At 42.2% G+C, this 56194-nt stretch overlaps 1 protein-coding gene across 1 annotated transcript; it reads left to right on the top strand.

Moving 5' to 3' along the window:
* The first annotated feature begins 1033 nt into the window (after positions 1-1033).
* Positions 1034-53582, top strand: DCDC2C (doublecortin domain containing 2C). The gene is made up of 15 exons (XM_077926356.1): positions 1034-1689; positions 2343-2674; positions 4862-4913; positions 5931-6007; positions 10525-10656; positions 11498-11635; positions 17960-18008; positions 24486-24639; positions 25727-25827; positions 28083-28142; positions 29482-29520; positions 33933-33990; positions 41171-41545; positions 45820-45957; positions 46315-53582. Exons 2-14 carry the CDS (start codon positions 2376-2378, stop codon positions 45918-45920), a joined length of 1635 nt encoding a protein of 544 aa, XP_077782482.1. The 5' UTR covers positions 1034-1689; positions 2343-2375; the 3' UTR covers positions 45921-45957; positions 46315-53582.
* Positions 53583-56194: the final 2612 nt, after the last annotated feature.

The raw sequence follows: 56194 nt of genomic DNA, 5'->3' as shown, positions 1-56194 counted from the left end.
TATAACACCCCTGCCCCATTTCTAGTAAGAATAAACGAAAAGATTTGATGAAAATAAATAGGCCTGCTTCTCTGAGTGAATGGGAGAACAATGCCCCTTTTTAGAGCCAAGTCACATGTTGTAATAAAATTAATATATTAAAAAAAACATGGTTAGATACTCAGGGTGGTATTGAACTGGGTTTGATTTAAGAGTAGACCCAATGAAATTAATAAATAGAACTAAGCTTGGCCTGCTCTGGGTAAAACAGAGTTGAATCCCACCCACGGTGAAATCCTATGCATGCTTACACAGAAGCATATCTCCAATGGGGCTTCCTCCCGGAGTTACTGGAGGATGCAGTCAGGGCCGGATTTAGGTTTAATAAGCTACTGAAAGTAATGGGGCCCTTTATATGACCAGCTGTCCTTTGCCAACAACAAACACTGTTTTTTGTGTTGAATATATGCTATATGGTAATTTATGGACCTAATAGGTATCTAAAGCCATTTGCCACTGTTGCTGTATGTAGGTTTTATTTTATTTGTTTTTTAATCTTCTATTTTGGAAATGTAGATCCAGATTTTTTTTCCTTTAAATTTTTTGGGGTCCCCCAAGAGAGTGGGGCCCTAAACTATAGCTTGTTTAGCTATACGTTTAGCTTATTGAAACTAAATAAATAAGTAAATAAATAAATTAATAAATTCCTTCCAGTAGCACCTTAGAGACCAACTAAGTTTGTTATTGGTATGAGCTTTCATGTGCATGCAAACTTCTTCAGATATGGCTATGCTCGTTTACCTAGGAGTCAGCCGCAATGAACATGATTTGGCATTGCACTGGAAGGCTTAAAAAACGTTTGCTTGCGGCGCTGTGGGTTAAACCACAGAGGCTAGGATTTGCCAATCAGAAGGTTGGTGGTTTGAATCCCTGTGACAGGGTGAGCTCCCATTGCTCGGTCCCTGCTCCTGCCAACCTAGCAGTTCGAAAGCACGTCAAAGTGCAAGTAGATAAATAGGTACCGTTCCGGCGGGAAGGTAAACGGCGTTTCCATGCGCTGCTCTGGTTCACCAGAAGCGGCTTAGTCATGCTGGCCACATGACCCGGAAGCTGTATGCCGGTTCCCTCGGCCAGTAAAGCAAGATGAGCGCCGCGACCCCAGAGTCGGTCACGACTGGACCTAATGGTCAGGGCTCCCTTTACCTTTACCTATCCCTCTCTCTCACAAAGTCGGCCTCCCCTTCCAATATCTTGCTTTCCAAACGATCAGGTCCCAGCTGATGCTTGCAAAAGAAAAAAAGGGCGGAATTATCTGTTTCCTCCTTATTTTGAAATGCCCTCCCTGTCCCACAAGTGCATTTGCGTTGCTGCGACAGATCCGCTGAAGGTTGTGCAGATTTAGCAGGGCTGGCTCGCCGGTTCTTTTCTCGGTTCTTTCAACGAAGGAGGGAAACACACAACCTGGGTTTTGTTTTGTTTGCATCGAGGGCATAGCAATAAGCCCAGGCGGGGCGCGAGGCGGCAATTGATCTGCGTTGTGTGGGGAAAAGAACCAGGAGACGGTGACCAGGAGAAGAGAGGGGATAACTTTGCACCCCCAGAAGAGGTGGGGGGTGCGTAGTTGCAACTCCCTGAGGAGACAGCAATGAGGAAGAGGAAGGCGCTGCGGGGTTTTCACCCTTTTATTTTAAACTGGAAATGAAGCGCGCGGTGAGTGAGGACTTGTAGATAATGGAGAAACTCCCCAGGAACGGGAGAGTCCTTGGTTTGAGGGGAGCTGGTCGTTGCTGCTGCACGTGGCCATTTTCCTTGACCCATAAGTGGGGCAGGATGGGTCACACGGTTGGCGCCGAAGGAGGCGCCCGCCCGCACAAGTCTCGCGCTTCCCGCCTTCCAAGGCTTCGGGATCGCGCGCAGCCCTCAGGGCGCGCCTGGGAATCCCTTTGCAGCCTGAGCCACCTCCCTCCCTCTCCCAATGCGTTTCCAGGGAAACCCTTGTGGGGACCTATTTTGTTGGCTGAGGGCTGCAGTCACAATCCTGCTACACACAGCGTGATGTCAGGCTTTTATGTATTGGGGGTGTGAGGCTCAGGTGGGAGAGACACACACACACACACAAAGTTGCCCCTTGGAAAACTTTGGGGTGGGGCTAGGGTGGGGTGGGGGTGTCCCCACTTTGGTGCCACTATGAAGTAGGTGGTAAGAGGTCTGAACAGGAGTTCTGCAGCCACCTTCTCTGCCCCAGTTCCCTTTGCTTTGGGGTGTATGGGAGGGGTCCTGGATTTGTTTTTGGGGGTTTCCTTTCTTTTTTAAATGCACTGCTGTATATTTTGTGTTCTTCCCCAAACGCCACTCCTCCCCAGCCCTCACTGTCTGTCTGAACTGGTGACTTCAGTATGGTGGGAGCGACTCGGCCTCGAGCCGTCTATAGCTTGACAGACGTCACCCCTGCCCGGACGATTTGGGTGTACCGTAATGGCGACCCCTTCTATTTGGGAAGGAAGTTTGTGATCAACCACCGCTACGTGCCTAACTTCGAAGCCTTAATGATACAACTCAACGAAGGCGTGGCCACACCCTTTGGGGTGAGGAACATATACACACCCCGCCAAGGGCATTCGGTTATGGACCTGACCGACATTGAGCAAGGAGGCAGATACGTGGTTGCCGGCAGGGAAAGGTTTAGGAAACTGAAGTAAGTATGAAGAGGTTTGAACGGAGGCGATCAGGAACAATTTGGGTGATGCAGATCCTGTAGTCTAGTGTATCAAAATGCGCAGGAAATTGAGATTTCTCTTCCAGCGGAAACCGGAGTGGCTTGCCAAGACATGCACATTGTAGAGAATTTTAAAACGTTAGCCTTGCATATGAAAGGGTTGTCCCTGTATTTCCTGAGAAGATAGAATTGTAGAGCCTGGAAGGTCAGGAGTCACAGCTAAGGAATCTCTGAGGTTGACAGCACAGCCATATTCCATTACCTAGGCTTGACACCTGAGTGTACTACACCAGAAAAAAGTGCCTGTGTTGCAAAAGGTTTCGTGTCCCCCTTCCATCATGTGGACTTTGCCACCTTGCTTTGATTTTGCAATTCTGACTTTTCAGATAGCTTACACTCTTTACAGAGACCGGATGCATCTAAACCCTACCTGTGTAGACATACGCAAATAGGGACTGGCCTCTTAATACAGGCCTGAGGAACCTGTGGCGCTTCAGATGTTGCAGGACTACTTCCTTCACTCCTGATTGTTTGCCAGGCTAGGGCTGATCGGAGTTGAATGTAGTCCAATAACATCTGAAGGACTCCCTGTTCATTACTCTTAACGCAAACAACTTCTTTTTCTGCTTTGTGTCTTCTCCCTTTCCAGTGCTCTTTGATGGTGTTCACTATTATGCTCTCCGTTGCCAATCCTCTATCCTTCCCTCCTTCATTCCCTTGGTTACGAGCCCAAAACAAGTCTGCAGACTCTTATGATTGCTTACTATTTCACTAAAGGGTGATTGAGTAAAAACATCTAAGATTTCCAACTTAAATGTGAATCTCCTGTCTGGAATACAACAGTAAAAAGCATTACACCAACGTGTTCCTGACATTGTTCTTGCTTGGTGAATTTAATGGAGAGAAGTGCAGGCAGAAATTGGAATTACTCACAGATAACAATTCTTTGAATACTGAAATGCAGCTTTCAAGGCCATTTATTTTAATTCTGAGCAGCGGTTTTGAGTAGGCTGTGTTTACATTCCTCTCTGTGTTGTAAGTGCAAACCCGTTTGATCAGATTTTTGTTTGAACCTACTTATGCCCTCACAAATGCAGGATGACTGCTGTTTGCATTTGTTTATTAGTGTTTCAGGGCAGAGGAAATAAAATCCATTTCCTTGCTCTTCTCAGAGTTCAATACATTTGGAGTAAACATGGAATGCAGAGGTTTCACTGTAGGTTACAAGTTTGTAAAGTGCCTATAAATTTGTGAACTTGGATGCCTGTGAAGTGACTCTTATACATTTGAAGAATTGAAAATGACACCACACTACAGTAGATTTAAAATAAACTGAAAGATCCCAAGCACATTCTGTTTATGGGTATGGTAAAGTACAGTAACTTTACAGCGTCATTTTTATTATTATTTATGCTTAAGCATTTTTTATGAGGCAGTCATTTGTGGAAAACTTGAATGTTTCTAAAACAACAGTCTTGTGGAACCTTAAAGAGTAACAAGTTTATTATTTACTTTACTTTATTTATTTATTGAATTTATATACCACTCTATACTCCCAAGTCTCAGGGCAGTTCACAGAATAAAATCAGAATATAAATACCACAAAATACATAATCAGAATAAAAACAAAACCACCCAGGAACCCTCCCCCTCAACACATTTCAAAAGGGCATAAGATGTCAAAGGAATGTTTTTGACTGGTGCCTAAAGGTGTATAATAAAGGCGCCAGGCAAACTTCCCTGGGGAGAGCATTCCACAGATGGGGAGCCACTGCAGAAAAGGCCCATTCTCGTGTTGCCACCTTCTGGACCTCTCCTGGAGGAGGCACACGAAGAAGGGCCTCAGAAGATGATCTCAGGGTCTGGGTAGGTGCATATGGATGGCATATAATGGCGTAAACTTTTGTGGACTTATCCCTACTTCATCTAAGTCAGTGAAAGCTTAAACCCTTTCTCTCCTGCTCTGAGACTTCAAAATGAGTTGCTCTTTCAGAGTCAGATGCCTGTATCTGGTGGTACAGCAGCCTCTTTTTTCTGGTATTACATTTGGACTAAGAAGATTCAGATAAATCAAGGTCCTGTATTCCGTGAGGCCAAAATGTTTAACTGAATTTGCAAGCTGTTGAATAACATTTTGTTTATTCTGATTATATTTTTCCTTTTAAGTTATTTCAGTATAGGGGCAAAGAAACCTCAAAGAAAGAAGAGGGATGAGGTGGTGAGTATTTGATCAGTGGAGTTTTCATTTATTTGGCAGCAGGAAACGTTTGCTCAGTCTTCCTAGCACCAACTCATTTAAAAAGACAAGTTCAAGGCACCTTTGAAATTATGCTAAAGTCATGCTCAACTTCCATAAGCTCCGGCCAGCATCGCCCCAATGACCAGTGATTTTTAAATCCCCGGAGGACCGCAGGTTCCCCACCCTTCCTTTAGACCAGGGGTAGTCAACCTTTTTCGTGGGTGGCGCTGTGGGTTAAACCACATAGCCTAGGACTTGCCAATTGGAAGGGCGGCTGTTCATATCCCTGCGACGGGGTGAGCTCCCATTGCTCAGTCCCTGCTCTGCCAACCTAGCAGTTCGAAAGCATGTCAAAGTGCAAGTGGATAAATAGGTACCGCTCCGGCGGGAAGGTATACGGCGTTTCTGTGCGCTGCTCTGGTTTGCCAGAAGTGGCTTAGTCATGCTGGCCACATGACCCGGAAGCTGTACGCCGGCTCCCTCGGCCAGTAAAGCGAGATGAATGCCGCAACCCCAGAGTCATCTGTGACTGGGCCTAATGGTCAGGGGTCCCTTTACCTTTACCTAACCTTTTTATACTTACCACCCACTAATGCATTTTTCTTGATGGTAAAATTTCCTTACCACCCACCAGTGGTGCAGTAACATGTGGTATAGAACCCCCTACTGCCCACCTGGAATCCTGAAATGCCCACTAGTGGGCACTAGGGACCAGGTTGACTACTTCTGGTTTAGACTAACCATGATTTGTTTATGCAAAACTGCAAACAATGGGTGGATTAAAAGTGGAAGCAAAGAAAAGAACCCCCACTCCCTTTTGATGCTGTTGTTTGCCCATAGAGAGACCTGTAAGTTTGGCCATGGAGTAAATAGATAGCTGTTTTAGGGAGATTTTAATCAGGAAGACAGTACTGGGGTGGAAAGGCTAACCTCTCTCCTCCCGCATACCTTAGAAACATGTTGCATCATACAATTTGAGTTTCACTGTTTTTGCAGATTCGACCCGTGGTCCACAGTAATATAAAAGTACCTTCCAAATGGCATTCAAACTATAATAAGCCACTAAATATTAGGTAAGTATATGGTTATTGTTGTTGTTGTTTAAAAATAGTGCATATATTATTAACAAATCCTCAGATGTTATCAATGTTCTTCTGAAATAAAAAATAACTATAAAGATGGCTAGAGTGTTTGACTAGGATCTGTGTTCAAATCCTTAGTTAGGCATGAAGTTAACCAGGTGACCTTTGGCTAGTCATTGCCTGTGTCTGAAACATCACGACTAGGCACATCCAAAGTCCGCTTTGGGGGCCCAATTCAGCCAGCCGGTTGGTTTAATCTGCGGGCCCCTGTGGCAGTTTATTTCCTGGGGTAAAATCCTAAAAAAACCTCAACAACTTAAATCCTCAACAACTTTGGTTGGCCCTCATGGCCCTTCACTTCATCAAATCTGGCCCTCTTTGAAAAAAGTTTGGACATCACTGCGTGGCATAAACCATGGCTCGCCATGCACAAAGACTGGGGACAAATAAACAACAATCCCCAGTTTAATGTTACCTATGAACAGGTGCAGGTAATCTTGGGCCATCTAGATGTCCCTGAGCAATTCGCATCATCCTTGGCTGTTGATCATGTGCACTAGTCTTATGGGAGTTGTAGTTCAGTAACATCCGAGGCCTGGAAGTTTCCCACAATTGCCTCAGAACAAGGGCTGCAAACGGACATGACAGTCTTTGCTCCCTTTGTGTGCTAGTGGGAAGGAGCAAAACTATTGGGCACATTCATGGTAAATGATTAACTGTGGTTTACCATGGTATGCCCTCGGGGCTGCTACTTCTCAGCCTAGCCTATGTCATAGGATTGCTGTGGACAGTGCTTTTTTTCTAGAAACCTAACTCACCATGATGCTACAGTAAGTGCTACTCTTTTTAACAATAGCAAAAAAGAGGTTCCAGTACTGTGTACCCTTGAGTGCCCCTTGGGAAAAAAAGCACTGGTTGTGGGGAGAGAATCATGTATGCCGTCCTGAGCTCCTTGGAGAATGGATGGGATAAAAATACACAGAATAAATTACAGAACTTGCTGCTGTCTTTAGTTCTTTTGTAGGACAAGGGAAGTAAGCAGAGTACCAAGCTTTCACACTGTTTTAGCATTCACAGCAACTAGTATTTGAACAATTTGTATTGCTTATCTGGATTGACAAGGATCACGTAAAGACAATCTAATTCTCACTTTTTCAGACTTATGTAAAGAAAAAGGGCAGGGATGGGAGTGTTTAAAAGTACTTGAAAATGGGTTGGGATATCCTTGACCAGAAGTACTAACAAATACCTTCTTTAGACTATTCATATTTATTATTGGCACAATATATCTGTAAATGAAATACATTTTAATTTAGGGTTCATGGTTTGTATCTATGCCCTGAGAATTCCACTAGATGGCCCCAAATATCCTCTGATAGCAACCTCTGTGGCTTGTAGAATTTTGTTTTAAATATAAGCAGCCAAATATAAATATTTGACTTGAGAGTTAATCTGAAATCAAGCTGGATTTGAGTTTGTTGGTGTCTCTGGTAACGTCTCTCTCTTACATAATAGATGGTGGTTCATATTTATGGATGGATGTTCTGTATTATTTTGTTAATACTATTGCTACAAGTCTGTCATTGCCTTTTGCTTGAACAATAAACCTATTTGTTTTGAGACCAGAATTGTATATCAGATCATGGAGGTTTGTACCTTGCAATTTTGGGTACATAGCTGTACTATGGATGATATTTGAATTTTTATAAGATAAAAATGCACTTGTAACCACACACACACAATAACAGTTCTTGTAATGTGAATTAAATATCTGTTCAGGTCCTGTTACTTGTGACGTTTAGGAACTGTATTCAACTAAGTTGTTACCTTTAATCAGAGTAGACTCATTGAAATGAATGAACTTAAGTCTGTGCACACATTAGTGGCTTAAAACACATCGAGGTTGCTTTCTCTCTGTGTTTTTCAAGTTCAGTTTGCCTGTTGCTGTGCAAATTAGCATGGCTTGATGTGTATTGAAGCCACATGCTGTATGCCCACACCAGTAAGTGGAAACTGGGTAGTGATGTCTTCACCTTATGAAATTGCCGAACTGTTTCCCCACACAGTTTCCACCCCTGGAAATTCATAAGGAAACCTCAAATGTACAGACCCAGGTTTCAATGTGTTCAAGTTGCCTTTAAGGTGGCTTGGGAGAAAGAACACCAATACGCAGTATTTCGCTAGAAACTACAGGATAATTCTGGGCAAATTTATGTGTACACGGATTCAAAAATGAGTGGTGGTGGCAAAATAGAACCAGAGTAAAATATCATGTCTATTAACTTTGGCGGATTTAGTAAATAGGATAAAATGGGAGAGGCAGGGGCATTTATTCTGTCTTAATTTCTTTAGAGGAAAAGGTGGAATATAATTGTGATAAATTATTAGCTTAGAAAATCATGCAGTGCTATTCTTTGGAATGAAGCAGAGAGCTGTAATATCAAATCCTCAAATATACTGCTAACTAGCCAGATTGTGATCTTTGCTGCCCCAGAATGAACCTTCTCATTTTCTGTCTTATCTCTCTGCAGCCTTTAGGCCAGGGGGTAACAAGTTAGAAGCAAGTATGAAATACTCTATTAGAAGCCAAATTAACCAGCTGAATGGTTAGCAGAATCTTAAAAGCTTGAGCTCTGCAGCTCTCTTAGTTTCTATCAAGAAAAGCCAGTTTATGCATAAAAGACTTCTGGAGCAGGGTCGGCTGTAATGGGAATACTGTAGACTGGAAAGAACACCTCTGAGTCAGTCTCTCACCCCAAAAGTAATGAACCATAGCACTTGACAGACTTCAAGAGGAGCTTCATCCAGGTGACGATCAACACTGTGTCTGTAAAGATACAATTAAAAACCAGGCAGCATCTAGCACAACTTGTTACTTTTGCTACAACAGCATATAATTAAGTGGTCCACCAAGACCCTCAGCAATTCTGAAGTGATCTGTGGGGAAAAGTTTGAGAACCACTCCCATAATGTAGTTTTATTGATACACTCTGTGATGCTAAAGCAGGATGTGAAAGTAGGTTGGGGTCAAGTATACAGAGCTGGATATTTAGCACTGCTGCCACGACATTAAAAGACGCCTGCTTCTTGGGAGAAAAGCAATGACAAACCTAGACAGCATCTTAAAAAGCAGAGACATCACCTTGCCAACAAAGGTCTGTATAGTAAAAGCCATGGTTTTCCCAGTAGTGATGTATGGAAGTGAGAGCTGGACCATAAAGAAGGCTGATCGCCGAAGAATTGATGCTTTTGAATTATGGTGCTGGAGGAGACTCTTGAGAGTCCCATGGACTGCAAGAAGATCAAACCTATCCATTCTGAAGGAAATCAGCCCTGAGTGCTCACTGGAAGGACAGATCCTGAAGCTGAGGCTCCAATACTTTGGGCACCTCATGAGAAGAGAAGACTCCCTGGAAAAGACCCTGATGTTGGGAAAGCTGGAGGGCACAAGGAGAAGGGGATGACAGAGGACGAGATGGTTGGATAGTGTTCTCGAAGCTACCAGCATGAGTTTGACCAAACTGTGGGAGGCAGTGGAAGACAGGAGTGCCTGGCGTGCTCTGGTCCATGGGGTCACAAAGAGTCGGAAACGACTAAACAACAACAACAACATCCTATTGTAGTCATAGTTAACTCAGCCTTATATATCAGATGTGTTGCTTAGCTTTTCATATGAGAGAGTAGAACTACTACCCCTTTCATAGTAACATGCTTTAAGGAAGTTAACAGCAGTGTTAAGAAAAATCCTTTCAGCAAATCTTGTTGCTGCATTGTGTGTGTTGGCTCTCCGTTTGATTACACTATTACTGTAGGAGGAATGATGCCCCACTACACAGACACACTTTAAGCAGGGGAAAATAGAGGAGTGGAGATTTGGAATAGCCATTCTCCAAAAATATATAGGTACTTCAACTGGCTTAGTGTCTGCCTGTGATTTATCCAAACTTTTGCTTCTTTTCAAAGCTTTTGCAGCCCAGTTCCTAATCATATTTACTCAGAAGTAAGTCCCATTGATTTCATTTATACTTAACTTCCAGGTCAGTATACTTAAGATTACAGCTTTAGTCTTAAAGTGGTTCCATGGATCTTTGCAGGTAGAGGAAGAGCCATTTTCTAATGTGAGCTTCACTGAAGAAATCAATTGATTCTATTATCTCTTTAAAAGGATTGTGGTTTATTTCCTCTGGGAATTGTTGAGGACATCTTTTGTCGGTATAGGAGAAAGTAATTGAATTTTCAAAGGCTGTATCTTCCTTGGGTTCTCCAACTGAACGTATTTCACTTTTGTTTCCCCTATCATGTCAGATGGAAATGGGTGAAAATATACAATACTATCTGATGAGTTAAAATGTTTTCTCAGAGAGGTTGAGATTTGAAGCTTGTCCCTGAAATGTAACTAGCTGGATTCCTAATGAAACATATTCTTATCAAAGTAATTTTCTAAATACAATATTTTCCCCCAGAAGTTTCCTTACTTAAAATAGCGTGTTCATATATCTTTTTGATAGTGTTTTCACAAACGGAGACATGTTGATACCGCCTGTGAAAATTCTCCTCCCCAAGTTCACGCTGAAAAGTTGGAACGGTGTCCTTGGATTGATAAATGAAAAAGTATCTTCTCGCTCTGGGGGTATCCATAGGTAAGCATTATGTGGCTAATGTCATGTGTACACAACTTCAGAAGACAGTGGTGGGAGTACACCAGATGCAGAGTAGATGGGATTGTATACACAGCCTTAGATTACTTTAAAAGCAGCTGAGTCACATTCATAGTGGCTACTGGCTATTGAAGCAAGACAGCAAGTATCTGAATGCCAACTCCTGAGGAGCAACAACAAGAGAGGTATATTGCCCACATGCCCTACTTGTGGGCTGTCTATAGTTATTTGGGTGGCCAGCATTGTGTCTGCACTGGGCCAGTGTAGTCTTCATGGGTGTAGCCAAGATTTTTGTTGGGGTGGGGACAAGCCTTTTGTTAAGCAGAGGACCTTCTTGGTGGTGGTGCCTGCCCTGTGGAATGTCCTCCCATCAGATATCAAGGAAATAAACAACTATCTTGACTTTTAGAAGACATCTGCAGGCAGCCCTGTTTAGGGAGTTTTTAATGTTTGATATTTTATTCTGTTTTTAATCTCTGGGGAGCTGCCCAGAGTGGCTAGGGAAACCCAACTGGATGGGCGGGGTAGTAGTAATAATAATAATAATAGGCAGACCTCTTGTTTGGGGAGGCAGAACCTCAGTTATGTATTTTTATTTATTTGTATTGATTTAGGCGGGGCAGCTGCCTTTCCCTTCCTCCCCCTTGGCTACGCCCTAGTAGTCTTTGAAAATTGCTTCAGAAAAATGGAACCAATTTTCTTGGTTTTTCCAAAGTTATAATTAAACAAGCTGCTAGTGGAGCTGATAATTATGCACACTGGAGGGACTGTATTCTGTTGATAGGTATAATATACTTACTTTTTCAATATTCATTTCTTACAGACTGTTTACATTAAATGGCCAGTCTGTACATGGGTCTGACGAGCTAGAACATAACCATTTTTACGTTGCATGCGGCAAAGAAAAATTTCAGCCTTTGCCGTACTGGCAGCATCCTAGAGTTCCAGAAGATATTCGGCGGTGAGCACAATATTAATGATTTAACTTAACTGATGTTACATTGATGGGATATTAAAAACTGACATTATACCTCCTGTCAGCCCCCACCCCCCTCCCTTTGCTTGGGTTAGTATTTTGCTAATTTGGATTTCAGCCCTTTTAGTGGAAGTTAGTGTTGCTAAATCGTTCCAAATTCTATTGAAATCTGTAAACATTAAGCACCTGAGTCCCGTTAAACTGTCTTAGAATGTTACTTTCTTGATTGTAGGGAGTATTTAGGGATAGAATGAACTCTTGTTTTCTTAGGCATTTGATAGATTCACTTTCATATTCATGTCACTTGGGATTTAAGTGCTAAACATTTTTTGGGGTTTCTTTTAATGGGAAAGGGCAAACGCTATAGGACAAGTGACTTCATAATAGTTGAGAAGGAAATATGAAATGGTTTGGAAAGGTTTACATATATTGAAAGCAGCAGCCTGAGCCCACAGCAACCCCATTGCATCGAATGATTGGTTCATAGCACTTCTATTTTGCACCAGTGGTATTTATTTATTTTATTTTTATTTTTATTAATTTTCCATTTCCATTTCATAACATTTAAATACATCCTTGTTATTCACATATGTTTTTGCTCATATGAGCTAATCGACTTCCCTCCCTCCCATCTAATGGTTTCCCTAATTCCCTAAGTGTTGTTAATTGTTTACAAATTTCCTTCAAATATTGTACAAATTTACTCCAATCTTTTTGGAAGGCTTGATCACACTGGTTTTGGATTTTCCCGGTCAGTTCCGCCAGTTCTGCATATTCCACCATCTTTATCTGCCACTCTTCTATTGTTGGTAATTCCTGCTGCTTCCATTTTTTGGCTAAAAGAATCCTTGTTGCCATTGTTGCATACATAAATAATTTCTGATCTTTTTTGGGGGATTTCTTCACCTACTATACCCAATAAAAATGCTTCTGGTTTTTTTTTTAAACAAATGTACTTTTGTACATTTTCTTTAACTCATTATATATCATTTCCCAGTAAGTTTTACTTTACTGCACGCCCACCAGATATGATAGAAATTTCCATCCATTTCTTTACATTTCCTTATTTCTAGTCTTATACATTTTAGCAAGTTTAGTTGGTGTTATATACTATCTATACTATCACAACCTTTTCTTTTAAAGCACCACAGGCAGTAAATTGAATTCCTTCGTTCCATAACTTTCCCCATGACTCTAACTGAATATTATAACCAAAATCCTTAGCCCATTTATGGATATGTTTACATTTCATGCTAAACCATGTCTTAGCACTGCACACACTGGTTGGGCTTCCACCCCACCCCTGCCTTTCGTGCACTCCTTGCATCCACCCGTAAAAAACACACACACACAAATCCAGCCACTGTAGTCTGTTAAGGATTTCTGGGAATTGTAACTCTGTGAAGAGAAAACTACAATGCCCAGAATTCTTTGAGAGAGAGAATGTGCTTTGAATGTGCTTGAAAGGCATAGTGTGTACACACTCCTAGTAGGAGGACTTTGGCAGCTTTGGCTGCCACTTTCATTTAAATTTAGTCATTGCATTCAAACCCAGGATCGTGGTTTTACCACTAACCTCTGTGGTTTACCACTAACCTCCGTGGTTCTGAAGCTGGCTTGTTCTTACAGAGACCTTACATTTTAGTATTTATATCAGGCTTCCTCAACCTCGGCCCTCCAGATGTTTTGAGACTACAATTCCCATCACCCCTGATCACTGGTCCTGCTAGCTAGGGATCATGGGAGTTGTAGGCGAAAAACATCTGAAGGGCCGAGGCTGAGGAAGCCTGATTTATATCATAGAGGTGATAGATCCTGCATGGTAGTAAAATCGATGAGGAGTAAATTATAGATCGACTTCAGTGCAAATCTTCAATGAAAAAAGTGCATCATGGTTTGATTCCTCCCCTTTTTTTTGATGGAAGATGATTTTAAACTGTTAAAGTTTTTAAACTGAGCATAGTTAGTGGAAACCACTAACTACCATCAAAGTAACAGGGCAGGGGGTGCAAAACAAAGCCAGAAAACTAGAGGGAACTTGATCTTGCAGACAGCGCAGCACAAGAGATACTACTTTGTGTGAGAATTGGAGAACGTTGGATTCATTTCAGTGGATTTGTCTACTAGCCAGCAGCTGTTAGGATCTCTTCTTCTCTGTTTTCTTTTCAGTGCTACACTCCTTTTTCCCCCTTTGTGGAAGAATCAAGCAGTGAGTCTGAGCCATTACAGCTGCTCCCCCCCCCCCTTCAGAGCTCTTGCTCTGACAGGACACAGGAAGGGAGCTGGATGTGTTGAAAGCATAGCACAACTCTTGTGTTCACCTCTCTGGCCTGGCCGCCTCTCTGAGTGAACTTGCTTGAGGAACATAGGATTCACAGAACAGTTGGAAGGGGAACCCCAAGGGTGGTTGAGTCCAACTCGCTGCAGTGCAGTAATCTCAACTAAAGCATCCGTAACAGATGGCCATTCATCCTCTGCTTATGAAGGTACCACCTAAGTCAGGCTTCCCCAAACCTGGCCCTCCAGATGTTTTGGGACTACAATCCCCATCATCCCTGACCACTGGTCCTGTTAGCTAGGGATGGTGGGAGTTGTAGTCCCAAAACAGCTGGAGGGCCGAGTGTGGGGATGCCTGACCTAAGTCAACAGAAATGTGCAAGAGATTTGTGGGCTTGTTTCAACCTGGCCAGCATCCTTTGCAGGCACACTGAAGGTGTGTTATAGAAACCTCTATGCCATAGTGTCTATAGTGTTGCGCCCTGCAGAGCCAGAGGGCTCACAGGAGTTTGGATTTCGCAGAAGAACCAAGGAAAAAGTCTAAAACGCCAGAGTGACCACTTCTGGTGCTTTTATTGAAGAGCACCTGTGGGATGGACTCCACAGCAAGGAGATGGCTTAGTCCAGTGATGGACTGTCCGCACCCAAGCTAAGATGCATACATTCATTATACAATGGAATAGCATTTGTCACACGGGAACACAGGTGGCAAATGCCCAAACATTGCCAATGTTTATCCTCTCTGTGCCCAACCTCCCAGCCCCACAGATAAGGGTACCATCCAAGCCGGCCAATTAGTGGAGATCAAAGCAAGCTGTGTATGAGCTCCATGCTACCACTTACCACCAATTAAGGATGGGGTCATCTTGAGTACCAACATGGCGTAAGCAGAGCATCTGGAACAGTCCACCTTTGGTTCAGCATATATAGATGGCACCTGGTGGGAGCTCTTCTTTGCTCTTTTGCCCCTGAGCAACCGTTATCTAGCCATATTGACTTGAATTAGTTCAGATGGCCAAATATTTTTCCACTGTTTTTATTCCATCCCACAGTAATGTTTGTTATCTCACCACAGTTTACTTCCTGTGTCTGAAGCTGGTTTTGAAGCGGTTAGAAGTCCTTTCATAATATGTCAATAACTCTCCCACAATGTTGGGAAAGTTTTCTTGGTCTGTGGTTCAGGTTTTGTTTCCACCTTTCATACTGATCCAATTAGGCTTGTGTAAAATAAAACAGATATTCTTAGTGTTTGTTCCCCAACCTAAATGCCTTCATCTCTTTGCTTATGAGGTTATGGCTGAGGGCAGCTCGTTTTCAGGAAACACTTGTCATAGAGCATTCTTTAATGTATTTCCATTTGCTCTGATTTAGCTCAAGAGCTAAATCCTGAAGGTCCATTCCTGAAGGTCAGTCAGACCATCTTGTTTGAATCCTTTTTCTTTTTTTTGCCCCGTCACTCTCTATCAGATTCCTTTAGCTGAGAGACATCAGGTGACTGACTTCTTGGAGCTCTGCCCACACTTTCATTAAGCCTCCTTATCTTGATATAGGCCATGACTTAGATCCTTCTTTGTAAAAGTTATTCACATTCTCTCGCTCTCTACTTAAATACAGTCATACCTCAGGTTACGGATGCTTCAGGTTGCATTTTTTCGGGTTACGGATGCGCCAAAACCCGTAGTACTGGAATGGGTTACTTCCAGGTTTTGGCAGTTGCGCATGCACAGAAGCGCTAAATCGTGCTTTGCGCATGAGCACCGAATCGCAACCCGAGCGTGCACAGATGCACCGCTGCGGGTTGCCAATGCTGCGGGTTGTGAACGTGCCTCCCGCATGGATCATGTTCGCAACCCAAGCGTCCACTGTAATGGTTATTCATTCGTTTTGTACTCAGGGTTATGCCCAGTGTGTTTCGCTTTTGTTTTGTTTCTTGTTTTTTGTGTGTGGGCGCAACTTTTCTGCATAAGCTCTGGACTTTGTAGAAAGCTACAAAGGGGCCGAGTTGCACAGTTATGCAGATTACAGCCTTACTATTTTCAGCCATGGTTATAAATAGAAAGGCAGTCTGTCCCACCAATTAAGCTTATTGCTTCAGCTGAGTGTAAACTCTTCCTAGAAACTGCAGTAGTGAGCGACAGTACAGGATCCAGGCAGGCAGTAGCCTTGTTTCTGTAAATATAATAAGAGCTGCATTTTTATTTTTATTTTGTTTAAAACTTGTGGCAGAATTATTGACAGCAGATCCGCTTCACTTAGCAAATGCTTCTGACATAGAGGTCAACAGCTTTTTCTTTCTCTTATAAAATAGGGCAGTATTCCTTCTTTACAACCACAGGTTTGCTGCATTAGACAGAAAGTTTGGTCTGTTATCTGTTCCAATATCCTGAGTAAATTTGTTTTCATGTTTAAAAAATATATAGCATACATACTTTATAGAGAAGCTTTTGAATATATCTTCCTTCAACCTTTTTCCTGTTTCTCCAACTTCCCTGCCCCATTTTTGTAATTAAAAAAAATGAATCATGGATATAAAATCAATTATGCCTGATCAATAGATGGTATGAAATATTCTTAATTTGCACAGTTTATTCCAGCTGCAGAATTTGGGGTCCTTTCTTGCAGAATTTACAAAATTTGAGGCACAGAATACATAGGCTGACTGTGTGTAGTCACTCCCTGCTTTTGGCACTGCATATGATAAATAAATTGTAATGCTGTACTTATCTGCGCAGACATTTGTCTCACTGGTCTATCAGTTTGAAGCCAGGAACTATGGTTGCCTGTCCTAAATTATTGCAGCCCTACTTTTGTGTTCAGTTTCAGGAATAAAGAAAAAGTTAGAAGATGGTTTTTTTTTTTTTTTGTTTTTTTAATTGCTGCTGCCTAAGAAGTGTCTAAACATTACCTGGCACAGTCTCTAGTAATCAGTCCCTTCAGAAGCAAAATGTTTGCACCCTTAAAAAAGTAGTATCTCAAACACCCATTGAGAATTCAGTGACATTTGTAACTTCTAGAAGCCAACTGGATGTTGGTGCCTCTTAGAGGAATAAATGATGGTGGAAGCATTTACATGCCTCCAGATATCGATAAACAGTTTTCTAAGCAGAAAGAACATGCCTAGGGGAAGTTGTAGGAAGGAAGCTTCTACCCATAACTACTCACATTGTTTGTGGAGTATGGAAGTTAAGCACCAAGCACCAAAGGATTTGAACCAGGAGTGTTAGAGACCAGGCAATAGTTCCTTAATTGTTATCACCAGGAGTGTGTGAGCTGCAGGTGCTTACAGCCTGCATAGTTTTGAATTCTCTTGATTTCCGAGTCTTTAGGGGCAGCCCATCTTATTGGTCCACCATCCTGGCTGTTTTCAGACCAGTGCAAAACATCAAACCAAGCAATACGTCCTGGCTTGTCTGTGGGCAATTGGTTATTGCCTGAGATAGACCTGTTGGATAAGAAGTTAAGTGGTTTTTAGCTATAATGCTATAAGGAATATGAAAAAATGGATTATTAACAGGTAAAAATTTAATGTTGCAATATTTTAAGATTAAAGACTAGGATAAACAAAGAGGGAAAGGATTTGCTGAACTAACAAATTGAGTTGGAATACAAAAAAGGGAGGTGTGAGGAGGTCCGGGAAACAAGCAAATGAAAGATAAGTAATGGAAAGATGGAATTGTTTTTTAACTATTTTTATTTTGTATTTCTCTTTTTTCTTTTTTCATTTTGTAATACTGTGAAAATCTTAATAAATATCTTTAAAAAAAAGAAGAAGAGATAGACCTGCAGTTATCATGTAGACGAGGGATGGCTAACCTGTGATTCTTCGGATGCTGTTGATCTACAGCTCCCATCATCCCTGACCATTGGTCATTCTGGCCAGGGCTGATGTGAGTCAGAATCCATATAGGCAATACTTAAGTTTGTACTAGCTTTAAAGATAATGGCATTTTAAAACAAGATGGTTGTCCTAACAATATTGAGCTTTACACTTATAAATATTCACATTAAGTAAATTACACTTTATATTTTTAGGTATAATTCTAACACACCTGGACCTCTAGAAAGGCCCCCTCCAAAAAAGGTAAGATTATTTATAATGGCTTTTAAACATTCTTATATGCTCTCCTCTCCTCCCATTTAAAAGCGCGGCATCAAAAGCCGCGAACAAACTTGTCGAACAAACAAGTTTTGGAGGAATTCAAGTTGGGCACATCCAAATGGATTTCAATCTCTGGCCCAACTTCAAGGATTTGCAAGGCTCTGCAGTCTACATGGAGCTCTGCATGGACAATGTGTGTGAATTACTATACAGTGGTACCTCTGGTTATGAACTTAATTCATTCCGGAGGTCCGTTCTTAACCTGAAACTGTTCTTAACCTGAGGTTCCATTTTAGCTAATGGGGCCTTCCGCTGCCGCCACGCCGCCGGTGTGTGATTTCTGTTCTCATCCTGAGGTAAAGTTCTTGACCCGAGGTACTACTTCAGGGCTAGCGGAGTCTGTAACCCAAAGTGTTTGTAACCCGAGGTGTTTGTAACCCGAGGTACCACTGTAGTTGGGATCCAATGAACTGCACGGCTCAGTCTGTGCTGTGAAGGAGATATTTCCTCCCTCGCCACAGTGCCAGCTGCGTTCATTACTCAGGTAGCTTTGAACAGCAGATTGTGATATGCCAGAGATCTCATCTTCAAAGGGGTGTGTGTGTGTACGTGGAATCAAAAATCCTAGGGCATGCTTAAACTGTTAAGTGTGGTTAAAGTACCATACTTTTCCATGTATAAGACGATGCTTTTTTACTCTAAAATAATGTTCAAAATCTGGGCTCATCTTATACACGGATAGCATTTTCTTAAATCAGAGTCCCCCCAAATAGTCTTATACATGGAGGCGTCTTACAGACAGAAAAATATGGTAGCTCTTTGAATCCTATCCATTGTCCTTAGCAAGAAAGGCAATGACCATTCATGCTTCTCCAATATGTGTGCAACCGTTCAAGTGCGCATCACCGCAACCTGGAAGTGGCCAGAAAAGGGGGTGGGACAGGGGCAGAGCAGGCTTATGCATACTCCGCTGGTGTGTGTGTGTGTGTGGGGTGTCTGTCCCCCCACCTTGTTGTTTCATTTTCCTTGAAATGTGTGATTTGCAATACATTTATCACAGTCTGTTTTCTTGCAAAATTTCTTTGCTCTACAATAATACTTTATTTCAAAATTGTCTCCTTTTAATAGCTAATATGCAAATAAGAAGGGAAAAAAATCTCTTTAAAATACCTTCAATTGTGTTTGAATGCTATAGTCTTGTTCTTTATATTATTATAGGCTTTGGGCCATTTTTTTTCATGTGGGTGAATCTTATAGTTATAAGAATTACCTGAGCTTGGAATTATCTGTAATAAGAAGAAGCAAAACACGAAGAAGAGATGTTTTTAATGTGAGACGGCAAACAGTAAAAAGAAGCAACTTTTATTAAAGAACGTGAGTTGCCTAAAGCCACCAAGTTTTGGGTTGAACTGAGGTATTTTTTCTCAGTCCTAATCATGCCCAGCCACTAGACTAGGGGGGCACCAACTTTTTTGGACCAGTGAGCACATTCTGAGTTTTCAGAGACTGCTGTGGGCTCCAGTCACAAAATGGCGGGGGGAGGGGGGATAACTCAATAGGCTGCTTTTGGAAGGCATGGTGTCTCACACAAAATTAGAGAGGGGACAGTCATGGTAAAGCTTTCCCCTAATTGCATTTCTATACCAGAAGAGGCTTAACCTGTTGAATTTCTGCCTGCCTGTACAGCTGTTAAAGGCAAATCCGCTTTTCTCCAATGCCAACTCTGAACCAAAGTCCAGACTGCCACTTAAATGGGAGGAACCCCCGTAAAACGTGAACTTACTTCTGAGTAGACCTGGATACCATTGGACTGTAACTTAACTGTGCAGTGAATACTTAACGAGTGCTTGGTCTTTAGCTGCCTAAAGCTCTCTGCAAAGTGAATCACATTTGCCTTTTGTGGAGATTCGTATTGCCTGGCATTCAAAAGCCTCACTTTTAAAGTGCCTTCGGAGTGATGAGGGTATTTGGTTCTAGTGATGTCATAAAGGCACTAGCCAGCAGTCAGCCCTTAGCAGTCAATCATACGCCTGTAGTCTTCTATTTGGGATATGTTTTCACAGCCACCAAAGCAAAAACACCCACCTCATTCTGAAAATGCTATGACTAAACAGTCAGTAGTTGCAATCCTGTATCCACATACCTTGGAGCAAGCCCTGCTAAACTCAGTGGGGCTTATTTTTGACTTGATATATAGGTTTGCTTGCTTTGTTGGGTCAGACTTGCATGTGAAACCTTATTTGTGCTATAAAAGACATCCTTATCAATATTGCTTTTTATTGACTGAAAGGAAGGCCAGTTGTAGGTCTTCTCACCCAATATTTGCTTGTTTTCACATTTTGTTTTAACCTTTGTATACTGCTTTTCACCAAAAAGCAACATTTGCGTGGACAGGCGGAGTCCCCAGGTCCCGAGCGGCCCCCCCCCGTCATGTGGAATAACGACTCAAGACAACGTGCTATGAAATTAAATTGGCCACAACTTTATTAAATTTCAAATGTGGGTAGACCTTGGCTCAGGCATTGGGCGTTCTCCCTCCCCAGTCCCCAGCCGGGGACCTAGGGAGCATCAGGGTTATCCAGTGTTTGTGTGGGGGATGGGCCGGCTCTGGAGAACATATGTTCAAGCAGAGATAGCTGCCCCCGTTACGCCGCCGCCGCAGAGGAGAGCAATGACGACCTTTCGGCGTACAGTCAAAGCCTCCCTTCAGAAACCCCTTTAACGGGGAACCTTGGTATTGCCACCGCAAAGAGGAAGGTGGACTAAAGGATTCCGCCCAAGGCCTGATACCGCCAAAGTTGTGACGTTTTGCTACGGGAAAGGCGAAACCTGCCAATGCAGGGAAATTCCTTTCCGGCCCTTTGACAGCGACCTTAACGTAGCAGCACCCGCATACCTGTAAGAAAAGTTAACCTGCAAAACCTGTGAAGAAAAGTTAACCTGCAAAATAAGCCATTAACTGAGGGTGGGTGAGGTGGGAGAAGCTCTGGAGCCAAGTGAGGATTCCCAGGTAAGATCCTCCCTCTATTGTGTGGGCAGGTAATCCCTCCCCTACCTGGCCTGGTCTCCTTGGCAACGCTTCCCCCAGGTGGGATTGGACAACTGACTGAGGTAGGCGGAGACCTCCAGGTATCCCACCTGAGGGAAGGCAAAGCCAAGCCTATGCTGAATGGAGCCACTCCAGATCCAGGGGCTGCGCGCGTCCACGCAGAAGTCGCCCCCCGTTTTATGCGGGGAGCAGTCATTAACTAAAATAGTAACATAATGTAGTAATATAACACTTTGTCATTTTCTTGGAAAGGAAGTAAAGAGTTACAACTTGTTTGCTTGTTTGTATGTTCAGATATATAGCCCTCTTATCATATGGGCTTAAGATGGATAGTAACGTATTAGGTTTTAAAAGTTATATAATTAAATTCAGAGCAGCAGTGGGGAACTTCTGGCCTGCAGGCCTAATCCAGCCAGCTGCATCCTTCAAGCTGCTCTGCCAGGCCTGTCCCAGAGCCTCACCCACCTATTAATCATCCCATGTGATTTTATGGCTTTTTTTTGTGGGGGGGGGGTGTCGTTTTATGGCTTTTACCATTAGTCATCTTGCCATGACTAATGGATCATTTGGTGCATCTACCATGTATTAATCATTAGATTGAAAACAAGCCCTTAAAGAGCTGGCAAAGTAATAATGTTATCTCTGATCTTAGCACTAAGCACCACAGCACAGCACTAAGATAAGAGAGATAAGCGCTAGAATGAGAGTGGTGGGAACATAGTGCTAAGATCTGGAGAGAAAATTCCTCTGGCAGAGAGATCTTTGTAGCCACCTGCAGACATGTGCTATAGTGGAGAAAGAGCTGGAAATGTGCTCTGTGCGTGTGTGTGCATTTTTCTTTTTTTTAAGGATTCATTTTGTTTCGCCCTGCTCACCATTGGAATGTGGCCCGCATTGTCACAGATCGTGAAAATGATAGAGATCTCCATCAGGTTTTGCAGTGAATGAAGCAGGCTGTAGCTCATGTTGCAGAATATGTCGGCCGTAGTTCATGCCACAATAAACGTGTTAAGGTTGTGTGTGTGTGTGTGTTTTTAGTGCAAAAGATCTCTTACAAGTAAATTTATCTTCTGTCTTGAAGTTGAGTCATGAGAAGAATTTCCAAACTATGTAATAAAGATGGTGGTGATTTATATTGTGTATCGGGGGGCCCTTTAATTTTCCCTCTCCGCATGGTGTGATGTATTATGTACCACAGCACTGATACTACTGTACCCTCCCTCATGCCAGTGCCGGTAGCCAAGCCTAGGCAAATCCCAGGCATATGTAAGAGACAGATATCATTCAGCTCACAGGCAGTGAATCTGTTATAGACTCACTCTGCGGCTCCTGGCTTTGGATTGTAATGTGTTGGTAGTTGCATAAAGTGGTATTGGGCTCTCATGCATTCTTCGAATTGTATGCCTGTGAGGTTGAGAAGAGGGTAACATAAATGCAGCACGTTGTCTTTGCGAATTGAAATCTAATTTGTTTACCTGCTTATTTCAGTTTTGTAATAGGTATTAGAGTCATGAAGCTAGTGGAAGAGTAATAAAACAGTAGTTAAAAAAAGGCTTTAGGAAACAGCAACAGGGAATAATTTGTTTACATGTCTTCTGATGCTGCAAAATGTCCCTGTTAATATTAAAACCTGTAATAAAAATGCAAATAGTGGTGTTTGCATATATTTTAACACTTTTGTTGATTTATTGAATGCATGCATTTTTACATTAAATACTAGACCTAATTTGAACACTTGCCTGCCTGCCTGCCTCTCCCAGTATAAGTATATGTGTGTGTTTGTTTGTACACAAACACATATACATACATATATACATACATGCATACATACATACCATAAGTACTAAAGAGAAACTGTAGCAGGTGAAAAAAAATAACATTAAGGGGAGCTTCCGTTTCGGTTAGTTGGGTAAGAGAGCTATATCATAGGAACTTAACCAATAAAACCCAGCAGTTTAATGCTTTATGCCAGATACGTAAAGTCCAGAGAAGAATGTTTGCTTCAGAGCTGACATTTCAGATTAGTAATTCCAGGGACAGGGCTGTATCTCACAATAAATGTGAAACATTCCCTGTCATCAGTCAAGATCATGAAGAGGCTGCGCTAGAGTTCAAATGTTAACCAGTCTTCCATTTTAATAAATGCTCAGATTAAATGTGTGCTGTATGATGAAGTATGTAGGCTCCTACTCAAATGATGAGATTCACTTGGGAAAACAGCCAAATGTCTTCTGGTTCACCTTCCACTTTGTTATGGCAAGAGAGAGATTGATTTTCAGAATAGGCTGACACTTTCCTTCATGTAGGCTTGCTGAATACCCCAGTCACTTGGCCCTTGAAAAGCTACTTTTCTTTGCTGTCTTGTACAACTTTGGTATCTCATCCAAGCTTTGTGTACTTTTTGATGTTTTGAATTGTTTATGGCTACTTTTGTTATGCTTGTTAAATGTGTTGTAAGCCATCATGAGCATGGTCTTAACTTTGGATAGGCAGCATACAAATAAAATGGTTGATTGACTGATTGATAATTTTAAAATGTATTGAGATTATTGCAGTACAGTAGTACCTTGGGTTAAGAACTTAATTCGTTCTGGAGGTCTGTTCTTAACCTGAAGCACCACTTTAGCTAACGGGGCCTCCTGCTGCCGCTGCACTGCCGCTGCACGATTTCTGTTCTCATCCTGAAGCAAAGTTCTTAACCCAAGGTACTATTTCTGGGTTAGTGGAGTCTGTAACCTGAAGTATCTGTAACCCAAGGTACCACTGTAGGTTTGTATAACAACTGTGCTTCGTTTGAAGCAGTGTTAGAAACTGAGATATGAAAGCTAGGAGCTAAATGGCACCTTAAACCTAGGTTATGGGCAAAATTCCTTGTCGCAAAATGTGCCTAGAACAATGGGTGTTTCAAACACTGAAGTACAATGTCTCCGTCAGCTGCAAAGCTGTGAATTTTCACATAGCAGCTTCTGGATCAGTCCATTGTTCCATAAAATGTTAGTTTATAAGAGAAAGAAAAACTGTGCCAGGCAACTCACTAAGGACTTGTGCTCAGTAGGTTCCAGGATCTATGCCAGCCATGATCCCTAGCTAACAGGACCAGTGGTCAGGGATGATGGGAATTGTAGTCCAAAACAGTTGGAGGACCGAAGGTTGCCTATGCAATGTTGCTGAAAGCCGCGTACCTGTTGAAACAAGCCCCCGACCCAAAAGGAAAACAGAGTGTTTGGGAAAGGGCATTTGCCTTCCGGAATAGCTCATATAACCAGAGGCAGCTTGAGATATTTTGCTGCCCATGAATACTGAACTGTATTAGTTTCTGAATCTTTTAACAATGTTGGTAGAGTAGTCACTTGCTGCAGATCTAAAGGAATAGATGTTCTTTGGATGTTTATTGAGTGTGTTACCTTTAGCCTCCTACAGAACGAGCTAAACGGGGAGCCGGCATGCAGCCTGCCATACCACCATCAAAACGAGGAGCAGGAGATAGGTCTTCAGTTTATTACGCAGAACCCAAGAAGGCAAGTCGTGGCGCTGAGGCTAATAAGCACCTGACATCTGATGATGGTAACACAAAATATTGTATCTGGTACCTAAGACCCCATAGTTAAATGCAGGCAGATTTGGTACTGATGTCCTGGTTTACATATTATGCTTATTTTTCTCCGATTGTAAAATGTACCATATTTTTCGCCCTATAGGACGCACTTTCTCCCCTACAAAAATGAAGGTGAAATGTGTGTGCGTCCTATGGGGCGAATGCAGGCTTTCGGTGAAGCCTGGAGAGCGAGAGGCGTCGGTGCGCACCGACCCCTCTCGCTCTCCAGGCTTCAGGAACCTATCCGCAAGCCTTGCAAGCCTGGCGGGAGTTCCCGCAGGAGTTCCCGCGGGCTCGCAAGGCTTGCAGGCAGCAGCCTGCAGCCCGAAGTACGGGGCACCCTCCGGAGGACACCCCTTGATTCGCGCAGGTGTCCGCAAGCCTTGCGCGCCCGGGGGGAGTTCCCGCAGGCTCGCGGGCAGCAGCCTATTCTGTGGGCTGGGGGGGGGATAATTTTTTTTATTATTCATTTCCCCCTCAAAAAACAAGGTGCGTCCTATGGGCCAGTGCGCCCTATAGGGCGAAAAATACGGTACATAGTTGCTTAAGCCAAAATACCTGTATTCAGTGTAACATGTGCACCAGAGAAACTAAGAGAAACTAAGCCTTAAAAAAAGAAGCAGCTTATTAAGAAGCAATTGCAAACCAATGCATATTTGCAGACATTACAGGTCTTTTTCAATGTTCTCAGTGAAAAAGTTTTTTAATTTACAATTACAGCATAATTTCCATATTCTTTTACTAGATAAAAGCTCAGTATGTAGTAACTGTTAATGTCTCTCTTATTTATAACACAACTCTTGCAACTTCGCATCATATCGTCTTCTGCCTCCTTTTTATTATTACTTAATACAGAAGTAAAACATTTCAAAATGATGAAATTTATCAGACTGCTGTTATTCGAAAATATTTATTGTATACAAACATTGCCCTTAAAGAAGTAATTGCTTTTTAGCTACGCCTAAATATTGTTATAATTTATTTATGCTGGTAGTTTTCACAGTGTGGGGTAGATAGTGATTAATACAGATATATTTTAATCCTGTTTATTTTCAGGACGTGGGGTCTATAAAGCTCGTACACCCCCAGAAGAAATTAAAGAGGCTCAGCAAATACAAGAAGATAAAAATTTGCAAGTGGAAGTACCTGTTGACCAGGTAGATTTAAAGTACATTTCTTCCTTCTGAATGAATTGATTATAACACCTCTTTCTCTCTTCCATCTGCCTGTGCATAGTAACAAATATTGGGCATGATTGATTGGCCGCAATCCAGCAAATTTCAGTGCATTTAAATCCCATTGACTAGGATGGATGCAGACTGCCCTGTGTAAGGGCAGAAAGCAGTTCTGCATACACAAAAGGATGGTGACTGCAATTTTACCTTCTGGCTGCTTCCCCATCTACTATGTTGAATTCATCTCTCAGGGGTCCTCCAGCATCTAGTGTTGGGTTTTGGGTAGAGCAAGGGGCTGCAATGGGAAGGATGAAGAATAGAATAGGCCTGGTGATATGCAGAAGTGCCCTTTAAAGGTAAAGGGACCCCTGACCATTAGGTCCAGTTGTGGCCAACTCTGGGGTTGCGGCGCACATCTTGCTTTATTGGCCGAGGGAGCCGGCGTACAGCTTCTGGGTCATGTGGCCAGCATGACTAAGCCACTTCTGGCGAACCAGAGCAGTGCACAGAAATGCCGTTTACCTTCCCGCCGGAGCAGTACCTATTTATCTACTTGCACTTTGACATGCTTTCGAACTGCTAGGTTGGCAGGAGCTGGGACCGAGCAACGGGAGCTCACCCCGTCACGGGGATTCAAACCGCCGACCTTCTGATCGGCAAGCCCAAGAGGCTCTGTGGTTTAACCCACAGCGCCACCTGCGTCCCCTTTAGAAGTGCCCTTTAGATTTCAGCTATTAGATTTCAGCTGTTAATTTCAATGGAAATCTTACGTATATACTTAAATGTTATTGCAATTGGTAAGACAGAATTGCTCAAATCTGGCTAGATTGTAGTTCCGGATATTTGAATGTGTGTTTTTGTTTTCTGCCAAAAGTAGACCACTATTTCCTGTTCTGTTAAACCATTTGTTTTCAGTCTTTCCAGATTCTGGAAGCACCTTTAGCCCCAACCTGAAACGTCAGGCGAAGTTTTAATTTTAAAATAAATAAATGTTTGTGTCCCTTTTTTCTCTTTCTGTATTTCCCCCTTCACTCACTGTCTTTCTCAGAACAGATCTGCACTGTGGATATACTGGTTTTAAAGTCAGTAAGGGACGTGGGTGGCGCTGTGGTCTAAACCACTGAGCCTCTTGGGCTTGCCGATCAGAAGGTTGGCAGTTCGAATCTGAAGAGCGGGGTGAGCTCCCGTTGCTCTGTCCCAGCTTCTGCCAACCTAGCAGTTTGAAAGCACACCAGTGCAAGTAGATAAATAGGTACTGCTGCAGCAGGAAGGCAGACAGCGTTTCCATGTGCTCTTGTTTCCGTCACGGTGCCCCGCTGCACCAGAAGCGGTTTAGTCATGCTCACCACATGACCTGGAAAGCTGTCTGTGGACAAACGCCAGCTCCCTCGGCCTGAAAAGTGAGATGAACACTGCACCCCATAGTCGCCTTTGTCTGGACTTAACCATACAGGGGTCATTTACCTTTTACCTTTACCTTAAAAGTCATTCCTTCCTTTTAACAAAACTGGGAGATGGCACTTGTTACTTGTGTGTGCATCAAGAGGGAAGGAAGTAGAATTCCCTTCAAAAGATGTTTAACGTCCCTGCTGTATAAACGTATACTTACCCCCAACCCACATATACTCAGTCCTTCTACTCTTTTTCTAAAAGGAAAAGCAGATTTTATGATGCCACGGATGAAGCACTCCTTATGACCCACTTATTGAAAGCCAATGTACCATTACAGAGCAGGTGATGGAAGATGCCTTTGTGGAGCCACCATCTCATCCAAAGCCCTGCTGACTTACTGTGTCCAGGGCAGAAGAAGCATTCAGTTGTGAACTCTCACCTGTACTCTGAAGTGAAGCAGTCTAGTTAGAAGTTTACCACCTCATTTACCATTTGCAAAAACGGGACCTTAGGTTCACTTTACTGTTTGAGAGGACTTTATCCATTTCCAGGCTGTCACATTAAAATAAAGGTAAAGGACAGTTAAGTCCAGTCGCAGATGACTCTGAGGTTGCCGCACTCATCTCGCTTTACAGGCCGAGGGAGTCAGCATTAATATTGTAACACCAGTTTAGGATGGCAAGCTTTCAGTAAGGCATAACTAGTTTGTTTTCAAGAGTGGGGAAATGGGAAACAAGTTGATTGCTTGATTTTCCCCCCTGATTTGTGATAAAATTACATAAGAGCATTTTTGCTTTCTTTCCTTGTGTTCATGCAAATCTTTATTGGAATGCATCATACTCAAGGCCCCTGCTGAGGTTGTCCATGATGAAGACATTTATGCAAATTGGAGTACAGAAGAAGAGGTTAGTTTTGTTTTTGCAGTATTTGAGAACTTTTTTATACAGTTAAAATGGAATCTTGATCCTGGGGTGTTCCTTGCCAATTTTTACATCAGTCAAACAAATTAACTTCTTAACACCCAAAGCCATTCATATTGTGGCATTTTAGATGGGTTAGTATAGCACAGGAAACGGCATTAGTTCAGATCTGCTGAGATCAATACTTTTATTTAGAGGTGTAGTTGTATTATTTAACGTAGACAATAAAAACATTTGTAACTACTAAGTATGCTTTCATTTCAGGGAATGAAATAAGGGAATTCTCCTTTATGCAACTTTAATAATCAGATGAAACTTCTCCACCCCTAAGTACATATATAGCTGGAATGGCTGAGCTCCTGTCGCTGTCACTCAGAATTGTGTAAAGTTCCTAAGATATAATGTCCATTCTCATTATGACAAGCTGCAACTACATTTAGGTTTTGTTGGAGTCCTTTACTACCTGTTTATAGTATGTTTATAAACACAACGTGTAAACACAAATATTAAGCCTTTGCTTAATTTTAAGTAACTGCCAGGCCACGATGCCCCCACCATAAGCATTGCTAGCATACCATTCAGATGGTTAGAGGGCAAATAGGGTAAGAGCCCCATTTTGTTATAGTGCACTTTACAGTTAATTTGAAACTGAATTTGAGATGGTAAGAGACCTGCTGGATTTTTTTTTTTGGGGGGGGGGGAGGGCACAATTTAGTGCTGTCCTTCTCTTTCACTATCATGGAGGTTCCATTTTAAGCATATGCATAATTTACTTTTTGAGAATTTTGCTTCATTCTCCGTTACCTTTCGATTATTAAAGTACTTTTAAAAGTGGTACTTTAATAGTAGTACTTTCCAGATGTAGCTAAGAAGCTTGTTCATAAAAAGAACCTGTATTAAAATAAAAAATCGTACTCACACACACACACACACAAAGTTATTTTATTTTGACAAACTAATAATCATAAATAAATAAATAAGAATAAAAATGTGCACCCCACGACTGAAACCATTCCATTGTAACTATCCAACCTCCCAAAATTTCAACACCTCCTGTGATGGTTTGACCCCTTTCTGTTTTAACAGTACACATTCTACAAACACCCTCCATATTCTCCTCAGAATCATTTCTCCTGCGTATTCCCTGTCTTACGTTAGTGTTAATTTATCATTAATAGCTATACCCCACATCTCTTTATACCATTCTTCCCTTTTTATAATCTGGTATATATTGTATAGTTTAGCAAAGTTGTACATTTTAGTTGTATGTTTAGATAACAGTAGAATGAAGGATTAATGATTGCTTGTGATTGTTATCATGTAGGCTGAAGATTATTATCAAGACGTGAAACCTGAGAAAAAGGTCTGTTTTAAATACCCAAATATTTCAGTGTATAGAAACTATGAAACAGCAAGAGCTGAAGTACCGAGTAGGGGAAATTGGGGTGCCCCTTTTTCTTCATAACAAGCATTTGCCCAAGTGAATTAGTTTATCAGTTCAGGAGGGACAAGACCATCTTTCATGTCTCCCCTATTATACAGAAATGATGGAGCCCTTTATATAAAATATATATTTCTCCCATCTATTCAGGCTCAGATAATAATAAAATAGGAAAGTGCGTCTAGTGGGGTCCGGTCAGTTGTAATACTTATGCAGACTTGGGGGAAGCACTTGAAATAGAAATTGCTTAGGAGCACAGCTTCCTTACACTGATCTGAACTGAGCTCAGTATTCCCATTTACCTAAGCCACTGACTTTCTCTGTACAGTGGTGCCCCGCAAGACGAATGCCTCACAGGACGAAAAACCCGCTAGACGAAAGGGTTTTCCGTTTTTGAGTTGCTTCGCAAGACAAATTTCCCTATGGGCTTGCTTCGCAAGAGGAAAACGTCTTGCGATTTTTTTCGCTTCCCCCCCCCTTTTTCTAAGCCGCTAATAGCCTTTTAGCCGCTAAGCCTTTAATAGCCGCTAGGCCGCTAAACCGCTAATAGCGCTAATCCGCTAATAGGGTTGCTTCGCAAGACGAAAAAACCGCTAGACGAAGAGACTCGCGGAACGGATTATTTTCGTCTTGCAAGGCACCACTGTATTATATTTTGGACTTGGCTTGGGGCCTGACAGGGGTGCCAACTTGGATAAAATATTGTGGGGGGCCAAGGTAAGCCTGCCCCACATAACTGATCACATGAGGCAGTGCATCCACACCATTTGAATGGGAATACCCATCAACTTTGTGGGGACACGACCCCCTCAAATATTTTATTTGAGTTGGCTCCTATGGGGACTGAGATGTCCTTCAATTTCCCATTTCTCTTGTGGCCTCCCATATCATTTCTCATGCTGTTTGTCCAACCCTCCTGAACAAGAGTTTCTTGGGGCTGCAGGGGGAAGAAAAGTTTGGTGAAAATTGCCTCCTCCAGTGGCAGCATCCATGAACAGAGTTCTGATCATGGGGACATGGGATCCAGTTCATTTCTTTCCACCTTGGTCATGTGAGACAACATTAGTTAGTATACTAAGAGACGAGAAGGATGGGAAAATACTTGTTCATGCTGCTGAAATGGAATCACTTCAACATATCCGTGAAGTTAAGCACGCCACATTAATATCGGACTTAGAAAATTAAGCACATTGTTAAAGTTGAAAAATCATGAATTCTTGGCTGAAAGACAGTGAAGAGCAGTGGGCAATATTGGTAAAATATATTACAGATTTGCTCTGGAAGCAGTTACGAAGTATAAACTGCTAACATTAGATTAAACAAACTGTGGGTTTTAATATATGCAAAGATTTATAGTAATAATTTAGTGCTATTGATTTCTTTAGCAATCAACTACCAGCAAAAGAGTTTTCTTTAATTAATAATGCCCAAACTGCCAATAAAGTGTATATTAAGTATTTTCTCCGCCAGTGAAATTCTTTAAAATCAAATACGTATTGATTTTATAATTGGCTTTCTTATGCATTGCTCACAAAATATATTTAAGTTAATATCTCTTCTTACTTTCTTGATACTGTTTTGTGGCTATGGTTGAAGTATTTTAGAACTTCGCTTGAAAATAGGATTGATATTGACCGAACCAGAAGTATTAAATGCTATCGAACAGGAATGCATTGGGGAGAATCCTCGGTGTTAAGATTTTTGGTCCAGGGCTGCAACTTTGCAAACAGTGGGATTTATAGTAGAATCCTATGCTTATCTACTCAGAAATAAGCTCTGTTCAACAGAGCTTGTTTCCAGTGCCTAAGTATAGCAGGGAGAGGCAAACTCGGCCCTCCAGATGTCTTGGGACTACAACTCCCATCATCCTTGACCACTGGTTCTGTTAGCTAGGGGTGATGGGAGTTGTAGTCCCAAAACATCTGGAGGGCTGAGTTTGCCTATGCCTGGTGTATAGCATAGCAGCCTTAGTAGTGTAAGTATGCAGAGAGAAAAAATTGAATTTAACCAGTGTGTAGCAGGACTGCAGCCTAGGGCTTTATCTGAATACTTTGCTTTATAACCATGGAAAATGATTAGAACTTTATTTATTATATCTGATGACTTTACGTCAGGAAAGGTTGATAAAAGTTGGATAAATGTGTTTTTACTCCGAAATGTAGTGTGTCCAGATATAACTGCTCCCAAACATTTTAGGGTAGGAGTTCTGGTACACATGACCAAAGGATTACTGGATTGTATCCCCCATGTTCCATGCTTAGCTCAAAACATATCATTAATTTTAAAAGTTACTGGTTTGTCTGGAATTCAGGATGCCTCACACAATATTTTAAATGCTGCTACGTTCAAAAAAAGCCAATTCTCTCACGCAGCCAAAGCTGAATCAGTCTCTTGCACCCCCATTCAACAAATCTTCACTTCCTTTTATCAGTCCGTTCATTGGGCTTTGAAGAACGGAGTTTTAACTATTACATAACAAGCATACATTAGCAATTTGTCATTTTCTAGCAGAGAATGCCTCAGTGCTATAATAAATCTTACCAGTTTTTAACTGCAGGTGCACCTTGTTTAAGACATTACAAAAGTGGATTTATTATGGCAATTATTATGCTGGTGTCTATGAAATATACTAAAATTTCATAGGGATTTGAATTGCTAGATTGTTCTACCCTGTGGTGCAGTCTGTCACCTTTTATCACATTTAAATAAGTTGGACTTAAAATCCGTATCCTATGAATGACTGCTAGCCCATATCTATCTATCTATCATCTATCTATCTATCTATCTATCTATCTATCTATCTATCTATGCATCCACGCCCCTCCTATTCTCTTGCTGTGCAGTTTCCATCACAGCTGATATACATAATACTATGGTACAGAGAGAGAGAACAGCTACTGTTGCTTCACTCTGTCACGTGATAGCGATTGTCATGGCTTGAGCTGTGTGGAATTCTAAACAAATTCCCTACAAAGTGCAGAATATGTTCCGTTTCCTCACCAAAACACCCTCAGATTATTGAATTAATTGGTTACAGGTGTCAGATGGTTTGATGTAGACGTTGAGTGTGTATCCTGAAATCAGCCGCCTGACTGCTGCTTGGTGGTTGAATGGGGTTGACCAGGCTTAAGGTTGTTCTTCAACGCACATCACATCTGAGTGGCCCACAAGATCACTGGGAGGGAGTGCTAAGGACCGCCAGCCCCCGAGTTTGGCATCTGGACATGAAGCACCCCACAGGCCGTCCTGAGGGAATATCCCATGACAGCAAAGCAGGGGGTGGAGGGCAGCCAATACCTTTCCCAACCCAATGCCTTCTCTGCCAACTAGTTGTTGTGATTGTGATGAAGTAGTAGGCAAAAGCTGCAGAGGTTAGTCTGCAAGGAGAATTCCTCCCTGGCCTCTGAATACAGTGACCAGTGTAATCCATAGCAAGGTCCAGCAACAGCTTTAGGCAGCTTGTAAACCACAGAAATGGTAACCCTGGCAGTTGGCAGAGCCACAGAAACACTTCTGCGCCTCTTTGCCATATCTCTGGAGCTGGTAGTCAAAAAGTTTAGCTCTGAGCCTGAGGGAACAAGTTTTGTGGTGAAGAAGCCAACCCACAGTTGCCCGTTCATTGTCCGTTTCTGCGTCTCACAGTTTGGCTCGCAGCTGTGGTTCATAAAAGGAGAGCAGTTTCCCTTCTGGGTGGCATCTATTATCTCATCATTTTTTGAATGACATGAAATAATAATGGATATTCTTGCCTCGGGCATACTCTTTCACTCGGGCTTTGAACTCTTTGTGCTCAAGCGCTTCACCAGAGTATTCCTGTACAAAGGTGTTGGAGGGTAGGTCTTTTGCTGCTCTCCACAACGCCCCCCTCAGCCTTTCTTTTCTGTCAGAATGACTTCAACATCTGCGTGTTGCTTCCTCTGAAACCACCGGTTGGAGCAGTACTCCCTACTGAGGCATCTTGAGGAACATTCTATCATGAGTAGACGATTAAGACAGTCTTTTCCACAGGCCACCTCTCCTTAAGAAATGTGGAAGGAAGGAGAATAGGAAATCCGTCCGTACTTAACCTGAAATTGTTCTTAACCTGAAGCACCACTTAAGCTAATGGGGACTCCTACTGCCGCCGCGCTGCCAGAGCCCGATTTCTGTTCTTATCCTGAAGCAAAGTTCTTAACCTGAAGCACTATTTCTGGCTTAGTGGAGTGTGTAACCTAAAGCGTATGTAACCCGAGGTACCACTGTATATAACATATTGTGATTCCATACTGATGGTTATACTGTATTGATGATCTAGAGTATTTCAGAACCTTAATTGATTTTGATTTTTGTTTCAGGAAAGAAAGAGTGTTTTCAAAAAAATGTTTGGATTGTTCTTCAGATCAAAGAAGAAAGGTATGTCATAAATTTATTTACAAGACAAATATGCAATAGCAAAGATACTCTATAGCTAATCTATTCTACGGTACCATTATGTTGGGATTACAGTTTTGTGTGTGTGTGGGTTTTTTTAAAAAAAAAACAACGTAAGAATTACCATGCTTGGCTAGACCTAATTCTGCTTAGCTCAGCATTCTTTCTGCTGACGTTGGACAACCAGATACATGCTAAGCATAATTCTGCAAGCAAGACGTAGTTCCACTAGTCCCCCTTTCTTGGTTACTTCTCATCATCTACAGAATTTGACTATTTCTTAATATGAAAATTATGCTCGTGGTTCTTAACATGAAACTGTTTTTAACCTGAGATACCACTTTAGCTAGTGGGGCCTCCTACTGCCGCACAATTTCTGTTCTCATCCTGAAGCAAAGTTCTTAACCTGAGGTACTATTTCTTGGTTAGCGGAGTCTGTAACCTGGATCATCTGTAACCTGAAGTGTCTGTAACCCGAGGTACCACTGTACTAATGATTGTCACGACATTCTTTGGTAGTAGGCTCCACAGGTGAATATGTGTGTGTGTGTGTGTGTGTGTAAAAACTAACCAACCCAAACCACCCTCCATTGTTTGCCCTAGATTCACTGCCTGTCAGTTTCATCAGAAATGTTTTGAAAGCGAATACTTTTACACTCTGCACATCATTCATGATTTATTAACCTCTGTCCTTAGGGCAGTTTTTGATGCCTCATAAAGGCAAACCCAGATCTGCCAATGAATTGCATGCTCAGCACAGCTACAGCCATTCATGATTTCCTGATAAGCATACATGCATTTGTCACTTTAACTCTTTAATTGTTTGCGTGGGTATTTCAAAACAGAGGTGCATCTAAAAGTGAATTGTGTGGTGTGGCCCTAAGTTGTCTTTTTCGAAAGTCAGACCAGCTGTTGAAAGTAGTGATACTCAACATGTTTAGCTGCTGAGGCTAGAAAAGGAGACTTAAAATTTGGCCTCTGAATTTTCATGCACAACTATTTGCAGCTGGTGTTTGGAGCTCGAAAATATGGTTCCCTTTGTGCTGAATTAGCACTAGCAAGGCTTCCACCAAATCATAAAACCCCGTAGCTGGTGGATCTTGGCTGTGGCCTTGTGCCTTAAATCTCACTGTTACTTTCCTTTCCTTTCCTTTCCTTTCCTTTCTTCTCTTCATTTTTTGGCTGATAAATCAATATGCCTAGAATATACAGGCAACCCCCCTTTTACACGCATTTGATATGTGCACAATCGTGTATACGTGTATCGCGCCAAACCTGGAAGTGACCCAGAAACATCATAACGATACCAATGAGACATCACTAAAAGCTGGGCAGAGGTGGGATGGGATGTTTGCTCAATTTTTCACTTATACACGATTCTGCCAATGCATGCGGTACCTTGGAATGTACCGTATTTTTCGCCCCATAGGGCGCACCGGCCCATAGGGCGCACCTAGTTTTTTGGGGGGGGAAATAAAGGGAAAAAAATTATTTCTCCCCCCAGGCGCGGGGCGGGGGCGGGGGAAGCCCCAGAACAGGCTGCTATCTGCGCAACTTCGCGCAGCTCTCCCACGGCTTGCGGAGAGCTTCCTGAAGCCTGGAGAGCGAGAGGGGTCGGTGCGCACCTACCCCTCTCGCTCTCCAGGCTTCAGCGAAAGCCTGCATTCACCCCATAGGACGTGCACACATTTCCCCTTCATTTTTGGAGGGGAAAAAGTGCGTCCTATAGGGCGAAAAATACGGTAACCTTCATGTACACAGGGGGCTGCCTGCATCTCATATTGTAATTTATATTTGTATATTGGCATCTGTTTCAAGAGACAATGGAGTGCGCTTCTGGGGGTGAAAGCAAGCTGCTGTGTTAGCAAGCAGTGTGTAGCAGTCCTGGACTGCCCAGACCGCAAGACCTCCTTGCCCCCTGGTCTCGCAGATATGGTCCAAAGGAAAGGAAAGCAATACGTTTGGCACCAGCTTGGCTGCAGAAGTTGCCGGAAGGAGGCGTGCAATATGCCATCCAACTGTCTTGGGACTCCATGCCGGATTTGTGTAGGGCAGGGGTCAGCAAACTTTTTCAGCAGGGGGCTGGCTCACTGTCTCTCGGACCTTGTGGGGGGCTGGACTATATTTTGAAAAAAAGAAGAATGAATTCCTGTGACCCACAAATAACCCAGAGATGCATTTTAAATAAAAGGACACATTCTACTCATGTAAAAACACGCTGATTCCCAGACTGTCCACAGTCTGGATTTAGAAAGTGATTAGGCTGGCATCGGCTCCCAGGCCTTAGGTTGCCTACCCATGGTGTAGGGCTTACTCCTGAGCATTTTCTTCTCCTGAAGATAGGCAGTGGAGGCTTAGGACCAGGGTTTTCCTTCTCCTAAATGGACTACCTTCCCAGGTTGACAAGCCCTATCTGCCCCTCACTTTGCTTTAAAGCACGTTCAGAAACCATTGACCATTGGACCCACTACTGGTCTTGTCCACTCAATCTGCTGGATCTCGTCTTTGCATTTGTCCCTGAGGGTTTGAGACCCATCAGCTACTCTCACCTGGTTTCGCCTGCCAGTCAAAAAGCTTTGCAGCTGTTACATTACATATGTTTACTTTCCCCCTTTAACAATTTATTCTTTGTAAAATACATTTCCTAACAAATAAAGTACAAATGCTAACAGGAGGGAGGCAGGCTTTAATCCCTCTGACCAGCTGTGTGTGGATCTTTGCCATGCTTATCTACAGCACGTTAAAACTAAAAATTGGAGGTGATAGCTCATAGCATGTGCATGGCACCGTGAAATGTCATGCGTGGAGATGGGGGCTGCTTCAGATAGGTCTATGGGCCCTTTATACAACACAAAACTATAGGTTTGTAATGCTTTCCAGTACAGGGCTTGTTCGCATTCCGCCTAAAGTTTTGATAAAGGAAAAGTCAGTAACTAACATTAAATAACCAGATAATTTAGGTAAACTCCCAAGAGAGTGCTTCTCATATTTGCAACAGTCAGCCAGGAAAATACTTACAGCCTCTTGATTTAAACAAGCTGTCTCAGCAGTTCATCTTTACAGCTTAAAAAAAGAAAGAAAGAAAGATTTGCACTTGTGAGTGAATCCATATTCTGACAGCATTAAATGTTGGTTGTTTCTTCCGAAATATTTTCCAGCAAAGTATGGTAACCTATTCAACATGAGTCTTAACGCCAGCCAATTCATTCATTCTTGAGAACTATTATCTTTGTCCTGTCATAGACTCGTTTTGTCAGCTGAGAAGCTACAGAGTTATGCATTTTCTCCTTACACATGAATGCTATCTTTTTTGGTGAAGTTATATTCATTAACTGGCTTTTCATTGAAAAGCTGCTGTAGCTTCTGGACTACAAAAGCCTGAGAAATTCATTTGGGTAATGCTAGATGGCTAGAAGTCTACATTTTCGCAAATGTCTTGGTTTTAAGTGTATGGTCTAATGCAGTTGCTTTCCCCTTTGCGTGAGGTACCTTTGGTGTCTTTTTGGTGTGAGAGAAATCTGTCATATATACTTGCAGGGGGAAACACATATATAAGAAGTCAGGCTGCATAATAATGCAGTTCACTGAAAGCAAGCGGCTGAAAGGAAACTGAAAACCCAAGGGTTAGTCTATCCTGGCAAGGCATTCCCTTGATAGTAGTCACTGGAGACTCAACCAGACCTCTGGCATTGCTTTTGCTTTTTGTTGTCTTGCTTCTGCCCTCCCTGAACAGTGGGGACAGAGGGAAGCATGAAGCCTTGGCCTGCAAGCACACAGCCATGGCACAGCAATGAGTACCACCACTGTAGAAGTTGAGTCACGGAAATTTGCTCACTGTCTCTATGTCCCGTCTTTGATATATGGTGATATTTCTTTGATTACCAAATTGCCTGGGTGAGAAGCAATGTTGTATATCCATTGTCATCTTCAGCTCCCGATGAGCCAGCGCATCAAATATGAAAGAAGCATAGGTAGGATGTCAGGATTCCCATGACAAAGCATTGCGACTGTAAATGCTCGGTGGTTATTAACCAGTTATTTTCTTCACCGTCAGTCATGAATATACAACATGGTATCAACATGCATTGCATAGTGGTGAGCTCACAACCAGCAGCACATTGCTCAGCCAGCATTCTCCCTGCAAAAAGCTGTGCCAAACCAACAATAGTTATTGATGCATTAGGGCAGTGATGGCCAAACTTGGCCCTCCTGAAGTGAAGGACATGAGGAAGGAGTTGATAATGCAGGTGAGCTGCGCACAGGTGAGCTGCAAGCAAGCTGCTGGCCAGCTCTGTGGAGGCTCCTTTTATTTTATTTTATTTATTTATTTTAAAGATATTTATTAAAGTTTTAAACAATACAACAAACTTCACATTCACAACCAAATAGGAAAAAGGAAAAAACACCATCACAATCAACCAAGAAAAGAAAAAATACAATCAAAAACCCCCCTAAGAAATAGAAAAAAAGACATAAAAAAGAAATAAAAAACCAGTTTCTTAGTTATTGTTTTAATAACCCTCCTTCCAGACTCCCTCACATCTCCCTTTTCTGTGTTCCCTTTTACACAATCTTATTCAGCAATGCCTCACCTTCTTTCAAATCTTATTTTGTATTATACATTTCAACTATTATGTCTCCAATTTTTCCCTTTATTATCAGTTATTTAAATTTGACATAATATTATTCTAACTTCACCTTTGTTCTTATAGACCATTTTTTACATACTCCTTTCAACTATGTCACTAATGCCATATTATCCTTATATCCTGCATCATTCTAACATTCATACAATTTGCAATACTTTTGCAAGTAGTCTTTAAATTTCTTCCAGTCCTCTTCCACTAGCTCTTCTCCCAGGTCTCGGATTCTGCCAGTCATTTCTGCCAATTCCATATAGTCTATCAGTTGCATCTGCCATTCTTCCAGAGTGGGCAAATCTTGTGTCTTCCAATGTTTTGCGATAAGTATTCTTGCTGCTGTTACTGCATACATAAAGAAAGTTCTATCCTTTTTTAACACCATTTGGCCAACAATGCCCAAAAGGAAGGCCTCTGGTTTCTGTGGAGGCTCCTTTTATTGACACAATATACAAACCCAGGCAGATACATTTTGGGCTGTGACCTTTACACATCCTCCAGTCCCGAGATTGTGGGGTGGTACAAAGTATTCTGGCACCTGTTTCCACCATGTCATTTCCCCCTTGCACAGTGTATGACGAAGGAGACAAAGATCTCAGAGACAAAGGTCACAGACAGGACACCGCAGACCACTGAAACCGCAAAAGGTTAGACAGAGGGCAAGATGTTCAGACAGCTGCTGCTTTATCTGTGAGGGGGAGTGTGCCCCACACCCCAAGGTCACGTGTGCAGGCAGCTGAGGCCGCCTGCGGGCAGGGAGTGTGCTCCACACCCAGCGATCATTCCTACACCTTCCAGCTGTTTTGGGACTACAATTCCTATCATCCCTGACCACTGGACTGTTAGCTAGGGATGATGGGAGTTGTAGTCCTAAAACAGCTGGAGGACCAAGTTTGGCCATCATTGCATTAGGGCATCACCTCATAGGGAGACTGTATTCTCACATCCCAGATATAAGTGGTTTAGAATTGGTTGATGCTGATGATGAAGTCAAGATGTGCCAGGACTTGTAATGCTACAATGCAGTGAGAAGACAATGTCAAAACTAACTGACTAGATAAATATAAAAAATAGATAAACTGGAGTGTGAAACATGGGCAGTGTTATTGCTGATTGGACAAATATACTCAAGGACTTCACAGATATCCTTTATTCAACAGCAGAGGGAAGCTGAGTCCATGTTACAACATTGTGTAATCCAGAACGTGCAATACTTGTCAATTTGAAGCTATGGGTCTAGTACCTGCACTACTGCAGAGATTACATCCTTGTGGAAAATATAGCATGTGTGATACATTTCTTACTATGGGGCACTGTGGAGTGGATCAGCCGATATAGTTATCTCCTTACCATTCAAATGAACACGTCTCAGAGCAGCAGTGGATTAGCTGTTGGATGCAACTACACCACCTGATGATGGATGATTTTGGAATGGATGTTATTCAATCCATGTGCCAGTTTAGAAAATAGTCATGTGGTCTTTCAGGGGTGGTCTCTGACCTACACCTGTGCTGTCTCAACACGCTCGATCACACTTCTCTGTGCCATTACAACTTTGCAAACCTTCATGCATGAAAGTTGCTTGTCTTACTGAATGCCTGGACTTGAAACTGCTGAAGATGAAGAGCATATGGCTGTTGGATTTCAGTGCCAGCAAGCGGCCATTGTGTCTCCTGGTCTTCCAAACTATAAATATGCCCAAGAGGTGGTATATCCTGTCTTAGCAAAAGAAACAAAAACCAGCAGAAGCTCTCCACTTGAGACATTGCTATCCAGCCCATCCATTAGTTTCATACCAAAAAGAGTACCACACTTAGAGAAATCCAAAGAGCTCAAACTATGCTCTGTTTGAGAGCAGTGGCACACTGGATCATTAGTTACCTATTTGTCATTTTTTCCTGGATGAGTCTGGGCACCGTTGCATAGTAGGGGCACTTGGAACTGGCTCAAGAAAGCTTTGTTTGATTCATCTAGAATTCCGTACCTCAATATTACAGGAGGATCAAGAACATCAGAAAGACTAATAGACCTTGCAGAACTGGTGGAACTAACAGCAAAAAATAGAAAACCAATGTGACGGACTATTCATGGAAGGATGAATATCTGAAAAAGATATCATACATGGATGAAATGGCAAGCAGGATTTGCAATACGAGCAGCGGAAGAAAAATGATAACATATGAAATAGAAGATACATCTTAGGAGAAACTTTTATTAGAATGCAGTATGCAAATAGGATGGGATTAAGAACAGCATGCAGGGAAAGGTGGGAAGTCAAAGTTTAAAGAGAAATTTATAACAAATTTGAAATCTGGAATTTATATGTTAAAGATTTTAAAGTTTTATAAAAATTTGGCACACACATAAAGAACATCAGTAGGGCTACTGGGTAACATCAGTCCTTGATCATCATGACCTAGTGAGATGAGGGCTGCAGAACCTTGCATCACTGCGCCACTTAGCTCTTACTTCCTCATTACCTGGACCTCCATTTCATTTACAGTTACATTTTTTGTTCACAGGTGATGAGACTTTATTGGCTGGAAGTGCTGGGTCTTTGGTAGGAACTGACAGCCACACAAGTAATGTCGGTGGCACCACTCAACCACCCCCTGTAGCTGAAGTGCCACAGAGTCCCTCTACCAGAATGGACAGTAAAGAAAATGAGGGAGATACAGACAGCATTGGTTCCCCAGAAATGGAGGGAGAAGACGCACCGGCACAACTTGTACCTGAGAGGGAGATGCAGGAAGAAGATGAGCCATCACACCTTGTACCCAATGAGAAGACAGGACATAGTGATCAGCCAGAGGACCAAGCGGACTCTGTCAACATGCCAGAACAACAGCTGATGCAGAATGATGCAACTGGAGATGTAAAAGTCATCAGCCAGGATGGTGAGTTGCCACATACAGGGAGAATGCGCTGTGCTGTCTGCCAGAGCAGAAATGGGATGCCGCTATGCATGTGCTACAACCTTGGTCCCACCCAACTCTACAACTCTATGATTCAGTGATTCCAACTGTTATTGATAACTTTCAAGTGAAGACTGTGCTCATTGGGGAAGTTGCTTTGTTCTCTCTCTCATGAGTTTTGTTTCAGCCGAAACTTGCTGGAAACTCAGCTCCAGCACCCCTCAGGTGGGCGCCATTGCCATTATAAGAGAACAAGGGAAGGTGTTCATGGTGAGTTCTGGCACCTCTTTTCCTAGAAAAAAATGACACTGCTCTCACTGATGGCCAAATCAAACTACGGGAGTTGGCAAATGGTTCGGAGTTAGGAATTAGCATGCATTTGGCGCTCTTGTCCCTTCCAGATACTTTGCCTCCTGTTAATGAGGATAGCTAGTTTCCACCAGAACTGCTTTCTCTGTATGGCTTTGCACAGCCACCTGTAGAGCAAACTTGAAGGAGCTTAAAGAGTATCCTTGGAGTGCCAGCCAGATTGGGCACCTAGCTAGCACTCTGGACTTCTGACTAATAACGGTACACAACAGCTTCTCCCCTCTTATTTCGTTTGATATTTTTTTTTGCTTCTAGTGTGTCAAATTGAATACGGGTATAATGAATAGATCAGCTCAGAATATATTGTAGTGCATAACGTTTACTTTTCTGAGTAGAAGTCTCCATTTTCTTCCTCCTGTTTCCTCCCCCAAAAATCCATTGCATTCCTTGAAATATCTCTAGTGTTGGTAATCAGTGCGTTTGGTCTGCTGGCTTAGGCAGAGATGCTAAAATACCCTAAAGTTAATTTTGTAATGCACAAAGCCTCACTATGTTTGAATCCGTGTAATAATGACAACAGCCTATTTACTCTTCCTCTCACACATAGTTTTCATTTCTTGCTTGATTAACTTTAGGTAGATAACTGAGTATTATGAATGTAATGAGAAGAAGAAAAAATCCATTGTGATTTCAATTACTTCCAATAGTGAAAAGGTATAATTATAGAAGCTAGGAGGGTAAGTCCTCTGTATTATTTTGTTTATATTGCAGATGAAGCTGCAGTACTGTGCTTTCCATTAGAGCGGCCTAACGCTTTCCATCAGAACATCCTATTTTCATTTCCGTCACCATGTTGTAGAAACATTTCAGGTCCGCCTCAGGCTGCAAACTTCAGCAATGATGATTATGTCATTTCCAGGAATGTGATTATGCGTAAAAAACCCCAAACCTTCCTCCTGATAGGCATATGCCTTCTTTCACTGAGCTCTCACGCTTCCACCCATTGGATCATGGATTTATTATTTATTTCATCTCACTTTCTAGCCTCTGTCATTCCCAGGGCTTGGGGCAAATCACAATTAAATAAAAAGAAAAGAAAGCTTTGCCACACCCAGAGTGTTGTGCGCAGATGTTTCCAAGGCTGCATTCTTAAAAGGCATGGGGCTTAACTACAAATTACAAATACTTAGACACTAGCATGCAAGTTTGCTAATTTTTAAGCATAGATGGGAGAGGGTATCGACCGTTCTGGCCTATGTGTGCTGCTATAATGATTTTGATTATGGGATTACATTTCCCCCTCTAAGGGATCGCAGAGATGTTTGGCAAAAAAGGTATTAACAATAATCTGGGAATGAATTAGCATTTTATAATGAATGAGCCGTCAGTTGAAGGATTCTGCCTCATTTGTTGAACATGCTGGAAGGTGTGTAGCAAAGGAAATAGGAGACCGCATAGGCCGACGGGTAGTGGCTGTTTGTAGGTTAGAGATGTGAACGGAATAATGTAGGACTGTATTAATATCCCCAGTCCCATTGACAACCAACCTACAGAGACCTAGGTTGTTCTAGGTAGAAGCAGACTTCTTTAAAAAAAACAACAACTGAAAATCACTGCCCTGCTATGGCATGTAACACAACTTACCCCATGTCTTGATATTGTTATGCTGTTTTTCTCTTTCCCTGCCAAAAAATGGCCAGTGATTGGAATCAAGGAAGTCCACAGTGTTGTCACGCCGTAGGGTAATTTTTACTAGGCATTGCATGAAGCTGACATCACACTGTAGACACACTGTTAACAGGATCATTAATTTTCCTGTCTCTGGTGATCTTGAGTCAGCAGCTGTCTCCCAACCAAAATTATCCTCACAACAATCCTAAGAGTTAAAATTGATTAACACACCATCTACACCACCATTAGGTTGTCTGGAGCAAAGGCAGAATACAAAGGAACAAATCAATAACTCAATTTCTAATTTTAACTGATATTTATTTGCATTGTATTGAGTTCCTTGAACACCACTTAGAGACGGCTATCATTAAGTAGTATATAAATTGTTTAAATAATAAAAGAATTAAAAATATTGCTAAGCTTGAGTACAGCACAGGGAAAATTTATTTAATTCAGCTTTTCCTTGTCTCTTCCTCACGTCCTCCTGGATGCCTAAATATAATGTGGGACTTCCCCCCCCCCCCGAAGTTTTGTTTACAACTAGACATGTAAAGTCGGGGGAAGGAGGTATTTTTTGTCCGCCATTTTTCAAAATATTCATCCAAAATATTTTCTCATGGAATGAGTGAAATGATTCGTAACGTAAGACCCTACCCATTCCAAATCTATAGTATTAATGGATGAGAATTGCTGTGTAGATATATACAATATATATACAATATATACAAATACAATCCAAATGCTTTTGTCTACCCAGAGGGTTATTTTTATGAGAGGAGCATATAGGGCAGCGGTTCTCAACCTGTGGGTCCCCAGATGTTGTCGGACTACAACTCCCATCATCCCTGAGCTCTGGCCTTGCTAGCTAGGGGTGATGGGAGTTGTAGTTCAACAACATCTGGGGACCCACAGGTTGAGAAAGGCTGATATAGGGCCTTTGTTTACTTGTGAATTACTACTTTCCTTCTTCTGGTGGCCTTCGATCTACTTTGTAAATACTATCTTGCATCTCTTGCCCTTTTGATCTGTCCCTTCCCCTTGGGATGGTAACCCAAGCAAGGGAAGGTCAGAAGTTCCTTGGAAATGAATGTGTTTCAGTTCAGGACAGCAGACAGCACTCCTAACAGCTGAGGCCACATTGAATCAGCAAGGCCTTGAAGCAACTGACTGAGTTTTACAGCAGGGCTAGGTAGATATTGACCAGAGCCCCTCCCCAATGATGACCCCTGGACAGTTAGATGGGCTGATGTCTTCTGCTGCAGGGTACTTCAGGTTAAGGGGGTTTTGACCTCTGTCATCAGGGCTCCCTTGATCCTTCAAGGAGTCTGTGGACCAACCACCAAAATCTGTTCACAGATGTTTCCTTGGGGCTCAGTTGAGAGCAGTGGGAGTGATGGCCTCATGGACCCACAAAGGACAGACATGGGGAGCTGCAGTTACTAGAGGAACCTGTCTCTAAGGGGTTCTAGAATGGGCCATGGCACTAGCCAACCAGCAGTACATATGGATGGACGGAGAGGGGTGGGAGCATTGTAGGACTGGGCAAAAGCAGCTGGCCTCCCCGTGCTCTCACCACAGCCACATGGAGAAAGAAGGTGTCCAGTGGGAGAAAAAGAGGAGTTTAGAGTGAGGTACTAGTTGGGAGTTTGGGAATGGAGGTAACGTAGCAGTAATAGGAATGCTGTACAAGAGTGGTCAGGAGAGTCTGGGCAACAGTTCTAACATTAGAGGAAAGTAAGGTAGGGAAGACAGGCTAAGGAATCCTAACACCAATGTGGTATTTATGCTGTACAGAGGGTCACAGTGATGAGGGTCTCTGAAGTCTCAAGTCAGTGGTAGGAACTAACTGGCACTACTCTGAAGCAAGGGTGTGGCTTGGAGTCTGAGAACTTTCCATTCATGTAAGGCTGTTTGTGCCCCCCACCCTGCCCAGTTGTACTTACAAGCTACATACATAAAGTGGATATTGGCTGCAAAAAGTTTCCAAAGAAACTCGCAAAGCCTGGTGCTGTTCCCATAGAAAAAAATATAGTTTTGGATGGTAGCAAGCAAGGCTCCTATTGCCTGAAACCAACTGAAGGTGTATGCACCTTTTACTTATAGAGGTACTCGTGTTGTGAAATAATCTTCATGTTAATTTATTGCATTTACAGTTATCGAGAAATACAGTTTAGTCAATACTCGGAAGCACCGAGTTCAGAGGAGAGACACTGTTAACTGCAAGACCAATGTGAAGCTGGCTTTCATATTTGAATAAACACTTATCTAATTTTTAGATCAAAATGAAGAAGCAAACGAAGATTCGAGAAAATTAGATACAAAGAAACCGTATTACGATAAGAAAAACGAGGATTTCGATGCATATGATTACAGCTGAGGGGGCTATTTTGAACACCTTGCCTTCTGTTACAAAGGTACAGTATATACTCATTGTGTCTCGCACACAATTTGTATAAATTTCCTACATTCCAGTCACTAAATCTAAATTTTAACTATAGATACAGATATTGCTTAATTATTGCTAGTGATTTAGTATACAGATGTAGGGAATGGCCCATAGAACTGATTTTCATAAGTGTTTTCTTATTCTTAAAACAATTATGGGTGTATTTTAGGAAGGCACTAGTCTAGCCCTAGTCACTGAAACATTGTCATTTGTATTTTAAGTACTGAGGGTGCACTGTATGGCAGTTAAATCTGTATGAAATATGACAGTAAAAAATGAATTAGTAGCAGTGTTTTGTGTAATGCCATTTTTTCCTTTTTTTAAGGATTTTAATGTTGGAGCTCATGAAACATCTTGTTTATCACTGGAGGTACCATCACTATCATTTAAATATATTTAAAGAGTGCCATCTTTCCAGCACAAATAGAAATGTAAACTTTAATTATGGGTTATGTTTTCCTTATTTGTTGGTGAATATATACTGCTCCCCATTAAGGTATGGTGAGAATGAAGGTCTTAAAATATTTAGCAAAACTGCAGCATGCAGCGATTTTCACTATCCAAGTTGTTGACGATTAATTCTTTTTATAATTTCCTGATGAATTATTTTTTTCTGTCTGCCTAATCAGCTGTCCTGCTGTGAAATATAATTGCACTTGCACGAAAATTACCATCTCATGAGATGAATGAGTTTGATGATTAAATTTGGTAGAATGAAGTAATAACATTCAAACACTAAAGTAGAATGGCATGCTGATCCCTTTGCCGCAGTTTGATGGCATTTCTAAAAGAACTGAATATGTTTTAGGAACAATTCAGTTTGACACAACTGACAACAGAGCAGAGAAATTTTAAAGTAAGGCACAATCTCTTGGAAAACGAAAGAACTTCACCTCTGTTAAATAAAAAATACCAGCCTTGATTTGTGGTCATCCAAATATAGCTCACCAAGGGTGTCTTTTTAAAGAAAGCAAAACCAAAATCTCTCAAGTCTGATAACAAAACATATTTGCTGGTATATGCAATTACTAAACTGCATCTGAAGTACAGTAGCAGCCTGGCATTCGTATCAGTAGGAGACAGACTTCTGTTCAAATAACGTGAATTATCTGTTGTTTTATCCACAGAGAGCAGATACAGTTTTCTACCCATATTTTCCCGAATGATAAGCCCTAGTGTTTTTTCTCCTTGTCATTTTTTAACGAAGTTCATTATTTTTGAACTTGTAGCTCTCTCTCCCCCCCCTCCACAAATGAAATACAAATATTTGATGCAGAGCTAGCCAAATCCTAGATGAGAAACAACAGGCTCAAGACTACAGATGTGAACAGCTTTTGAAACTATTTATTTCTCAAGCTTGTCTGTCAGAATGTCCTTGGTATCTACAGAATAAAGCGAGTGGCCACCATGTTTCATTAGATAATGCCTAGGAGACAGAGCCAGACTCAATACTTCACACAATCTAGCTCTTTCTTGATGATTATTCCCCCTGAAAGGAGAATATCTAAGAGCAGTGCCAGAAGGAAGGAGGGTGAGACAAGCTAGTAGCTGCTCTTTTTACTTGGAGGGCATCATTTTCACATAAAAATTGTGACTGAATCAGGAATAAGACTGCTGCGGTCCCAAGATGCTGCTTACTTTTCTAGTTGACTCCATCAGAATCGAGTAGACTTCAGGGAAAACGTGTGGGTGGGTGGTTTGCATACCCAGGAGATGGGTTACTCAGGAGTGCCTCTTGACAGCTTTGGGTGTAGGACAACCAGAGCCATTCCTATGCCGAGATAGCTTGGCTGTTTTGGGCCCTAGCATTAGTAACTCCAAGTTTGAAACCAGTTACCAGCGAAATTTAGACAGGCGCCTAACAGTGTTGTTTAGGTACCTATGGAACACACTTTTGTTTCAGAAGGCATTTTTCGTGAGTTGTGGCCCAGTCGTGTTTTGGACGTCTGTAGAAATGGTCTTGGGACGCGGGTGGTGCTGTGGGTAAAAGCCTCAGCGCCTAGGGCTTGCTGATCGAAAGGTCGGCAGTTCGAATCCCCGCGGCAGGGTGCGCTCCCGCTGCTCGGTCCCAGCGCCTGCCAACCTAGCAGTTCGAAAGCACCCCCGGGTGCAAGTAGATAAATAGGGACCGCTTACCAGCGGGAAGGTAAACGGCGTTCCGTGTGCTACGCTGGCTCGCCAGATGCAGCTTTGTCACGCTGGCCACGTGACCCGGAAGTGTCTCCGGACAGCGCTGGCCCCCGGCCTCTTGAGTGAGATGGGCGCACAACCCCAGAGTCTGTCAAGACTGGCCCGTACGGGCAGGGGTACCTTTACCTTTACCTTAGAAATGGTCTTGTTATTTTTAGAAGTTGGTTTTGTGTATGTGTGTGTGTTTTTTTCCCTTTTTATCTTGTATACCACTTTTATGGCTTCAGATCATAGAAGCCAACTCCTTGGAGCTGAGATCCCTTTGCATCCCTCCAATAAAATATTTGAGGCACCTCCCCCAAAGTTAATGGACATTACCATTCAAATGGTGTGCACACACCACATGTTGTTATTGATTATGAGAGGTGGGACATACTTGGGTTGTCCCCCCAATATTTTATTCAAGTTGGCACCCCTGCATCAAATTATGAATGTGAAAATATATAAGTATACTACCTTGGCTCTTACAGAAATCTAATGTATGGGACAAAGCTTCTCTATCTCCAAAATGCACTTTCCCCTTCTGGACCTGCCTCCATAATATTGTTTTCTGTATTGAACAATGTTTTCAGGCTTTCTCAGACTGCTTATGTGTATGAGGTCCAAAGTCAGGGTTAGCTTGGCAGTAATATATGAATCAGTGAAAGCTTGTGTTAGGGAGTAAGCCCGGAGATGAAAAACGTTGCCTTACTGACCAAGCAAAGTGATGCTTTTGGTATAACACAGCTGATTGGCACTTTCTGTTTTGTTTCCTCATTTGTAAATAAAATATATTACTTATATATATTATATTTCTGATCTACACTTTGCAGTCTCAGGGAAGGACAGAGACCAAATCAATAGCCAGCTTAGCTCATTGTGTGAGATATAAAAAGAAAAACAATATAAATTTAGAACAAATTGGCAAGCACTTACTGAATACAGTCATACCTTGCTTGTCGAACTTAATCTGTTCCCGGAGTCCGTTCGCCTCCCGAAACAGTTCGGAAAGCAAGGCATGGCTTCCAGTTGGCTGCGGGAACTTCCTGCACTCAATCAGAAGCCATGCCGGACATTCAGCTTCCAAAAAACGTTCGCAACCAGGAACACTCACTTCCGGGTTTGCTGCATTCTGGAGCCAAAACACGCGAGTACCAAGGCGTTTGACAACCAAGGTACGACTGTAAAGCAAGGACTTCTTCCGCCCCCGCCACCTTAATTTTTGATTTTGCAAATTCCCTTTGAAATAGAATGCAATTTTGCATTTAATTTTGCAGACATTTTGTAACTAGTTCTGCAGATGTTCTATTTAATTCCAGTCCTTTAAACATTTTGTAAAATCGTAACTATTGGTGTTGTTTTTCATAAAGGAATTAAAAATCAATATAAAGCACAATTAAAACCTACAAGTTAAAAGCTAATCTGATAACAGTTACAACAGTAGGCCTGTAGAAGCACTTACATTTTTATTTTCCACCCTTCAGACAAGTTTGAACTTCTCAAATCAAACACATACACACACTCATGAGAAACAGATAATGTAGCAGGGTCTCTAATTTATAAGGTCGTCTCACACTTAGTGACGTGTTTATTAAAACTATAAAAAAGTCTTAACAATAATTAAACATTAATGAAGTGAAAACGCTTCCATGCTGTAAGAGGGATACCCTTTTGTGTGCATTCTGGATATCCTTTAACAGCACGTATGAAAAAGCTGAGCATGCAGTTGCTGTTTTCAAATATCAATTTATTGGCAAAGTAAATGTGGGAAAGCTATTGACACATCAGTGGAGCAGTCCTTGCAGCTAGATAATGCTGTTGGGAGTCAGTGTAGGTGAAGAAGGACTTTCTGACAAGGTAGCAGAGATAAACAGGATTATGAATTATCTATAGAGCTCAGTTGGCTCAAAATCAGGCTCACCTGACATTAGCATCTACATTCTGGGATGGAATCTGAATGGGAAAACTGAAGTGGAATGCAAGGACTATATATATATATATTATCACTGATTGACCTTGGTGTGTTTGAGGCTAAAAACTGGGCCTGAGCATATGAAGGTGATTAATTTGGCAAAAATAGTTTAGAGTTGCACATAATGAGCAACCTGTAGCAACATTTCCTTACCTCTGGTGTTCCATGTCCTGCATCTGTTTCTTTGTCAGTCAGCAGTCACCTGTTTGTTTTATTATCTGATATATTTCTTTTCAGTACAGTGGTACCTTGGTTTAAGAACAGTCCGGTTTAAGAACGATTTGGTTTACAAACTCCACAAAACCGGAAATAGTGTCCCGGTTTGAGAACTTTACCTCGGTCTAAGAACGGAATCCGAACAGTGGAAGGGCACCAGTGGTGGGAGACCTCATTAGGGAAAGTGCACCTCGGTTTCAGAACGGTTTAGGTTTAAGAATGGACTTCCGGAACGGATTAAGTTTGTAAACCGAGGTACCACTGTATTTGTATCCTTCCCTTCAGCACAAGGTCACAGGGTGGTTTACAGCTTAACACAAAGTATACAATAGGAAATACCAACATACCTAGCTTGACGAAACTTAAAATCAACCATTTCAAAATACTTTGAGTATCTTCAAGCCTTGGCATCATCTTAGCAAGACTAAAATGTTTTCAGCTGCTGCGGGAACCCACTCAAAAGTAGGAGCTTGTCTGATCTCGTGCTAGTGCTCCCTGCTGTACCCAAACCTTTTTGCTTGCCATCAGCTGCCAAAATTAGTGTACTGATTGGTTCACAATAAAAGAGGCCAGTTGACCTTGCTGTGCTGGAGTTTAAATCCCCTGTGGACGTGCCCCCCTTTGGTGCTGAATGGTTGGAGAAGCTCGGTTGGAGAAGCTCCAACAGCACAGGGAGGCAACGGCAGGAAGCCCGCCAGTCTCCATCCCTTGGCCAGATGACACAGGACCCAGGGCCTGGCTGCAACGCCGCCCACCAAATAAGGTAAACGGACGCATCAAACTAACACCTTTATACAGATTTACAGAATTCTTTTCAGGAGTTGGGGTTGGCTCAGTTCAAATGATTTAAGTATAGTGGTGATTAAGCCTTGGGGATATTTCGTTATGGAAACATTTTGTATCAGATGAGCTCTTAATAAAACTTAACTTCCATGTGCTCTCAGGAAAACAAGTTTCCAGCAAAGCAGTCCTATTCTGGGGTGCCAAGCATTCTCCCTGACACGTTCAGATAAATTACAAAGGGTTTACCAAGTTGCCTTGTGTCATAACGTGCCTTAAGAAGTACAGTCTGGCTAGCTCCTCCTAGGTCAGCGGTTCTCAACCTGTGGGTCCCCAGATGTTGGACTACAACTCCCATCATCCCTGAGCTCTGGCCTTGCTAGCTAGGGATGATGGGAGTTGTAGTCCAGCAACATCTAGGGACCCACAGGCTGAGAACTGCTGTCCTAGGTGATTGGTTGGCGTATCTGTGGTGCTGGCAGTATTACAGGTGCCACGCAAGTCTTGTTTTGCAGTTGTAAGAAATTTAACTTTGAGTATGGCAGCAAAGGTGTCAGCCTGATGTCGATAGGGAGGTGCATTGGCTGGCAACACTGGTGTCCTCACTGTACCTGCTTGAAGCATTTTTGTTAGGTGAGTCCATTAAAACACATGCTGATGTGCTTTAATATATTTTAATGTTAATTTTAATTATTTCAAAATGATTTTATTGGGTAGCAGTTTTTATTGCCGATTTTAATATTTATTGTAAACCAGTTGGAGAATTTATTACAATCACGTGGTATGTAAATTTTCTTAAATATATTAAATATGTCGCCATGTCACCTGAAATTCCTTTTAGCAATTCATTGAGAAGACAAATACTTCTGGTGAAGCATTAATGCTTACTACCGTTCTCCAGTCATTACTACAGATCTAGGGAAACAGGACAAGAAGTTTTGGTTCCCAGGAGAAATAATTTATCAGAATAGCTCCCAGTGATTTCTGAAATTGATTTTGAAAAGAGGGCTCACAGTGGCATATTAAACTGTTTTGAAGCATTGTTAGCTGTGAAATTGAGTTCCAGCGGGAAGTTCGGAATGCCTCCCCCCACCCCCAAGTAATGCAATGGTATATATTCTTCTGCCTTCACCCAAAAAGGAAAGCAGTGCACAACTTGGTGATAACAGAATAAATGATGCAAGGAGGGAGCTGCAGCCCACGATAGGAAAAGAGGTGGCAAGGGAACACCTAGCTATGTTAAATGAATTCAAATCTCCAGGGCCTGAGGAGCTGCACTTTAGGGTACTTAATGAGCTTGTGTCTTTAATCTATAGACAGATTACATCTTCAAAAGGGGGGGGGGGGAGAAGACCTAGATAACTACCAACCGGTCAGCTTGACATTAATACCAGGAAAGGTCCCAGAACAGATAATTAAACAGACTGTCTGTGAGTACTTCAAAAAGGATGCCATAATTACTAAGACCCAGTGTGCCCTGTTGGAAGCTTACAGCGCCTGCTGTGGCCGCAGAGACCGATACAGGAGGGAATGTTTTGTTGCAGGTAGGGCAGATGAAGGTGTCTGGTTGAGCTGCTGCAGATGCACCGTGGCGTTTCTTCTCTCTGCGCTCCTCCCAGTGGTCATTTCTCCTCTGGTCACTGCTATGGATGATGGACCTGACTCCGTGCACTGCGGTCATCTGCAAGGGATTCCCACATGGTGGAGTTGAGGTTGCCAGCCTTCATGTCATGTTTGCAGAAATATTTGTAATGCAGAGTTGGTCTGGTGCCTGAAGCCAGCTCCCTGTAAAGCACATCCTGGGGCGTTGATCCTGCTATCTTCCATTCTGTGGATGTGACCTGAGACAAGAGTGTGAACATACTGTGAGTGTGGGCTTGGGAGAGCACATCTTTGAGAGACTGTCCTGCCACGTGATGCCCAAAATCTTTTCCCATGGGGATTTACAGCTATCCGCTGTGGGTTAAACCACAGAGCCTAGAACTTGCTGATCAGAAGGTCGGCGGTTCGAATCCCCACGACGGGGTGAGCTCCCGTTGCTCAGTCCCTGCTCCTGCCAACCTAGCAGTTCAAAAGCACATCAAAGTGCAAGTAGATAAATAGCTTCCAGCGGGAAGGTAAACGGCGTTTTCATGCGCTGCTCTGGTTCGCCAGAAGCGGCTTAGTCATGTTGGCCACGACCTGGAAGCTGTACACCGGCTCCCTCGGCCAATAAAGTGAGATGAGCGCCGTAACCCCAGAGTCAGTAACGACTGGACCTAATGGTCAGGGGTCCCTTTACCTTTACCTTACACATGTTACAGGAACACCATTCCAAGATGCAAACTTTGAATAATATGCTGCAAACTGTTTTGATAGCCTCTGGAACTTCCCTAGAGAATGTGTGTGAAAAAATAGCATTCTTCATATCCATTATGTAGGTCACATTCTGATAATATTAAATTAGTGTGTGTTTGTGTGTGAAATAAACATATGAGTCACCAATTAGCCAGTTAGATTAAAGACCCCTTACTGGTGTGGGTATAAAAGGAAATGAGGATATATTTTCATTTTTTATAGTCCCTCCAGTGAACGGTCAATTAATCTTGATGATGATAAAACTGCTAAAGTGTAACGGCATAAGAGTCCTTGCTCAATGATGTATGCATTTCACTCCAACCTAGTTCAAACACAGGCTCTCTACTGACTGGTAACCGTCAGTTTTGTGATCAGAGGCAGATACATCATCACGTCTTTAATGACGAAATATCCAGCTCAGTCGCAGACAAAACAAATCTTTTAGATTAGTTTAAACAAGAATCCTATCCAAAAAAATAAACACAAGGAAGCTATAAGCTATTCAAAAATAAAAGCCTGAGAATTTTGGAAAAGAGCTATCCAGTTGTGTCCTGTTTATTGCACAAGGCAGTAGCAATTCACTGGGGGCCCCTCCAGATAAATTATTGTAAATGACATTTATTTTCTAGAGTTATAGAAAATGCGCTGCCATCAGCTATGGAAGGTAGCCCATCTAGGAGAAGGAAAACTCTGACCTTAAACCTTGTGGGATATCTTCGGGAGAAGAAAAGGCTAAGGGGTAAATCCTACACAAATCCAGAGTGGAGTCGCTAAGATGGTTGGAAGGCGCCTTGTATGCCTCCTTCTGGCAAGTCCTACAGCCAAGCTGGTGCCAAATGCATTGCTCTGCTTTCCTTTGGACCACATTTGGGAGGGAGGGGGAGATCTTGTCATCTGGGTAGCCCAGGACCTCTGTACACACTGACTAGGCTTACACCCTGGTGGGTAAGTCTAATGCAGTGGTTTGACTTCACCCCCCCCCCAAAGGTGCACTCCACTGTCTCTTGAGACTGATGGACGCCAACAAGCTGTCATGTATAACTGCGCTAAATAGGTTGCACCTTTTTTTAGAAATGGGGGGGTTTCATAAATACATTTCCTGCACATAGAAATCTGACACACCAGCCTCTTCTCTCTGATACGCTAATTTTCCACGGGCAGGATATTTCTAGCACGCAAGGAGCTTCAAGCATAGAATCCTCCACTTCCATTAAGATGTGGTGCAGTCCGATGGGGAGCCTAGCTTCAGGTATTTTTTAGGATGTCCTGCTCTGAGACTTGCCCACATTATTTGTGCAGCTTTCACAAACAGAGAAGGCAATTTGTGCATAGTTTTGGGGAAGAGTCTGTTGGGTTGTGTGTGTGCATGCGTGTACATAATCTCTTCCAGTTAAATTATTCTGATGGAATTGCTGTGTTAATTCAGCTTTAGTCTCTCATCTGCAATGAGCTGCATTTGTTTTCGCTCTTGATGCTGCTGTTTGATCGTGCTTTCACACACTGTTTAAATATGAAGCAAAATCAGCATGCACAGACTCTGACAGATAATCTCTTGCACCCAGAAACAAGTAAGATGGAACAGAGAGGAGCTATATTCTGCCATACAGAACTAGATTTGAACAGCACTAGTTGCTGTTTGGTTAATAGATCCGTATCAGGCATTTTATTCACTGAGAAACTACTTTTTACATGCTGCATTCTAAGATAAAGAAGGAAGAATGGTGTAACAGCTATCAGCAGTCAGTTTCCAAATATCCCAGCCTGAACCAAACATTGCTAAAGCTGAGCATGTGGATTCTGATGACAGGAAAATAATAATAATGACTTTGGGATGCTTAAGTTGCCAGGTAGCTCTTTTGGTTATGATCTGAACATTTCCCTGAAAATGTACCCTAGAGGGGGACCACAATCCCACTCTGTCCCTAGGTCAGAAAGCAAGATTCTACCAAGATAAGTTAAAGAGAAAAAGAAATGAGATGCCACCTGCCTTTGAAAAAGCATTTTAGCATTTTAGAGTTCATCCTCTACCAGGCGGCTCTGAGAAGAAAAGTGTACCTTCAGAAATCAAGAGGAAATGCAGTATGAGATGAGATAGCCTATTACCATTTCTTAGATATTAATAGAATTAAATATGAGCAAAATTGGGAAAGCAATATATTTCTCTTATGTAGTAGCTTAGGGCAAAACGGACCTAAGTGTTTGCTCTCTTATTTTGGTTTGGGTGCTTGTTCAACCGGAGGAGGAAGAGCTCGTTTTTCGAAGGGTCATTTCTGAAGTTAACTGGTTTTCTTTCCCACAGCTTACCTTCACAATGCACACAAATACTTTCACATTATTTTGTTTCACTGAGAAATGACAGATGCTCATTAACATGCTATTCGGTCCCACGGTTTCCCAGGGATCAATTTCTCTTCATTTCCCCCTTCCGCAAAGAGCTTTAGAATCCACGAGGTACTTACTCCAGGACAGACTTACTGTAGCCAGTAGGCCTCCCCCTGCATAAGAAATATAAGGTTCGCTGTTTTCTCTAGTGTATCTCTGCACCTTTTAACATCCATGCCAAGCACACAGAAACTGTGGAATTGTGAAATCTGATCAGTTGCCCAACATACATTCAGCTTACCTTTGAGAAGTATGGTCAGATCATGTTGCAGGAAGAGGCTAATTGGTTACCTCACTGGTGTGTGTGACTGTAAAAGGAGTAAGGTCAGGCAATTTGATTATGTTATGA

This window comes from Podarcis muralis, chromosome 3, assembly GCF_964188315.1.
Source record: "Podarcis muralis chromosome 3, rPodMur119.hap1.1, whole genome shotgun sequence".
In the NCBI taxonomy this organism is placed as follows: domain Eukaryota; kingdom Metazoa; phylum Chordata; class Lepidosauria; order Squamata; family Lacertidae; genus Podarcis; species Podarcis muralis.
This window is presented reverse-complemented; position numbering and strand designations above follow the sequence as displayed.

Excerpts from the sequence above, each read along its gene's own strand:
- DCDC2C (XM_077926356.1), top strand. The coding sequence starts at position 2,376 with ATGGTGGGAGCGACTCGGCCTCGAGCCGTCTATAGCTTGACAGACGTC. Across the intron at positions 10,657-11,497 it reads CGCTCTGGGGGTATCCATAG|ACTGTTTACATTAAATGGCC; the intron begins GTAAGCATTATG and ends CATTTCTTACAG. Across the intron at positions 11,636-17,959 it reads GTTCCAGAAGATATTCGGCG|GTATAATTCTAACACACCTG; the intron begins GTGAGCACAATA and ends TTATATTTTTAG.